Source organism: Lissotriton vulgaris, unplaced genomic scaffold (genome assembly GCF_964263255.1).
Source record: "Lissotriton vulgaris unplaced genomic scaffold, aLisVul1.2 SCAFFOLD_2442, whole genome shotgun sequence".
NCBI classification, from domain to species: domain Eukaryota; kingdom Metazoa; phylum Chordata; class Amphibia; order Caudata; family Salamandridae; genus Lissotriton; species Lissotriton vulgaris.
Genome location: NW_028255224.1, coordinates 53486 through 125574, shown reverse-complemented (window position 1 = coordinate 125574; position 72089 = coordinate 53486). Strand labels below are relative to the sequence as shown.

The 72089-nt window shown below is 46.0% G+C and overlaps 1 protein-coding gene across 1 annotated transcript; it reads left to right on the top strand.

Annotated features, from left to right (window-relative positions):
- The first annotated feature begins 45752 nt into the window (after positions 1-45752).
- LOC147659189 (ABC-type oligopeptide transporter ABCB9-like) lies at positions 45753-64536 on the top strand. Its single transcript, XM_086951913.1, has 4 exons — positions 45753-45913; positions 49487-49517; positions 49635-49740; positions 63160-64536. The coding sequence occupies exons 1-4, from the start codon at positions 45835-45837 to the stop codon at positions 63364-63366; spliced, it is 423 nt and encodes a 140-aa protein (XP_086808039.1). The 5' UTR covers positions 45753-45834; the 3' UTR covers positions 63367-64536.
- The last annotated feature ends 7553 nt before the right edge of the window (positions 64537-72089 follow it).

Sequence of the window (72089 nt, the reverse complement as noted above, 5' to 3'; positions counted from 1 at the left end):
GTAACATCATTGTGAGTTCCTGCTTCCATGTCATCGGCATGTTGTGAAAGGTCTTCCCCCTGCTGCCAGATTATACCAGAAAAACCTTGGTGCAAGCTCTGATACTTAGTCGTATTGACTATTGCAATGGCCTCCTGTTATCGGCCAATGATGGAGTACTAGCCAAACTCCAGATGATTCAAAACACCGCGTCTAGGCTAGTATTAAATGCCCCCCTAGAACACCGTCTAAACCTCTCCTGGAGAAATTGCATTGGCGCTCAGTCTGTAACAGGGTAAAATTCAAGACCTGTTGTTTAATACACAAGAGCTTAAATGGACTAGGTCCATTGCACTGGAGATATACATTCATTCCATATAACCCGGCTCGGTCTCTTAGGTCCAGTAACCAACTTCTCTTGAGAGTTCCAGCTATGAGAAAGACCAGACAGGGAGGTAAGGCCTTATCTGTAGTTGGGTCGACTCTATGGAATAAGCTACCCCTTGAGCTGAGGCAATGTTCGGAACACCTGAGCTTCAGAAAGAAGCTCAAAAAATTCCTGTTTCAGAACTAAAATACTATCCATAGACTGTTTGACTATGCTTCTGGTGTTTTTGGGCGCAGAGATACTCTGATAAAGAGTCGATTCAAGTGTGTTATAAACCCGCAAATAAATAAATAAATAAATAAATAGAGTGGAGTGGTGCAAAGCACACTGGAGTGGCCCATCCTTGAGTAGCAAAGAGTGCAGTTGCAAAGACCGCAGTTTTGTATAGTAGAGTGCATTAGCATAGAGTAGAGTGGAGCATAGGAGATTAGAGAGGAGTGGTGTATGTTGGAGTGAGAGGTGTAGAATAGAGTGGCACAGAGTGTAGTGTAATAGTGTGCAGTGGTGCATAATAGATTAGAGTAGCGTGAAATGTATTGCGTAGAGTGTAGTGGCATAGAGTGTAGTGACATACATAGTGTGTAGTCGTGTAGAGTGTAGTGGCATAGGGTGCTTTGGCATAAAGCGAATTGGCATAGAGTGCAGTAGAGTGGGAAGAAGAGGAGTGGTGCAGAGTAGAGTGCATTGTTATAGCGTGTAGTGGTGCAGAGTAGATTGACGTATAGTTCAGTGTTGTCAAGTAGAACGGGTTAGACTGCAGTGACGTAGAGTACAGTGGTGTAGAGTGTTGCTGTGTTGAGTATAGTGGTGTACAGTTCAGTGGTTCATAATAGATTGATTTTAGAGTGCTGTGGCGCATAGTGTATTGTTTGTGAGTATAGTGGTGTTGAGTGCATTGCTGAAGAGTGCAGTGTTGTCGATTGCAACATGAAGTGTTGATTTGAGTGGCACAGGGAATATTGTAGTGGGGTGGAGTGACGTTGAGTTGAATAGTGCAATGTGGATTTGAGTGGCGTAGAGTGCAGAGGGGTGAAGTGCAGTATGCATAGAGTGGCAGCACACTGCTATTACAAAGAACATATTTTCATTTGAAATGAGCATTACGTTTGCACAGGTATACAGTTGTACAGTGTATAACTGACAATTTTCTTTAAACATTATCATTGTAATGATTTCTCTGATCGCATTAAAATATTTGTTTCTACCACACTTTAGAGTTACCCAAAAAAGTGCTTCATTGCGCTTTCCAATATCGATATATTCTTATTTACAGATATGTACATTTTGTTGTGTGCTACAAAAACATAACTTCGTACAGATTAACTTCAGCACACCTGCAGTACCCAGCCTGTTTGTCACATAAATGGTCTCACTTTGACGTCTCGGAAAAAGAGAGTAAACAGTAAACTAACTCAGAAGATAGAGCCTGACACTTGAGCTTAGCTGGAGCCAAAAAGTAATTACTAAATGACGAGAGGTGGACAAGTGATAAGATCGCGAGTGTAGCGCTCTAAGCTTTCTTTATAATCTTATGGCTAAGAGAGTGTCTAAGTAGGCATGGCCGCTCCTCTCCGAGCTCTTGAAAGAACGAATCGTATTTACCAGTGTTGATGTTAGTTTCGGCAATTTGGGCTCTGCGGTAGTTAACTTAACATTTACAGACTTCTAGCACTTAATATTTAATGCAAAAATCTACACTGTGCCATTTGTCATTTTGTCTAGGCCACATATTATAGGTCAGATTTGGCAGAAATCGACCTTAAGCTTGAGCAGGTGAAAGCGAGCCCCCCAGCCTAGCTGAAGATTAAATTGCTTAACATGTGACTAATATTCATACAGAAGAGCACAGCCTGGTGACGGATGCGCTTATGAGGGCTGAGCCTGAGGGGCCCCCTGGAGCTTGGGGGCCCCCCGCACCGCAGGGGCTGCAGGGGCGTGTGTTACGCCCCTGCGGTGACTTTAATGCAAGGCTCTTTCGAGCACGAACGGATACTTTACTACAGGATTTCTATGGCCAAGATACTCGATTCACAGAACTAACTTAAGACAAAATCCTAAACTTACTACCATTTTGATATTCACAGAAGGCACTTACTCATTTCGGTAATTACTAGGAGTCCTAACTGTGGCACTCCTAAATGCCTTCTGTGAATACCGAAAGTCTTTAAGTTAGGATTTTTCTCAGTTTTAGGAGTAGTAAAGTTAGGACTCCTAACTGCTGTGAATACCGATATGAGTAAGTACCTTCTGTGAATATCAGAATGGTAGAAAGTTTAGGACTTTGTCTTAAATTAGTTCTGTGAATCGTGCCCAATATAATGTACCAACTGCTGTATAGCCAGCGGGGGCGTCTTCAAAGAAGGATCTCATCCTGGGAATTGATTGGCTACATTGGGTCTAATTTCTTTGAATGGGTGACTGGATAAAGATATGCAAGCCTCATTGTCACTTCAAACTGGCAGCCACGTCTGCCCAAGGGATTATATTTTTGTATTGGCACGGCAGTGAGGGGGTATAGATTTTCTTCTGATCACTGGGCACTTGTGGCTACTTTTAATTTTGAGGAAGCTCTGACACTTGAAAAGGTTTTACCCATAGCTATGTTATTCCTGGCCTTTTACCACCCACCTAGAACCTCAACATCTTTAATATCTATCCAACTTACAAGCCGTAGAAAAGCTAGATATTGTTCCAGAAAGGGAAGAAAATATATTAAGGTGGTACAATGTTCAAGCCCGTGCAAAGACTGTTCGCAACACACGGTTTAATTCAACATGTCAGAATGTAAATCAGGCGAGGAAGGCAGTTCAAAACTACTGGTATGGCTGACTAGCTACCAGCAAACAAGGGGTAAAACATCTAACAATTCAATACAGGCAGCTTATCAGAGAAAAGAAAAGACAGTTCTATTACTGCCGATGGGAGGAATGAAAGAGGTGATAGCGTCAAGGACCACATATAGCTTTGGAAATTGGTAAATCAGACAAAAACTGCTGCCCAGGAGTCGCATATTGTTCAATTGAAGGACAGGGAAGTACCCTAAACCTTAGCAAAGGTCCATTTAAAAGCCCATTTTGAAATAGGTGATGTCAGGTGTCCATTGAATTATAGATTAATCAGCAGGCCCGGACTGGCCATAGCGGACACCGGGCAATCCCCCGGTGCGCAGCACGGGTGGGGGCCGTTTTTGGCCCCTGGGGGCCATTTTTGTTACAGGGCCGTTTTTGCAGCATAGCTGCAAAATCGGCCCTGTACCAAAATCATCCGAAAACCGGCCCTGGCAAAGAGCTCGGCGGCACCTCCAACCCCCCCGAGTGGGGAGGGGGGCCGGCCAAGCACTTTTCCGGGGCCGGTTGTGGTTCCCAGAGAAGGTCTTTTAAAAAATGGTATTGACTCCCCTTGAGGAGTGGGTTGGGGTCATCAGCCTCCTTCCCATCAAACAAGGTGTGTTACGTGAACGTCATCCTACAGCTGACATGGCGTTAAATTATGTGCGATTGTCAGGAAATCTTTGGTAATCACCCAAAGGCTGTGCTGTTGTTTATTAATTTCCACACAACCTTTGACACTGTAGAAAGACGGCGATTGTGGGGTAAGCCCAGTGCCTGGAAATCTCCTGGTGATTAGCTTTCTGCAATACAGTAACTCCACTCGTCACATTTGGCTCGGGTGGAACTGGATAAGTCAGGGAGACTATCAAAGAAAATATAAATTAGGATGGGTTTGCAACAAGGTTGTGCCTCAAAGTTGTGTTGAAAGGAAATGTGTGTGAGTGAAAGGGAATGGGACAAAGCAGTGGTTAAAGGAATTAATGAATTTAAATACATACCTCTCTGGGCCAAATATTACCATGGGACCCGTTTCCTTCCAAACAATTATTCAGCATTTCAAGTCTCCTCTCGACATGACACTAACTATTTGTCGGCGAGAATCTCCATTAATAAAACCTTATGGCGAGGATACCTTTTCCCATATGTGTTTAGTCTGCATGATCGCATTTGTGGCTTAGAATTGCTTAAAATTTGGCTTGGGTGTAATCCTACCTTTTCTTGCCAAGAATGGTATAAACGCTGATAGGAGCATAAAGGGGTGTGACTGTGCCCCCTAAAAAAGAAGTAGTCTACATGCCATATTTTGATAGACTATGTTTTACATCAGGTTGAATCAAGTCTTTAGAATCCTTCTTTATTAAATATTGGACACGGTCTAGACAGGAAGAGATGGCAGTATTGACCAATGTACTCCTTTGATGTAGCAGTGGGCCTTGCATGATTTTTTACTCTGTATTAAACATCATTAGGAAGTAAATATCAATAATAAGTTGCACTTTAAGTTAGATCTTAGTCTGTTCTACTGTGCTGCAATCGTTTGAACATGATTCATAGATATCTGTCCAGATAAACTTATTTATTTACTATTCACATAAATCTCAAGGAGGGAAATCTAGGGGTATGCTTGTCACCATGACACATTTGTGCCCTGTCACATTTCGTGCACGTACATCAGTATCAATGTTTTCCCCCTTTTGTACATAGTACACTACAGACATAAAACACACTAAGTTGTATATGTAAGAAGAACATTGTAGATGATTCATCTAATGATAACTCAATCTGTTATGACACAACATACAAACATATATAGTGTACATACATGAAATTAAAGATACTGCCATTAAAAAAAATCAATAAAACCTCATCATAACCAATTCTCATAACTAATACCTAAATCCTACAACTATCTGCTAACTTGCAATAATAATAACAAATTACTTAAATTCTACTAAACCATCAGGACTAAACATCATCCCTCCATCTTAATATAACACAACATTTACTTGCACTACACACAGAAATATTATGTGAATAAATTAGTATCTAAACAGGTACAAGAACACTGATTAACTACATATAAACATTAACCCCCTATCAATAATGAATATATCTAAATCGTAGTAATAATTAGAGCTTCGGCTTTTATAGTATATATTTTTTTTTACATTTATATCTATATTTATCCATATTTAAATTGTGCTACTTTTATCAGTATTTTTATATATTTATTTTGGGTGAAAATATTTGGCTTAAACTAGTATATTTCCACATTTATCTATCAGATGGATGGACACCCTTGCTTGAATTCCTGACAAGTTTCAATGATATAAACACCGACAGATGATATATAACAGCATTTACATGAAAACATGCAGATTATTTTCCCAACTTTATGCATGTCTACTGCTTATTAAGCCTCATTACTAAAATGTATTTTTAACTTCCACGCTTGTAAATCCACACAGCTATTGGGCTACTTGTCATGACTGACAGCATTTAGAATCACTCAAATAATAATCTATTTTATGTTTTTATCCACATTTAAAAATAAATACAGACAGCAAACCAAATAGTTTTCTGTCCGTGTTTATCTGTAAAAATCAGTAAAAATGGAAAACAGGGAGCCTTATTAATGATAAACTAATCTTTACTTAACACTATAAAACTATTTCAACCCTTCCCTTACTCTAATCTAGCAAATATCCAGCTAAAAAACTGACCATAATGACATATTACCAAGGAAAATGCTACTTACCAGTATGCATCTGTTCTTGGCATGTAGAGCTGCAGAGTCGTACACTATGCATTAGATCGCCACCTGGTGTTGGGCTCGGATGATTGCAGGTTGTTGTCTTCTTGGAGAAGTCTTTGTAGTCACTATATAGGTGACTCCTCCTTTGGACAATACTGTGCATGGGCATCGGCTCCATCCTTAGCTTGTTTTTCGCCATGATGGGAAATGATGGAGTTAGTAGAAGTAAAGAGAAAGGATGTCCATGCGTGTGCATCTAAGTAAGATAAGAACTGGAATTGATACAAGTCCGGGGAGGCGGGAGGGCGTGTACGACTCTGCAGCTCTACATGCCAAGAACAGATGCATACTGGTAAGTAGCATTTTCCGTTCGAGGCATATGAGCTACAGATCGTACACTATGCATTGATTGTGCAGCAGTGTCTCCCCTAGCGGTGGTCGCTTGTATCCATTGCAGTAGTCTGAAATAGTGTTCTAAGGACAGCCTGGCCTACTGCAGCTTGCTGCTTGGCTTGCATGTCAACACAATAGTGTTTCGTGAAGGTATGTGGTGTAGACCATGTTGCTGCCTTACATATGTCCTCCAGTGGTATATTTCCTAGGAAAGCCATAGAGGCTCTTAGTTTGCGAGTGGAGTGCGCTCTAGGAGGAACTGTTAGTGTGCGTTTAGCTTTTTGATAGCATATTTGTATACACTTTAAAATCCACCTGGCAATCCCACCTTTAGAGAGGGTTGCCTTCGTGTGCAGGAGAGAAATATACAAACAATTCTTTTGTCTTTCTAAAGGATTTAGTTCTATCTGTGTAGTATAGTAGAGCTCTTTTAACATCTAACATGTGTAAGGCCCTTTCTGCTACAGAGTCTGGGTTTTGGAAAAACACAGGTAACTCTACAGATTGGTTTAGGTGAAAAAATGAGATAACCTTTGGTAGAAATTTTGAATTAGATCTGAGAACCACTTTATTGGGATGTATTTGAAAAAATGGTTCTTGTATAGTGAACACTTGTATTTCACTTGCTCTTCTGAGAGAGGTGATGGCAACAAGGAAAGCAGTTTTCCATGTGAGAAATTGCAGTTCACATTTATGCAGAGGCTCAAAAGGGGGTCCCATGAGTCTTGTAAGGACAAGATTTAGGTTCCATACTGGAGAAGGTGGCAGCCTGGGAGGGATTATTCTCTTTATGCTTTGATTGCAGGTACCCTAAAAAGAGACAGGTGTTGGCTGTTTTGTAAATAGGCTGCAATTGCTGCAAGGTGCAGGCGTATGGAGGAATATGCCAAATTAGACCTTTGTAAATGTAAAAGGTAACAAATGATATTTTGGATGGAAGCATCCAGTGGATCAATGGGATTTTGTTTGCAATAAATTGCAAATCTTTTCCATTTAGCGGCATAACACGCTCTGGTAGTAGGTCTCCTGGCCTCTTTAATGATGTGCATGCAGTCTGGTGGTAGGTTGAGATAACCAAACTGGAAGACTTCAGGAGCCAGATCGCAAAATTCAGTTGGTTTGGGTCTGGGTGTCTGATTTCTCCATGGTTCTGTGTTAACAGCGAGGGTGTGAGCTGTAACTTTAGATGTGGAACCAGGGAGAGATCTAGTAGTGTGGTGAACCACGGCTGGCGTGCCCATGTGGGAGCTACTAGTATGAGCTTGAGAGACTGTTTGAGCTTGCGCCCCACTAGTGGAATGAGGGGGAGAGGCGGAAAAGCGTACGCGAATCTGCCTGACCAGTTCATCCATATTGCATTGCCCTTGGACCGTGGGTGTGGGAACCTGGCGGCGAAGGTTGGTCATTTTGCATTTTCGTGGGTGGCAAACAGGTCTATGTGTGGGTGCCCCCACTGCTGGAAGAATGGCTGAAGAACTTGTGGATGTAGCTCCCATTCGTGAATCTGTTGTGACTGTCGACTTAACAGATCTGCTATCTGATTGTGAACCCCTGGAAGGTGTTCCGCTAACAGATATATGTTTTGAGGAATGGCCCATCTCTAAATGTTCTGTGCGAGCTGGGACAGTTGCAGAGAGTGTGTCCCCCCCTGTTTTTGTATATAGTATATCGATGTCATATTGTCCGTCAGGATTAATACAGCTTTGTTCTGTACTTGAAGTTGAAAAGTTTTGAGTGCTAAGACTATCACTATCAGCTCTAGATGGTTGATAAGGAACAGCTTTTGTTGGTTGTTCCATCGACCTAGAGTAGTGTGGTGAGGGAGATGGGCTCCCCATCCTGTAAGGGATGCGTCTATCTGTGGCACAGGTTCGAGGAACGGCCGTCCTCTTGTCAAGTCTTTGGTGTTCTACCATTACAGAGAGCGATGCTTGCGGCTGTCTACCAACACCAGGTCTGTGAGCTGACCTTGAGCCTGATTCCACTGTTGTGCCAGGTCTTGCATGTGGTACTATGAAGATGCAAGATGCCATCATGCCTATTAGTCTCATGAACACTCTGGCCTGGAGAGACTGCTGGTGTTGGAAAGTGGAGACTAAGGCTTGAATGCTCTGTATTCTGGCTGGACTGGGATACGCTGGAGCTGTAGACGTGTTTATGGTAGCTCCTAGATACTGATGCACGTGCGAAAGCTCTAGGTGCGACTTTGTGTAGGTGATCGTTAACCCTAAGTTGTGCAACAGTTGAATTGTCTGCGGAGTGTGTTGTACACATTGGTGGAATGACTTGGCTTTTATGAGCCAATCGTCCAGATAAGGGAAGACGTGTATCTGTTGTCTTCTGAGATGTGTTGCTACTACTGCTAAGCACTTTGTGAACACCCGTGGTGCTGTTGTGACACCATGCGGAAGGACTTTAAACTGATAGTGTTGTCCTTGTATTACAAACTAGCAGCCCGTCCCAACGTTGTCCAGGTATGAATTGCTGCCGGCCAGTAGTATATTGTTTTGTAGGATTTCGTTTTGATAGCATTTCTTATCTGTGACAGGCCTGTGAAACGCTCCGATTCACAGTGCACTGCTGATGCACTTAAGATTGCGCGTTCAGTAGTGTGTGAACTCGAGTTTCCCTATATTATTTTTCCTTGCAATATTATATGGTGCGAACTCCACAACATGGCATGAGCACAATATACATTACAGAAGAACACATTCATTTGTGGTAGGCACGGGGAGACAAAGCGATTTGCCTGGAATCACAGGATGTTGAGCTGATGCCGAGATTCGAACGTAGCTCCCCAGCTCTAAAGTTCGCAATTCTAGAACTTGTGGTGGGAGGTGTGTCTAAAAGTGTATGTTGGTGCTGGCCATCAATGAGAGAGACCTGTGCATTTTTCAAATCGGTGGTGAAAAAAATATGAGTATGTTGCTGGAGATGTGGGCCACCGTGCCACCAATGTACTTACCGGGGGAGGGTAAACACCCAGTTTTTTCTTTCCGCATACCATCACTCCGCATACATTCATTTAGAACGTACCATGACTCCTCAATGCCATTATAACGCATGGCATTACATTTTATATGTTTTTACCATGCATACATTTACAACGAAATTCGTTGTAAATGCATGAATAGTAAAAGCATGTTTTTTTTTTAATGTTTGGATAAGGTAAGTATGGGTATAGGAGTATATGTTTTGGGGTACTGAGGTATATGTTTTGAGGTGTTTGGGGATTTTAAGGGTTCAGATATAGTTTTGGGTTATGGGGTACAGGGGTAGTTTTAGGGTTTAGGGATAGGTATGGGTTTTGGGGTACAGGGGTATTTTTAGGGTTCAGGGCTAGGTTTGGGTTTTGGGGTATAGGGGTATTTTTAGGGTTCAGGGGTAGGTTTGGGTTTTGGGGTACAGGGGTATTTTTAGGGTTCAGGGCTTGGTTTGGGTTTTGGGGTACAGGGGTATTTTAGGGTTCAGGGGTAGGTTTGGGTTTTGGGGTACAGGGTTATTTTTATGGTTCAGGGCTAGGTTTGGGTTTTGGGGTACAGGGGTATTTTTAGGGTTCAGGGGTAGGTTTGGGTTTTGGGGTACAGGGGTATTTTAGGGTTCAGGGGTAGGTTTGGGTTTTGGGGTAAAGGGGTATTTTTAGGGTTCAGAGGTAGGTTTGGGGTTTGAGGTACAGGGGTATTTATAGGGTTCAGGGCTAGGTTTGGGTTTTGCGGTACAGGGTATAAATATAGGGTTAAGATGGGTTAGTGTTTAAGGGTGATGGGGTATTTTAAGGAGTAAGGGTGGGTTATGATTATGGGGTGCAGGGGTATTTAAAGGGAGCAGGGTGAACACCCGGAGCTTGAATGTACAGAACCTGGGAAGAAAAAACAATGAAATATTGGGCACAACGCTGGCTTTTTTCCCCGTAATCCCGCGCCCCGCACACGCCCCCAGCACATGCCCACAGCACACGATATGAAACATGGCATGAAGGGCGGAACGTATCACACGCCCCCAGCGTTTGTCACGCCCCCAGCACACGCCCACAGCACAACGCAGACCCGCCCACAAGGGACTACTTTGCTGGCACGGTTCTTTTACCTTTTAAATGTATATGGTGGGCGTATGCATAGCCTATGTCCTTCTGCTGCAACTGCCCTTTCCAACGCTGTATTGGGTGTTGTGATTGGTGCTGTGGTTCCTGAGATTACCCGCCTCAAAGTTTTGGGCTCTCTCTTTATTATATTAGTATGGATCACAGGTACTTCCTGTGAGCAGGATGTATTGGGATGTGAAAATAGGCGTCCTTCAGGTCTAGTGTTGAAAAGAAATCGCCTTTTTGCTTTAATGGGAGCACTTGTTGCAGAGTGATCATATGAAAATGATCTGATTGTATGTAATGGTTGAGGGGTTTGAGGTCGAGAATTGGTCTCTGTGTCCCGTCCTTTTTGGGAATTAGAAAATACAGCGAGTAAACCCCTGTTCCTTGTTCCTCTAATGGGATTACCTGAATAGCATCTTTTTGTAGAAGTGCTAGAACTTCTTGTTGAAGCAGAGTCAGGTGATCTGTGGCCATAGGACGCTGCCTGGGTGGTATGTTTGGGGGGGTTGCTGTAAGTTCTAGGCAGTAGCCATGCTGGATAATCTGTCTCACCCACCTGTCCGTTGTGATGGAGTTCCAGACAGGTAGGAACTGTGTTACTATGCCCTCCGCAGGAGTGGAATGCTGTTGGGGGAGCAGAGGGAAGTCACTGTTTAGTTGTGGAGGAGGAGCGATTGCTGTTGTTACCGCGTCCTCTTCCCTTGTTATTATTGCCTCTGTATCCTCCTCTAAAATACCCTTTGTTAGAGGATGTTTGAGTCTGCGTCTTGAAAGATGTTGTTGTATCTGCTCCAGGTTGTTTGGAGCCTCCTCTATAAAAGGAGCGATGAAAAGAACCTTTAGTCTGAGCGGACTGTAGACCTCGCATTGACTTTGCAGTATCTGTGTCTTTCTTCATTTTTTCCAGTGGTGTCTACTTCTGGGCCAAATGATTGGTTTTGGTTGAAAGGCTGGTTCAAGATTGTGCTTTGCACTTCTTGTTTGAACCCTGAAATGCGCAACCACGCATGTCTTCTGAGTATGACACTAGTATTTACGGCTCTAGCAGCTGTGTCTGCGACATCTAGGGCACATTTTATTGAGGCATTTGAGATTAATTTGCCTTCTTGTTTGAGCTCTGTGGCCTGATCTTTATTTTGATCCGGAAGGTGTTGTAGTAGTGTCTCTAATTGGTCATAATGAGCCCTGTCATAACGTGATAGAAGGGCTTGCGTATTGGCAATGCGCCATATATTTGTAGCTAGTGCCGCTATTCGTTTACCTGACGCATCAATAACTTTGGATTCTTTGTCAGGTGGGGGCGTTTCACCAGAAGTCTATGAATTCGCTTGTTTTCTTGCATTGGACACTACTAAAGAGTCTAATGGAGGGTGTCCCTTAATATAGGTTGGGTCAGCTGGTGCAGGCCTATATTTCCTTTCTATTCTTGGATTTAGTACCCTAGTGCGTACAGGATCTTTGAATATTTCTGGAGCATGTTTAATGACTCCTTTGACCATGGGAAGAATTTGAGTAGATCTGTGTGATGGCTCAAAAGTGTCTAACAGAAAATCTTCTTCAATGTCATCAGAATGCATTATGACATTGTGGTAAAGAGCAGCTCTGTGTAAGAGGTGGTTTAAATCAATGCTGTCTTCTGGTGGAGAAGGCTTTGACGGGTATAACTGTGGATCAGGGATATCAGGCACATTATGTGGTGGAAAAGTATAGATATCCTCACCTAAAGGATATGAATTTGGGTCTACATGTGGATCATCCCCACCACCTAAGTCATACTCCTGATCAGTCTGTGGTGAATGTGATGATGCAGGAGAGGGGACAGGAGAGATTTGAGGTGATATGTAAGGAGGGACAGGAGAGGAAGGAGATACAGGAGAGGGAGGGTGCATAGGGGAAGTTGCACAGTCCTTCTTCTTGGCAGGAACCACAGATGGAGGTGGTGTTTCTGCTGGTCTCTTTTTATGAGGTATAGCACCTACATGTCGAGTCTTTGGGTTTATGTAGATCTTCTTTTGTTTAGGATCTGGTCTAAACAGTTCATCTTCCTCTACAACCTTCTTCGGCGTCGACTTTTTCGGTTCCGACAGAGGTTGTTTTTGGCGTTTTGCCTTGGGAGGTGTTACAGCGTCCTGTGGCAAAGTTTTCGGTGCCGAAGGTGTTGTTTTCGGGTTGGTAGGCGTGTCCGAGGACTTGGGAACCTCAGAATCAGGCTTTGTGGGTGTTGGCACCGGAGCGGGAATCTTCGGAGTGGAAGTTGGCCTCGTCGGCTTTGTGTTGCGTCTTGCTTTCCCTCTTTAGGTTTGGAAGCGGGCGGCTTCGGGGCCAGAGCTTCTTTCGGTGCCTGTACCTCTTTAGGCTTCGGCGTCGAAGGATCTTTTACTTTCGGTGCCGAAGGGTCCTTCGCTTTTGGTGCCGAAGGGTCTTTTGGCCTCGGTGTCGAAGGGTCTTTGTGTTTCGGTGCCGATGGAGGTGGTGGAATCGGCACGTGTGGCTTGCTCGGTGCCAAAGCACCTGAAGGCGTAGTTGCTTTCCTCTTCGGAGCCCAGCTCGAAGGCTGGGCTTTAGGAAGAAGTACTTGGGCAGTGCATGTGGTACAGGGGCAGAGGTACTCACGGGTTGACGTGATGCAATAGAGTTGTCCGAGTCCTCTGCCTCTGATATGATCAGGAGATCAGGCGAATCCTCTTCCGGAACGAGGGGAACCTCGTCGTCGAAGATATCCTCCAGTGCTGGGGCTGATCTCATTATGTGTCGACGGGCCCTCCGAACCCGGATGGTCTTTTTTGATCGGAAGGATGCACAAGCTGTGCAGGTCGACTCGTCGTGATCCGGTGATAGGCAGAGGTTGCAAACCTCGTGGTGGTCGCTATGTGGAAATTTTGCTCGGCATACCGGGCATTTCTTGAACGGAGTTCTTTCCATGTGGTGTAGGCCGCACGGCGTCGATAGGCCCAGCGGTCCGCGTCGATGAACCGGAATCAAGTTGATGGCGTTGAAAGTTGTATTCGATGTCGATATTAGTTATAGGAAGGTTTTGCGCTTCGAAGTTGCAGAAAAAGTTTTTCTGGAAGGTGTCTGGTGTCGTGAAGTAGAATAACGGGGGGAGTGAGGGGGAAGGTGAAGTGGCATGGATGCCCCTAAAGTGTCTGCAACACAAGACCAGAAGGGCACTGCTTCTTATTCTTATCCAGTCTCACCTTGCAAAGCTTCCCTAGTTCATCCAAAGTCTATTTGTGCACATCCTTCCCACAAGGTTTCAAGCTTGAGGGCTGTGCATGTAAAATGATATGTTAGGGCCGCACATGTGTGCTAACACGCCACTGTCAGATCCCATGTAAAGATTTAAAGTTTAGGAAGGCACGGATTCCTGTTAGTTGTAGCAAACCTCACTTTCCATCCTGGACAGTTTTCCATATTTCAGGAACTGGAACTGGTATAAATAGTTAAGAGGCCGACCTTTGTCAAAAGTAGGACATTTCCCATATCACACAGCTCACCCAGGGTCTGGCAGATCCCGCCAGTCCATATGTACATGGTCATCAACTCCTGTAATTATTGAAGGTGTCTAAGGCACCATATACAAAAGAATTGAATGTATGGTGTATGCTGCAAGAAGTGTCATACTCCCCCTTCCCAGTACCCTGCACCCAGTTGTGCTATGAAATGAAGCACTGCTGTGCTTCAAGAGCCCCTCAGAAGGTACCCAAGAGGAACATAGCCCTAATTTGTCCACTCAGAGGGGCTAATACAACCAGGGCATGATGTCCGCACACCACAGCGCAGCATAGCGCACAAAGGCAGCCATATAGAGCAGCTGTAGGTTGTGTGGACCAGTCACCCTACTCATTGTCATATTTCATAGTTTTAAGCCTAACCATACTTCTGTTACCTGCCCAGTCCAGGGAGGTCAGAATAGGCTTTAGACTCTAAAAAGGCAGATGTAGTTATCAGGCACATTTACTTTACAGGAGCCATCTTGCAGAGGGGTACCCGGCCCCTAACCATGAGCGAGGAGGACTGTAGTCCAATTTGCACAATCTCAACTCTGGCCATGTTTTGCCAATAATGTTTCTTCGGGGTGTGAGTCCATCAAACCCACAAGAGGTGAAATTCTATGTCTGCCAGGGCAATCCTAACTCAGAGAGCTGCCTCACATCCCATCAAGGCTGTACGTGGGACCAGCGCCATTTAAACGTTATCAATATACAATTCAAAGGGAGCGCAAAATTCTCCAGGGTCTTGAACAGGTGATGAACAGACTCATGCAGGGTCTTCAACTAACCTACTGTAAAGGCGGCATACATTTACATCAGAAGTACAGTTCCACACACGCGTATCCCCCACTTCTGGTAAGACATCATGGAGGTGGAGCGGCAAGACCTCTATTCCAAATGCAAACAGTGACAGTGGGCAACCCTGTCCCTTTTCCCTTTCTATCACCCACAACAACCCCCAGTGCTGAATATGGCCAATTGTTTGCTTTAAAGCTCTGAGACAAGATTTAGACCACATACCTTCTGTTACAGAATCAATAAAGCTGGCTACTTCAACCGTATCGAAAGGCTGGAGTCCACCTACACAATCAAATATATAGTCATAATAATTATAATTGTCAACAGTATTCACTGTGTTTGAGCATTATATTACAGGAATTGACAATTTCCAATAACATTCATGTTGGTCCACATCATACAAATTTGCCATCATAAGTGGGAGCCGACCAATATGAAAAAAGAAAAATACAATTGTAATGGAAGTAATGCAGACGCCCTTGCACTATGCTGCAAGGGTAAGCGCCATGTTTTGTGACTTTATACAGGGCCCAAGCTGAAGGAAATATGTCAACAGATCAAAATGTAGCTAGTCAATCTGATTGTTGCCCCTCTCCTACTTACACAGCAATGTGTGCAAGAGAGCACGAGGTAGCATTTTGTAATTCATTTGTACAAATGTGATTTTGTGTTAACAAATGTGACCCTAGATAGACGGGCACATTTACTAAGATGTTGTGCTGAGATTGCATCACTTTTGTAGCGCTGCCCTGGCATAACATAATTTTTGCTGTTTATTAAGCCACGCAAAGCCACTTTACGTGGTTTACTAAAATTAAAGTGGCGCAAGCCACCACATACCACTACCTTGAATTACCTTCTTTTGCAGAGGTGTAGCCTGGGCGTTCTCATGCATCTGCCTATAAACAACTTGTAAACCTTCTACAGAACGAGCACCTTTATCTATACTAGCAGCCCGTCCCGACGTTGTCCGGGTATGAATTGCTGCCGGCCAGTAGTATATTGTTTTGTAGGATTTCGTTTTGATAGCATTTCTTATCTGTGACAGACCTGTGAAACGCTCCGATTCACAGTGCACTGCTGATGCACTTAAGAGTGTGCGTTCAGTAGTGTGTGAACTCCAGTTTCCCTACTTTATTTTTCCTTGCAATATTATATAGCGCGAACTCGACAACATGGCATGAGCACAATTTACATTACAGAAGAACACATTCATTTGTGGTAGGCACGGGGAGACAAAGCGATTTGCCTGGATTCGACATTCGAACGTACCTCCCCAGCTCTAAAGTTCGCAATTCTAGAATTTGTGGTGGGAGGTGTGTCTAAAAGTGTATGTCGGTGCTGGCCATCAATGAGAGAGACCTGCGCATTTTTCAAATCGGTAGTGAAAAAATATGAGTATGTTGCTGGAGATGTGGGACGCCGTGCCACCAATGTACTTACCGGGGGAGGGTAAACACCCATTATTCCGTAACTTTCTTTCCGCATACCAACACTCCGCATACTTTCATTACGAAAGTACCATGACTCCGCAATGCCATTATAACGCATGGCATTACATTTTATATTGTTTTTACCACACATACATTTACAACGAAATTCGTTGTAAATGCATGAATGGTAAAAGCATGTTTATTTTTAATGTTTGGATAAGGTAAGTATGGATATAGGGGTATATGTTTTGGGGTACTGAGGTATATGTTCTGGGGTGTTTGGGTATTTTAACGGTTCAGATATAGTTTTGGGTTATGTGGTACAGGGGTAGTTTTAGGGATAGGTATGGGTTTTGGGGTACAGGGGTATTTTAAGGGTTCAGGGCTAGGTTTTGGGGTACAGGAGTATTTTTAGGGTTCAGGGCTAGGTTTGGGTTTTGGGGTACAGGGGTATTTTAGGGTTCAGGGCTAGGTTTAGGTTTTGGGGTAAAGGGGCATTTTTAGTGTTCAGGGTTAGGTTTGGGTTTTGGGGTACAGGGGTATTTTAAGGGTTCAGGGCTAGGTTTAGGTTTTGGGGTACAGGGGTATTTTAGGGTTCACGGGTAGGTTTGGGTTTTGGGGTACAGGGGTATTAGCGTTCAGGGCTAGGTTTGGGTTTTGGGGTACAGGGGTATTTTGGCATTCAGGGGTAGGTTTGGGTTTTGGGGTACAGGATTATTTTTATGGTTCAGGGTAGGATTGGGTTTTGGGGTACAGGGGCATTTTATGGTTCAGGGTAAGGTTTGGGTTTTGGGGTACAGGGGTATTTTAAGGGTTCAGGTTTAGGTTTTAGGGTACAGGGGTATTTTAGATTTCAGGGGTAGGTTTGGGTTTTGTGGTACAGGGGTATTTTTAGGGTTCAGGGGTAGGTTTGGGTTTTGTGGTACAGGGGTATTTTTAGGGTTCAGGGCTAGGTTTGGGTTTTGGGGTACAGGGGTATTTTTAGGGTTCAGGGGTAGGTTTGGGTTTTGTGGTACAGGGGTATTTTTAGGGTTCAGGAGTAGGTTTGGGCTTTGAGGTACAGGGGTATTTATAGGGTTTATGGCTAGGTTTGGGTTTTGGGGTACAGGGGTATGTTTAGGGTTCAGGGTTAGGTTTTGGGGTACAGGGGTATTTTAGTGTTCAGGGGTAGGTTTGGGTTTTGGGGTACAGGGGTATTAGCGTTCAGGGCTAGGTTTGGGTTTTGGGGTACAGGGGTATTTTGGGGTTCAGGGGTAGGTTTGGGTTTTGGGGTACAGGATTATTTTTATGGTTCAGGGCTAGGTTTGGGTTTTGGGGTACAGGGGCATTTTATGGTTCAGGGTTAGGTTTGGGTTTTGGGGTACAGGGGTATTTTAAGGGTTCAGGTCTAGGTTTAGGTTTTGGGGTACAGGGGTATTTTAGATTTCAGGGGTAGGTTTGGGTTTTGGGGTACAGGGGTTTTCTTAGGGTTCAGAGCTAGGTTTGGGTTTTGGGGTACAGGGCTATTTTTAGGGTTCAGGGGTAAGTTTGGGTTTTGAGGTACAGGGGTATTTATAGGGTTCAGGGCTAGGTTTAGGTTTTGGGGTACAGGGGTACAGGGGTATTTTAGGGTTCACGGGTAGGTTTGGGTTTTGGGGTACAGGGGTATTAGCGTTCAGGGCTAGGTTTGGGTTTTGGGGTACAGGGGTATTTTGGCATTCAGGGGTAGGTTTGGGTTTTGGGGTACAGGATTATTTTTATGGTTCAGGGTAGGATTGGGTTTTGGGGTACAGGGGCATTTTATGGTTCAGGGTAAGGTTTGGGTTTTGGGGTACAGGGGTATTTTAAGGGTTCAGGTTTAGGTTTTGGGGTACAGGGGTATTTTAGATTTCAGGGGTAGGTTTGGGTTTTGTGGTACAGGGGTATTTTTAGGGTTCAGGAGTAGGTTTGGGCTTTGAGGTACAGGGGTATTTATAGGGTTTATGGCTAGGTTTGGGTTTTGGGGTACAGGGGTATGTTTAGGGTTCAGGGTTAGGTTTTGGGTTTGTGGTACAGAGGTATTTTAAGGGTTCAGGGCTAGGTTTAGGTTTTGGGGTACAGGGGTATTTTAGTGTTCAGGGGTAGGTTTGGGTTTTGGGGTACAGGGGTATTAGCGTTCAGGGTTAGGTTTGGGTTTTGGGGTACAGGGGTATTTTGGGGTTCAGGGGTAGGTTTGGGTTTTGGGGTACAGGATTATTTTTATGGTTCAGGGCTAGGTTTGGGTTTTGGGGTACAGGGGCATTTTATGGTTCAGGGTTAGGTTTGGGTTTTGGGGTACAGGGGTATTTTAAGGGTTCAGGTCTAGGTTTAGGTTTTGGGGTACAGGGGTATTTTAGATTTCAGGGGTAGGTTTGGGTTTTGGGGTACAGGGGTTTTCTTAGGGTTCAGAGCTAGGTTTGGGTTTTGGGGTACAGGGCTATTTTTAGGGTTCAGGGGTAAGTTTGGGTTTTGAGGTACAGGGGTATTTATAGGGTTCATGGCTAGGTTTGGGTTTTGGGGAACAGGGGTATTTTTAGGGTTTGGTGATAGGTTTGTGTTTTGGGGTACATGGTATATTTATAGGGTTAAGATGGGTTAGTGTTTAAGGGTGTTAATAATAATAATAATAAGGCCATTTTTAAAGCGCCTGGTTACACCTATGACGGTGTGTCCCCGCACTGAAATGCTACTACTCCCAGATGAGACAGAAAGTACTCGGGTAATATTTATTTGGGGAAGAGATAAGTTTTTAAATATTGTCTAAATCTTGTTTCGGAGGGCTCCATACGAAGGTTTAGGGGAAGGCTATTCCAGTGTTTGCAGGCCAAGAAACGGAAGGAGCTACCTCCCATTCTGGTTTTGTGAACACGGGGAAGTTGGAATAACATCACTCCGGCGGATCTGAGATTTCGGGTGGGGCGATGGATAGTGAGGAGTCTTTGCAGATAGTTGGGGCCTTTTCCCTGGGCAATACGATGAGCCATACATAATGCCTTAAATTTAATGCGCTCCACAATAGGGAGCCAATGAAGTTTACGCAATGCTGTCTTACCGGATGCCCTGCGTGGGAGATTGAGTACCAAGCGGGCCGCGGCATTTTGGACACCCTGTAGCTGTTGAATGCCTTTTTTGCTCAGGCCAAGAAGAAGGGCATTACCATAATCCAAATGTGGCGTGACCAGGGCATGGATAAGTTTCTTCCTGGCACCGAAGGGGAGCAGATCGAGAACTTTGCGGAGGGTTTTCAATATTCCGAAGCATTTTCCAGTGATTTTATTAATCTGTTGCTTGAAGGAAAGCTCCGCATCGATCATAATTCCCAAGTTTTTGACAACCTCTGCTGGGCGGGGGATTGGCCCCAATTCCGTTGGCCACCAGTCCTGCGACCAGGTAGAGGGTGACTTACCGACCACCAACAACTCCGTTTTATCGCCATTTAGGCGGAGGCAGTTGCTGTTCATCCATCCTGCCACAGCCCGCATACAATTGGAAAAGTTAGCGGCTTCCTCAGGCTGGTTGTTGGCGAGTTGGATTATTAATTGGGTATCGTCAGCGTATGTGACGATATCCACACCATAGGATTCCACAATATGTGCCAAAGGCTCCATATAAATATTGAACAGCGTGGGGCTCAAACTTGAGCCTTGTGGAACTCCATGCCTCAACTTACGAGGAGATGATTTGTAAGGAGGGCAATGCACCTGAAAATTCCTATTTTCCAGAAAGGATTTTATCCACTCCAGGGCTGGACCCTCTATTCCCATATCGGAGAGGCGTGACAGCAGCGTTGAGTGCAGCACGGTGTCAAATGCTGCACTAAGGTCTGAAAGTACCAACGCTGCTGTCTGCCCTCCATCAACCAGTTGTCTCAGGCGTTCAATGGAAAAGAGGACCGCGGGATTACGGAAAAAAAAGCGAGCGTTGTGCCCAATATTTTATTGTTTTTTCTGGAGTAAGTGTGGGTTATGATTATGGGGTGCGTGGTTCTTTAAAGGGAGCAGGGTGGACACCCGGAGCTGGAATGTACAGAACCTGGGAAGAAAAAACAATGAAATATCGGGCACAACGCTCGCTTTTTTTTCCGTAATCCCGCGCCCCGCACACGCCCCCAGCACACGCCCACAGCACACGATACGAGACATGGCATGAAGGGTGGAACGTACCACACGCCCCAGCATTTGTCACGCCCCCAGCACAACGCAGACACGCCCGTAAGGGACTACTTTGCTGGCACAGTTCTTTTACCTTTTAAATGTATATGGTGGGCGTCTGCATAGCCTATGTCCTTCTGCTGCAACTGCCCTTTTCAACGCTGTACTGGGTTGTTGTGATTGGTGCTGTGGTTCCTGAGATTACCCGCCTCAAAGGTTTGGGCTCTCTCTTTATTATATTAGTATAGATATAGATAGCATTTCATGTATAGCAGTTTCCTAGTCCTTATGATGTTTCACGTCAGCTTCTTAATCTCTCAATGTCGCCACTTCCCTCTCTCCTGACCCTTTCAACTAACCAAGCTCCCTTCAATATGTTTTATTCTGTTTTCCAGTAAAACTAAATCATGCAACCTCTTACACCATCATCTCTTAAAGCGTACCTGTTTTTTTGTTACAGGGTAACTTTTTCTTGACTCCCTAAACTGACAGCACTTCGTTTACTTTTCGAATTAAAGAAATGTTCAAATTCTTTTGCCGATTTACTGGCCAGGAACAAAGTTATGATCAAAATATTAAGTGAGGCAAGGAATAATTGGAAAAAAACTCTCAAACTGATGAAAGGTTTGTGATATTTTGCTAGGGGAAACAAATTACCTGTTTTTCTCCAGGGCTTGTCCTCAAAAGAATCCAAGTCCATCTCCAGTAGTGGAACCCCATTAATACTTCCTGGTGCTTCAAGATCAACACCTTTTACTTTCCTCCTGTACGGAAAAAAATAAGGTGAAAATTACACATGCAACTATTTTTTAATCTTCATTTGTGCAATTTGTGCGCATCAATACTTCATGAAATAAGCCAAAGAATGTTCTTATTTTAACACTTCTAAAGTGACTCAGACATCAAAATGCATTTGAGCAGTTTGACACTCTAGCTATGAAACACAGTTTAAGAGACAAAGAATGAGAACATTTCATAGTGTGACTTTGTAACATAGCACAAGGTTGAACACACCATGACATTACAAATGGATTTAATACAAGCCAAGCATTCGGCGATGGGGTAGAGAAGTGCCAACGTTTTTCTACATAGCACAATATCTCATTTTAATAAGAAAGATGACAAAGAGAAACACACGGTACCTTTACATAGGTGCAACTAGCACCAGGCAAGAGTGCCCAGCACGAGGAGTAAAGTGCCAAGGCTAGTTTTAACCTTAATGCACCTTCTTAACTCACCTTAGACAGCTCGAAGAGCAGTTCAGGCTCATCAGCTGATGCCCTGGAGCTGCCTCAACCTCAACCCCTCCAAACATGCTCTGCTCTCCCAACAAGAACATCCCATCCCCAGACCCCTCTCCTCGGCAGGTGTCCACAGGGTCCTCAGCCAAGATGGAAAAAGGGCCACAACGTTTCACAATTTCTTTTTACCCTGAAACCAATGCTGAAAGGGTTAAGGTTTGGCATTCATTAATGAAAGGAAATGACATCATCACTGCACTCCAGAAAACCCACCTGAAAGACAGAGACCACATCAGTCTTGGGATTAGAAGATTCCCTTTAGACTGTCATCTTCCAACACAAAACATAATAGGGCCGCCCTATCATTCTACAAGACACTGAGCATTGGGGGCTAGAATAAAAAGATAGACAAGCATTGGCAGAGCCAATAGAAGTGTTTACCATGCAACAGCTGATGTATCACCGAGGATATTGTGCTGGATAACTAAACACTTATAAGATCCCAAAGGCGAGACCTATTGCCTATGCCAATGCTTGTTTAGTTATGGGCTGCAAATGGCTCGGATACCCCGGCGGGTCTGGTTCTTGTGATAGAAAACAGAATATAAATGAATACAGAGCCCTCGGGCCCCTCCCGTGAGCTGCACGTGCCTCTCTGCTGCTCCGAGTGCGCTCGGTGGGTCCATGCACCGGCAGTGAGTGCCCTGGAGTCACTGCACGTGCCTCTGCTGCTCCGAGTGCGCTCGGTGGGTCCATGCACCAGCAGTGAGTGCCCTGGGGTCACTGCACGTGCAGCTCTCCCGCGAGTGTGAAGATGCGGAGTCGATGCAAACAACTCATCCCTTCGGTGACCGGCCCTGAACGCACGATAATGAACCAACATTGATTGGCCGGGACCAGTGTCACATCGCGAGTCGCGGGGCCTCCGTTTGGAGCATAATGAAAGTTTTCACCAAAATCCGTCAATGTTCGTCTCATCAAAAGCTCCGACGTTAACTTGTGTCTCCAGAACGGCTGCGGGTGCAGGAGGGGGTGCTATGCCCATGTGTGGGTGAACTGGAAATACAAAGGTAGCATCATGGCATCAGGAGTGAAGATTATGTACCTGCCCTGCTCGGTGATGCCTGGTCCAGTGTCTGCAGTCACTCACCTCCAGCATCCTCCGACGCAGTCTCCAAGCCGTGGTCCACCATCTCTGCGCGCATCTCCTGGACGGGGCCTCGCACTCACTCTGTCTGCTCATCCTCCGGCCTGGCCTCTCTGCGGGGATGAGTGGGGCCTGGAAGCAGCGGGGGTCCCGGGGGCTCCAGCAGGGGCCGGGCCTGGACTCAGGGGGCCTCTCTCTCCTCGGAGGGGCCGCTCGTCTCCTCGTGCGCACGGATGGAGCAGGGTGTGGCCCCCAGGGCGGGGCCCTTTATATCTGAGAGGTTCCAGAATGTTCTGGGGTGTTCCAGGGCCCACAGAGGGCGGGGCTCACAGACTCCTCCCCGCGCTCCCGCGGAAGCACGTGGCTCCAGCGTTGCAGGCCCCATGGAGCTGGACGTGGTGGGACGTTTGGAGGCGGCTGGAAGTACTTCACCATCGGCCCAGAACGGACAGTTCAATACATTACGACTCATGCGTCACCAGCGCTCAGCTCAGTTCATTAACAGCAGGAGATCCAATGACTGACCCTCCCTGGGGACGCAGCTTTCATGGGTTTTTCTGAACTCACTCTTTCTTTTTTTGCACCAGTTACTTACGTCCTGCACATTGTAGCCCCGCTGCATTTTAACCCCCTTTTAGAGTTTTATCTATTTAACTTTTATTTTTTCTAATTTGTCTCTTCTTGCTCAGTTTTTCTAAAGGATTTTAAGTAATCCAACAATAAACAAATTATATTCATTCATTAAACAAGCATTTACAATGCAATGGTTTCGCCTTTGGAAAAGTTAGAGCTATTGGCATTGCTCATGACATTTCTTTTTTTTTTTTTACTTTTACTTATATGTAAATGGCATTGTTATTTACATTGCAATAGGGCTCACATTTGTTGGAGTTGGAGCTACTGGCATTGTAAATGGCAATGTTTTTTATTCATGCTTTTTTGTTTGCAGTGGAGTGATTTTTTTTAAAGTGCACACTATACCATATAAGCTTTTATAGCAACTATACAGTAAAGCTATAGCTATTTTAACGGAAAAGGGTGTAAATGGATGAATACAAATACAAAAAAGAATCTTAAACTGTATGGTGCAATGTATAGCAGGTGACAGACTACCGATCACAACATACGTACTTGAAGTGATTGTGGGTACCATATGTAATAAAAAAATCGGTAGTATGGGGTGTCAATGACGCTTGTGCAAATGATGCTCAGCTGGTGAAGTGGTCAGCTCTGTTTGCAGATGCAAAGTGGTGAAAGGTGAAGTATTCAGCTCTGTCTGCAGGCACAAAGGGATGAATGGTGAAGTGGTCACTCTCTTCAGCGGTGAACATGCTCTTTACTGTTGCTCATGGGCATCAAGAGAATCTGCCAGGTCTGAGTCATTTCAGACACCTTATGTGAGGGCTGGGGTTTGTAAATGCACCTACATTAAACACCACTAAGAGATGAAGCAATTTCTGTGACATCACGTGATTTTCTCCAAAATGTTTATTTCACTTTCACTTTTTGGGTTTTCCGGGATGCTCTGGCATAAGATTCCCGGTTTCACCATGATTCATTTTGTACAATAAGAAAACACAATAACTAAAAATACTCTCAAACTACAGTTTAACATAGACACCTTTTTCTGTGTAAAAAGCACCTCACCATGGACCAAGCAGGGGCACGTGCCCCTAATCCACAGCAGGATTGAGACACTTCTCTGACAGGAGTTGTGCCAATCCACCTGCAGCCAACGCCATGGGTCATGGGAACATGAGATAGAGAGAAGGGGGGAGAGAGAGAGAAAGGGGGGTATATGGAGAGAGAAATGGGAAATAGGAGAGAGAAATGGGGGCAGAAAGAGAAATGGGGGACAGAGAGAGAAATGGCTGACAGAGAGATAAATGGGTGACAGAGAGAGAACGGGGGAAGAGAGTCTGGAAGGGTGAAAATGAAAGGGACAGAGGGCGATAGTTAGGGGGGTACAGGAAAGGGGCAGGAGGTGGACAGGCAATATACATTTTAAAAACAAGAGGTAGATTTGGAAGAGGAAAGCAAAAGAAAAATAGGGCGAGTACAATGTATCAATGGAGGATGTGAGAGGATGGGAGGGAGAAAGGAAAGGAGGGGGCATCCTAAATGGAGAGGGGTGTGTGAGGACAATGGTGAGCGGGCAGGAGGGACGGCGAATGGAGAAGGTTGAGCTGGTCAGGGTGCGAGGAGAAGAAAGAGAGGGAAAGGCAGAGCGAGGAACCAACGAGGAAATAGAGGGGAAACGCGAGAGGGGGCGGCTGGGGCAGAGGGGTGAGTGAGGGCAGAAGAGAGGGAAGGTAGGGGGACATTTAAAAAAGTGTGAATGGACTGATGAATGGGGGAGGAGCTGGGGAGGGAGTCTTATGGGTGAAGAAGACGCGAGGGACATATAGGAAAGAGGATGAGAGAAGAGAGCCAACGGCGGGCAGAGGATGGGGACGGAGTGAAGACAGGCAGGAAAGGATGAGATCACCAGGGAAAGAAGAGAGGACAGTAAAGGGAGGGGACGAGATTAATGAACAGAGGCCACTGGGGTAAGAAAAAACTGTTGGCGAAGTGTAAGCTTACAAGAGAGGCGGAAAGGAGTGCGGGGGAGATGACGAGTTTTACTCCGCCCCACCAGGCAAAACATTCGTAAACCCCTAACTCCACCTGGGTAGATCCTGTCAGAAGGGACACCAGCTTACTGGGTGCCGCAAAGGAAGTTACGGCGTGGAAGGGTGCAGAAAGAGGCGCGTGTATATATCTGAAGATTTATCAATATGCAAACAGCCCCTCCCACAAATCATTAACGCCTCTCCCTTTAAACGGATGCATGTTTACGTAGTAAAGCACCCTAGCCCCTGGAGCCTGATGGGTTCCTGTAACGGGACAGACAGCAGCGCTGTGCACACTCCTGCAGTTAATGCAAAGCACGAACCGCGCAGAAATGAGAACAAAAACCTTAAGTAAACCCATTTTAGTAGACGTACATTTGAAAGTCCCTCTCCTGGGTGGGAGGGGAAATAGAAGGTCTGGGAGCCGATTAAGACAGCTGTTGGCGCTGGGTCTCCGAGACAACAGCAAAACACACATTCTCTCTCCGCCAACAGTCGAGAAGGAGACGCCGTTGCTATGCTCGCTGTGCGAATCCACATGCCACGAGACAGTGCTTTCGGGGGGCTTATTTCTGCGGGGCGTGTCTTGTCTAGTCCGCGTGCCCCTGGCCTCTCAGAGACCACCCACGGGTATCTAGTGATTCCCTTAGTTGGGGAGAGCTCCCTCGGACCCTGCACCCGCCAATCATTAGAGATAATAAAAATTACTATTGGCCATAAATTACTCAGACGATTGTCATGGCTGACAGAATTATTGGTGGGGAAGAAGGTGGGTGGTGCACGGATAGACAGATAGACACAAACATCCGTGCAGTAGATAGATACACAGCAAAACAGCCAGTGTGAAAACATGCATCGTCTGATTACTGATGAAGGGGCGTGTTCCGTAATTTGAATGAGGAGTCTTCTATCATTTGGGGAATTTCCCATGGATCCCCTGGGGTAACCGGGGTTATAGGTCGGTACACGGGGATCGTCAGAGGTGGAATTTAGGTCTTCCTAGGGTAGACTTCATTATCCCATATTTTTTTCCTATTTAACGTGGAGAACTAACCAGGCAAGAGTCCATCCCCAAAACAGTGTACCACAGAGAAACACAAATAGAGGGATGGAGCAAGTCAAAAGGACCCAGCGAGAGAGGCGGGACTTGACGGGCTTCCGGTCTGTCCGTTCCCACCGCTGGCCACAGTTACCAAGCGAAACATAGCAGTTTTAAACTCTGCTCATTGAGACATAAATCCGCCTCGGCTCCTAGAATGGCACAGATGATCCGATACATATGTGTGATATAATAACCCCGACGACCGGACCCTGCCCGCAGCTGCGCCACTGATTATCGGACGGATGCCCGGAAGCCGGGAAAGAATGGGTCTGAGGGGGGCAAGCGCTGCCGTCTGCCTGCAGGTTCCTCTTCCAGTGAATAAGTGACTCATTCAGATGAAATATGGGGCGGCGGGGAGCGGAGGCAGTAGGCGCGCAGTGGGGGGAGCAGGGCAGAAGCACGTTACTGAGAGCAGGGTCAGAAGACGGGCGCTGTGGATGCACTCAGGGTGGGGAGGTGAGAGGAGGGTGTGAGCAAGGGTGGTGGCTGGACCCGAGGTCGTAGGGATTAAACAAGCATTTACAAGTGGTGCGGGAACGGGCACACGGAGAGCGGGAGGGGGGGGCAGGGGCGGGAACGGGCACACGGAGAGCGGGAGGGGGGGTCGGTAACGGGATAAAAACAAAAGCTTACTTGATCAGCGGCCTCAGTGCACAGCCCACCCCTGCAAAAGACACGGTGGAAATGAAGAAAACATGGCGAGACCCAAAAAAAAAATTGCACACGCCCACCACCGCAATGACGATCAGAGAGGGGTGGAGAGGGAAGAAATCACGGGAACGCCCACGAATCTGGTCCGGCCATGACGGACAGATCTCTGTTCCAATGGCTAGCCTCCATTTATGGAGCTAGCCAATGGAACAGAGGGCGGATTCCCAAGCCACTCTACTGTTCTCATTAGGTTTTCACCTGCGTGAAAAGCTGCGCAGTGCGCAGCTTTCACTTAGGCGAAACCTAAAAATGTGGCTCCAGCAGCGCAGCTTCCAACAAGTTCTCATTCTCACACTCCTCATATCACTAGGGCCAATGACCCTTATTTCTACTAAAATTGTAGCCAAAATCCAGCCGCTGCAGGTGAGAGTGGAGGGGCCGGGTGAGGGGGGATTTTGAGAGAGCTGACCACAAGGGAAATTTATTTATTTATTTAATTTTTCCTTAATTTTCTTAGTTTAGGAGTAGTAAAGTTAGGACTCCTAACTTCTGTGAATACTGAAATGTGGAAGTACCTTCTGTGAATATCAAAAGGGTACAAAGTTTAGGATTTTGTCTTAAATTAGATCTGTGAATCATGCCCAATATAATGTACCAACTGCTGTATAGCCAGCAGGGGCGTCTTCAAAGAAGGATCTCATCCTGGGAATTGATTGGCTACATCGGGTCTAATTTCTTTGAATGGGTGACTGGACAAAGATATGCAAGCCTCATGGTCACTTCAAACTGGCAGTCACGTCTGCCCAAGTGATAAGATTTTGTATTGGCGTGGCAGCGAGGGGTTATGGAGTCTTTTAATTTTCTTCTGATCACTGGGCACTTGTGGCTACTTTTAATTTTGAGGAAGCTCCGATACTTGAAAAGGTTTTACCCATAGCTGTGTTATTCCTGGCCTTTTACCACCCGTCTAGACCCTCAACATCTTTAATATCTAACCTATGTGCAAGCCGTAGAAAATTTAGATATTGTTCCAGAAAGGGAAGAAAATATATTAAGGTGGTACAATGTTCAAGCCCGTGCAAAGACAGTTCACAACACACGGTTTAATTCAACATGTCAGAATGTAAGCAAGATGAGGAAGGCAGTTCAAAACTACTGGTATGGCTGACTAGCTACCAGCAAACAAGGGGTAAAACATCTAACAATTCAATACAGGCAGCTTATCAGAGAAAAGAAAATACAGTTCTATTACCGCCGATGGGAGGAATGAAAGATTTAATAGTGTCAGGGACCAAATATAGCTTTGGAAATTGGTAAATCAGTCAAAAAACTGCTGCCCAGGAGTCGCATAATGTTCAATTGAAGGAGATGATTGGATAGCACATTCGGGGATCTGGCCAACCAGTTATGCCGGACAGTACCCAGCCGGAGTTAATACGCAGCCATATTACTAGTTCATCCCCCGTTGAGTATAAGAATGCCCAGTCAGACCATATAGACAGTCAAATGACAAATTGGCTCTAGTTTAAATATATTAAGTGTATCATAGCATCACTGAAGCGGAGCAGAGCGGTTGTTATTAAAACCCAACAGTGATTGGTGGCCTAGATTGTTTCATGTTAGGTGAAATGTATAGCCAGGACAGGGAAGTACCCTAAACCGGGAAGCCGGACGTTATTATCGGCAGATAACGAGCAGCGCCATTGACCCCGTCACCTTTCAGATGTATTTATCAACAACGGCATCTTGGGGCCTTGTACGGGCTGATGGGAGCAGCTTGTCAGACCATGTGAGATGAGGAGCGCATGGCGTGTGCTCCGAGGCGCTAATTGTATCCCTGTTTGACTCCGTCCGCCCCGCCCCCACCCCCGCCTCAGAAGGGCACGGATGACAATGGTCAGGCAGGCTGGAGCTCATTACCAGATCTCCTCAGATAATGGCCCGCCAAATCTCGTCCACAGGGAGGGGGGCTTTTTAATTCAGACTGCCACACTTGCTGATGAGATTACAATGCTCCTTCATCCTCGTCAGTGTGTTCAAGTGTGCCTGGGGGGGTGTAACAATGCGCTTTGTTTTATGATATGTTTGTAATGCTGCATTAGGTCTTACGACCCACGCAAAATTTCTCATCAGCAGTGTACGTCTGACAAGGAAAAGCTTAGGTACACTTTGTTGTGTAAACTATTGTCACAGTCTTCTTTGATGCATGCATACTACCCGAAAGTCCAGTCTGCTCTTTAGGTCGAGCCTAGAGCAGCTTCCCTACGCACACCAACAAACATCCCTGCGCCCCTGCTGTAACCTCACCCTAACAGTAAATTATGTGCGTGTATTGAAAAAGGTCTGACAAGTTATGTGATTAACGAGAAGGAAAATGCTCCTTACCAGTATGCATCTGTTCTTGGCATGTAGGGCTGCAGAACCACACACTATTGCATTAGATCACCATCTGGCGGTGGGCCACGATGATTACACTTTGTTGTTGTCTTGAAGAGTCTTTGTCTGTTGGATGACTCCTCCCTTAGATCGTAGTGAGCATGGGCATCGACTCCATCTTCAGATTGTTTTCGCCATTGGGCAAATGATAGAGTTGTATGAGTACATATAGAGATGACCATGTGTTGTGTATCTAAATAAGATAGTACTGGAACAGATACAGGTAGCCGAGGAGTCGGGTGGGCGTGTGAGGTTCTGCAGCCCTACATGCCAAGAACAGATGCATACTACTGGTAAGTACCATTTTCCGTTCGAGGCATATGGCCAGCAGACCACACACTATTGCATAGATTGCACAGCAGTTTCTCCCTTAGCGGCGACCACCCGCATCTGTTGCAGTAGTTTGAAGGAAAATGGTACTTACCAGTATGCATCTGTTCTTGGCATGTAGAGCTGCAGATTACACACTATGCATAGATTTCCACGTAGTGTTGGGCCCGGATATTTGCAGTTTGTTTTGTTGTAGAAAAGTCTTTGGAGGTCACAGGATAGGTGACTCCACCTTTGGATCATACTGCGCATGGGCATCGGCTCCATCCCCAGATTGTTTTTTCCTCCACCGGGCTCGGATGTGTTTCCAGCGCTCTGTGTTGAATCCGAATTCCTTCCACGCGCAATCCACCTTTTCCACTCGATGCTGTTCTTCAACGTCGAATACTTTGATTCTGGTAGTCACCGACAGCCTTCGGAATTTAGATCTGAGCCAATTGATGGCCTGTAACTCGGACCAAGCAAAAGTGGTGTGAAAGGGAACCAGGTCAAAACCAGACCATTCTGTATACAGCACCTGCCTGGGTGTAGCTTGCGCCCTGCAAGGACCCCTATCCTGGACTGCACAGCCAGTGTATGTACATGAACCTGCCCTGCATGGGCCACTCTGTGCCAATTAAAGGAACAAGACCCGCGTCAGGCTTTCTCCTACAAAAAAACAGGACTGGAGCCTTGCCAGCGTGTGCCACAGTCTCAGCTGGTTGGTTGATAAAGAATAATTCCACTGCATTGTTCAACCACGCAGCAGATGATGGCTCATGTTTACCTCATGGCTCTCAGAAGTAGCACTTTAAAAGTTCAGTCTATGTGGCAATCGTCTTGTCTCTATCCTTTCATTTCCCAGACGTTGAACACTATCAGCACCCATGCGGCTATACAGGGACACCGTATGGATTCTGCTGCTCACACTTTTCATTGCTTCTGTCCCTATTGTGGATGGATCTGGATATAAGAGACTTCGACATGTGGCATACAATGTGGAAAACCAGATTGGTGAGACACCAGGAACTTGCTTCTTGACAACCTTTGCTGTACAGCCTCCCTCAACCCTCAGCAGTTTCGCATGTGAATACCAGGGTCCGTCGGTTAACCCTTTTGCTCCGAAGAAAGGCCACGGACAATTGATTCATGATTTCATTGCACAAAACAAATTCTTGGGCCTGATGATATGAATATGGGCCCTGCATTGAAGTCCTCTTTGGCCTGATGAAGACCCGTAGGCAAGTTTTTATTTGTCCATGAATACAAGTTTGTTGCTTGAATATGAAATACCTTGAAAAAACAAGAGACAAGCGGCATTTGGAAAAACAGGAAAAGGAACAGTTTGTTTAATTAAAAAGTGCGGCCGGGAGAACAGTTACTGGTATCGAGCCTGAGAACTGTCTCAATTTACAATCGATTTAGCACGTTTTTTTTACAGTTAATTGAAAGCCATAAAGTAGTTCCGGCGATCCTTTTTTGATAAAGAATGCACATCGCTGCCCTTGGAGTCATAAATTAGTAATAAATTAGTGGACTCGAAGAGGTGTCCAGGTGGGCCGCGGCCTTGCGGGGACACAAAGCGGCCAGTGGGTAAAGTGTCCATATGTCGGACATGGGTAGCACATGTACTCTGTGTGCCGTGTCCTGATTGGCTATGTCTTTTTAACTTTTTTTTTTTTGTAAAATTTTTATTTTGCAAAACACAGAGAAAAAAAAACAGTGAACAAAAGGCACCACCTCGGGAGCACAGATGGTCCCACACAGTGGGAAAGCAGTAAAGTAAGACGAGGCAATAATGCAATGCGAGAGAAGTGAGCAAATAATAGGCTCCAACATCCGCAAGATGGAGGCAGTCGTACACGTAGCCTCAAGGCGGGGTACTCTGTAAGTTCAGCCAGCAGAAAGTCCAGTGTCACAGAGCCGTCGAACTGAGCCTCGTCCCAGCAGCACAGATGTCCCGATAGCAGTACACAAACTCAACTTCCCGTTTCCCCCCCCCCCCTCCCGTGACGGTGCCTCATTCATTCCCCACTCATCCATCACACAAACTTAGAGCTGAAATAGATGTAAGGCCCTCAAAGATGCTGGGCACACTGCCGAGGGTAAACCAGTAGAGAGAAAGGACACCAGGGGGCCCCATATGTGTTTAAAGTGTTTGTAGTTGCCTAGGAAGATGTCCGCCATTCTCTCAAGACTCAGGAGCCTCCACAGTCTAGCGTGCCAAAGTGAGATCGCCGGCGCCTCCTTCCGCTTCCAGGCTGACGCCAGCGTGAGCTTGGCAGCGCCAAGGCAGAGCCATAGAATCTTCTTGTCTGCGCGTGTCTGGTGCTCAAGGCCAGGATCTCTCAGGCCCAAAAGTACGTATGCCAAAGAGTTATCGATAGGATACTGCAAGATATCTTTAATATGGGATAGGATCTCGTCCCAGAAGGGTTTGATGATCGGACAATCCAACCAAATGTGGCGGAAGTCCCACAGTAGGCCACAACCCCTCCAACATCTGTCCGAGACAGCCGGGTAGATACGGTGAAGCCGGGCCGGGACCATATACCACTGTGTAAGAGTTTTTAAGTGTGCCTCCCTCAGGAGTATTGAGTGGTTAAATTGCGTCATGTCCCTCCACAACGCCGACCATTCTCCATCAGTGATATCCCTCCCCACCATCTCCTCCCATTGCTCCATGTAGCGCGGTCTAGGGGAAAGGGCAGATCGAAGCAGCAGTTGGTACAGAAAGGAGATGGCCCCCTTCATGGTAGACGTTTTTAGCAGGAAGGCCTCAAATTCGGAGAGAGGCCTCGTGGCTGCCTCCCGTACTCCCGGTGACGTGGCCCAGTGGAGCAGTTGTAAATGCCTGTATTTTTCAGTTGGCTGCACTTGGTAGTCCCGCATGCAATTCTCAAATGTCAGGGGGTCAGTGCCGTGGAACAGATGGAGCAGCGCCCGACATCCTCCCCCTCTCCAAGTATCAAAGGGGCCCTCGGCGAGTGCCGGTGGGAACGCCGGGTTGAAATGCAATGGAGTGAACGGAGACGGGAAGGTCGTCCATCGCTCATCCCCCGCCAAGGTGTCCCATACTTTCAGTGTAGTCCCCGTGGGCGTACTGATGTACGCATTCACCGGGCGGTCACGCTTTGGTTTCCAGGCTAGATCCCAGACGGACCGGCCAGCCACGCTCCGGTCCATATGCAACCAGTGTTTTTCGGAAAATTGCTGTGACCATTCCACCATGACTCTTAGTAGGGCAGCTTTATAATAGAGGTGTAGATCCGGGAGGCCGACCCCCCCGTCAGCACGTAACCGTCGCAGGAGTGCAAACGAAAGTCGTGCCCGACCTCCCTGCCAAACAAATTTCAAAATCAATGTTTTTAGCTGGCTAAAAAAGGAAGTGCTCAGTGGAATCGGTAGGGCCTGAAAAAGATATAAGTACTTGGGGAGAAGGACCATTTTAATGGCATGCACCCGACCTAGCCAGGACAGGAATTTGGGCTTCCACTTCTCCAGTTCGGCCCGTGTCTTGGCCAGCAGGGGTGGGAAGTTGGCTGCAAATAGGCCACCCACCGTAGGAGTGAGGTGGACTCTTAAGTAAAGTATCGAGCCCGAGGCCCAGGCTAGCGGTGTTGTCGCTCTCACCTGAGCAACTTCGGCCTGTGATAAGGTTAAATTCAGGACATAAGACTTGCCGTAATTAACCTTGAAGCCAGCCACTCCCTCGAAGTCCAGCAAGATATCCCGAACGCATGGGAGAGAGTTAGCGGGATCGGCCACCGACAGCAGGACATCGTCCGCAAAGAGAGAAATTTTGTGCTGCTCTCCTGTGAATGGTATGCCCTTCACCCCCTCATGCTCCCGGATCGCCATCGCCAAGGGCTCAATGCTGAGCGCGAACAGCAAGGGAGAGAGGGGGCACCCTTGTCTGGTGCCTCGCGAGTGCTGGAAGAAGGCCGATAGGTGGCCGTTCACCGCCACCCTCGAGCGTGGGCTACAGAAGTTTGCCCGCACCATGGTGATGAATCTGTCGGAGAAACCAAACGCCAGCAACGTGTGGAATAGAAAGCTCCAGTCCACGCGATCGAAGGCCTTCTCCGCATCCAGGCCCACCAATACCGCCGGAATGCGGAACCTGTCCGCCTTCTCAATGAGATGAATCACCCTACGTGTATTGTCGTGCGTCTGGCGGCCTTTGATGAAGCCGGACTGATCCGGATGAACAATCGCCGGTAGCAGGTCCTGGAGGCGGCTCGCTAGTATCGCCGAGTACAGCTTCGCGTCAATATTGAGAAAGGCTATGGGACGGAATGAAGTACAGTGCTCCGGATCCTTCCCCGGCTTCGGCAGGACCATAATCACCGCCTCCGCTAGGGTCCCGGTATTCACTCCGGACGTAGCCATGTCATTAAAGAGGGCGACCAGGAAGTCGCACACCTCAGTCGCGTAGGTCTGATAGAAGACTGCAGTGTACCCGTCCGGGCCGGGGGCTTTATGTAATTTCAAGTTTTTAATGGCGGAGAGGACTTCCTCTCTCGAGATCGGAGCTTCTAACAGGTCGTTCCACGCACTAGAGACCTGCGGGAGCGGCAAGCTTCGCAGGAACTCCCGCTGCGCTGCAGCATCCAGCTCCTCGCCCGTATACAAAGCGGCATAGAAGCGGCCAAATATGTCCGCCTTCACCCCGTCACGATGGTGGAGTACTCCTGCGGGGTCTCTGATCCCCCCTATGTATTCTCGTTCCCTCTTGTCCGGCAGTTGCCGAGCTAAGTGTCTGCCAATCTTATTACCACTGGAGTATGAGTGCCGCCCCAGCCGCAGGAGAGTGAGCTCGGCCCTGTTTGCATAGTGTGCCTTCAGTTTGCCCCTAACCGCCGTCAGTGGGCGCAGGGTGACCCTCGAGGGGTTGATCTTATGAGCCCTCTCGAGCTCAAGCACCTCGGCTTCCAGCGCATCCCGTTCCTTCCTACGCAGAGTGTTAAGTTGCGAATTGAGGCCCAAGCACGTCCCTCTGATCGTCGCCTTGAAGGCGTCCCACGTGGTCGTCAGAGAAGTGTCCGACGGGGGATTGCAATCGAAAAAATCACGGATGGCCAGGCGCAAGGCTCGGTTGGAAACTTCGTCTCTAACCACCGACGCCGGGAAGTACCACTTTCGGCTCGCGGTGTCGGGCGGCGACCAACGGAGAGTGAGCACCAAGAGGCTATGGTCCGACACCGAGATCGGAAGAATGGCGGCATCTAGAATGTTCCCTCTGAGGGATTGACTAAGGAAGATGTGATCCAAGCGAGAGTAGGAGTGGTGCACATGTGAAAAGAATGTGTAGTCTTTCACGGCGGGGTGAAAAAATCGCCATCCATCTACTAGACCCAACTCCCCCACCCCTTGCTGCGTGGAATCAGAAAAGACCCCTGTGTCCGCTCTGCGTCCCCCCGAGCTGTCCAAATCCCTGTCCCACACCAAATTGAAATCGCCCAACATGAACAAGAGCCCCTCCGCAAAGTCCCCCACCTTCACCAGCAATTCCTGTAGATACTTGTTCTGACCGGCATTGGGCAGATATACCACCACAAACGTACACAACCTACCCTGAATGTGCCCCTTAACCATCAGCCAGCGACCCTCCCTGTCGTTGCGGACCTCCACTGGTTGAAAATGCAACGTAGCCCTGAACATAAGTGCCACCCCCCGGTGCTTCGTGACAGCAGAGGACCTGTAGACAATGGGGTACGCCCTATGGCGGAGCCTCAACTCATCCTTCCGTGCCAAGTGTGTTTCTTGCAATCCAACTACATCAAGGTGATGGTCCATCACATACTTCAGAACCCTCTGCCGCTTCTGAGGCGAATTCATGCCCTTAACATTCCACATCCCTACGCTAAGCGGCATAGCAGATACAAAACCCAGAACCCGCTCTCAGCATGCCAAGTGTCATCCACCCCGCATCCAGCCCCGCCCCCAGGCAGTAGACAACTAGTTGCTTCCAGAACATTCGCGGCACGACATCACCAACAGTAAAGTGCGCACTCAGCAGCAGGCACACAACAAACATCCCCTTTGGCCCTCCGTCACGGGTCCCCCCCCACTGTCCCCAACAACCCCCATCCCAACCCCACCCCAAAAGATATGCAAACCAAACAAAGTGCAAAGTCAAAAACAAAAGTGCAGAAATAATACTCATCAAGACCAGTAGGCCGAAGTCCGTAGGAAGCCTCCCACTCAAGAAGCAGGCCGGGGGAACAAAGACACTATTCCCCATGGCCATAGTCGAAGGCGTCTCCTCCAAGAGTACTTTCAGCTCCCTCAACCAGATGGCCCGGGCCCCTCCGGCGCCGATCCGCCATTTCCCGGGGATCACGCCGCCCCAGAGCTATGCTGTGTGTCGGTCAACGTGACTGACGCCACCGAAGCGACTGCTGCATCCCGTTCTTGCAGGCTGGCAGAGAGATCCGGCCGTTGTCTGATGGGTGAACCCCCCACCCTTTGCCATGAAGACGAACGACGTCGCCTTCGGGACGGGGAAGCCGTCGCGGCCTGCGAAGGCGGTACATCCTCCAGGCCCAGAAGTTCTTTTGCTGCCTGAAGCGTGCGGATTTGAGCGAGGCGATTCTGCCACCTGAAAATGATCCTGAAAGGGTGCCCCCAGGAGTAGGCGATGCCCCTCTCTTTCAGGAAAGCCGTCACCGGTCGAAACTCCCGCCGCTTCTGCAAGGTAGACACCGCCAGGTCTTGGTATAGCTGAGGCCGATGCTCCCGGAACTGTAGCGACTCGATGGCCCTGGCCTTGCGTAGTATCCGTTCCTTAAGCTGGAAATCGTGTACGCACACTAGGATGTCGGGGGGGGGGGGCCCCGCGCCGTGGCAGGCCTACCCTGTGTACTCTGTCCATCCGAATCTCCTTCGTGTCTTCCTCGTCCAGCACCTGGAGGAACAGCTCCTGGACATACCCCCGCAGGTCCCCAGCCTCACCGTCCCACGGCACCGCCCGTATTCTGATGTTATTTCTACGGGAGCGGTTTTCTAAGTCCTCCGTGTGCAATTGTAGGTCCAGATTTTGCTCGGTGAGGCGAATGATGTCTTGCTGCAGCAGGTGAACGTCGGCGGCTACGCTCAAATCTCGGTCTTCCAGGGTCGCCACCCTCTCTCCTATGCCGTCCACATCTCTCCGCACCTCCCTCAAGTCGGAGGCTAGCTGCGCCCTGAGTTCGGAGATGTCCTCCTTGATGGAGGCAAACAGCTCGGTCATAAAGGCTTTCGTCGCCGGGGCCTCATCGTCCGATTGTTTCGACGACCCACTCGCTCCAGGGGAAGCCGGTTGCTGAGAAGATTTCGGGGCATTGTCTTTCCCTTGGCCCCGTTTGCGCGGCACAGTAGACATGGCGGCTCACAGCGCTCCGACCCGGCGCCACGTGGCTCAGGATTGTGGCGGGCCCCTCAGGCAGTCCAAACGCACAACAAGGCGCGCTCTGTAGCTTCCAGCTGTGCCCAGCCCCACGTACACAGCTACTCGATCCGTGGGCCCCTCCGGAGCCCAGGCAGGGCAAAGCCCAAGTGCCGGCGCCTGCTTTCCAACGCCCTCCGGGCCTTCGTGCGACGCAAGATGCGCCGGTATCCGCTGGCCAGTTCCGCGGCCTTACTCCACAGTAGACTCGGCGGCCCACAGTGCTCAGGCTCCGTGCCTCGTGGCCAAGTTCAATGGTGGGCTTCGCCGTTCAGTTCAAACGCTCACCATTACTTGCTCTGTAGACGCCGGCTGTGTCCAGCCCCACACGTGCGGTGGCGGGTGGTGCTGACCGCGGATGCCTCCGACTTCCGTGCGCCTCAGTCAGTGCTGGAAACCGGTGCAGCAATACCCCAAGGGCAAGGGGGGTCGATCTGGGTCTGTCGCCAGGTCCACCTGTCGCCGGAATGCAGCTACTCTCCGCCTTCCGTCTGCTCCGACTTCCTCAGGGCAGCTCCAGGGCCCCGCCCATCAACCACGCCGGGCCTCGATGTCAGGAGAGCCCGGGGTCTCACAGGCCGTGGGGCGCGTTCAATCTCAGGGGCGAACTCGGGGTCACACCGCTTCGGCGACCACACCAAGGCCAACCGCTCCGTCAGGCGGACTTCCCCGCCGCTTTTGGGGCGGGTGAGGTCCCACAGAGTCGTGCTATTAGAAGCTTTGTAGGATCAGCGCCGGAGCGGCACGAAAAGGCGTCCTACTCCGCCGCCATCTTCTGTCTTTTTAACTTTATGTGGCATTTGACTTTATGGTGTTTTGGGAACGCACATACCCCTCCGGCCATGTGTGCTTTATTGGGAACTATCTCTCTGGACCTTTGTGGTGTCGCTGCACTTATATGTGACTCATCAGTGCTTTCCACTGACTTACTGTCAGTGAAACTGTTCTCCCACCCTCGCAGCTCCACCATTAAGTGAGGCCTTTCCTGAGCCCCTGCACTCCCATAGTGCTGGTGTTTGAGGCCCTCCTCCGCCCGCAGGTTATACCTGCGCCTCCTCCCTGGTGGTCCAGTGGACCTCTGACTCTTTTCTCTCGTTCCACTTTTTGCCCCTTTCTGCTCTGTTTTTACCCTTTAGCCTTCTCACCTTTTACTCTCTATAGCACTTTTCTTCTGCTTTCTGCTCCGTTTCACCTCTTATTCTTCTCATCCTTGTACTCTTTATATATTTTTTCTTTTCATTTCCACCCTTTTACTCTTTATTTCCTCCTCTTTCTATTGCTTGCTCTTACCCTGTTTTTTCCGCCACTGCTGCCTCCGCAGCACCTCTCCCCCAGCACGACCAGCCAGAGCCAGTTCCCCTTCCAGCTCCCGCCTCCCAGCTGTCCAGCCCTCCCTGACCCCTACCAGACGGGCTGCTGGTGCACCAAAGGCAAGCCTGTCAGCGCCCGTCCGTGACTCGACCCCAGCCAGCGACAGGAACCCTGGGCCTCTGCACCACCAACGCTACAACCCAGCGACACTCCTCTCACTCAACCCAGGCCGCAACAACAGCTGCAAGCTTGCATCACCAGCTGACACCCATGGATCCTTCCGCTGTCACCGCTGCCGGCACACCTGCAGTACCGACAGGAACACGGACCCAGCACATCGCCTGCAGGAACACAACCGAACCGAAGACCCTGCAATGCATTCTCCTCAATGTCCGATCACTCCACAAACACGCCACAGAAATCTGGGACCTCCTCGACAGCACCACCCCGGACAAAGCATTCTTCATCAAAACCTGGACCAACACCACCTCGGGACCCGACATCGCCATTCCCCAAGGATATAAGATCTCCCGAAAGGACTTCCCCACCCAACCCGGGAGGAGGAATCGCCCTCATCCACAAATCTACCTTCCAGCTGTTCACCCTCTCCGACGAGCTCACAGACCTGATGGAACACCTACACTTCAAGATACTGGCCAGCGCTACCACCACCCTCCAAGGAACTCTCATCTACCGACCTCCCAGACCCCGCGGAACTTTCACCCATGCCATCATGGACATCTTCTCCCCACAAGAGATCGCATCCACCAACTACACCCTGCTGAGAGACCTGAACTTCCACCTCGACAACCAACTAGACCGCAACACCACATCCCTCCTGGATAACCTCCACAACATTGGACTCATCCAGATCGTGACCGAACCCATGCACTCAGCAGGACACACCCTAGACCCCCTGTTCACAACAGGAAACTCCATCACTTTCAGCCACACCACTAAACTCCCTTGGACAGACCATCAATGCAGCCACTTCACCTTAGGAACACCCACCATCCAAAGACACCAGCACCTGCTCCCACAAAGAAACTGGACCAAAACCACCGACGACCAGCTAACCTCATCACTCAGCAACTCCACCCCAACCATCACGGAAAACGACGACCCCAACACCGCAGCTCGAACTCTAACAGATGGGTCTCCGACAGCACCAACACCATAGCCCCCTCAAGAAGAACCACAATTGCACACGCCAAGACAGCCAGATGGTTTACCACCGAACTTCGTGAGTCCAGACGCCCATGCCGCCACCTCGAAAAAGCCTGGAGGAACTCCAAATCCACAGAAGCCTACAACAACTTCAGAGCCGCCACCAACGCCGACCACCAACACATCAGAACAAGCATTTACAATGCAATAGGTCTTGCAACATTAAAGTTTGAGTTACTGGCATTGTAAATGACAATGCTTTGCATTAATTTTTTTTTTTCATTTGCAATTGGTATATAAACATTGTTTGTGAATGGTTAGCTGTTGCTTATGCTAAGCAAAGTTGGCAGTAATATAGAGTGCTAGTCTTGCTTGTTATAGCATGCTGATTTAAAGCGCTCTGATACCTGCGGGTAAAGTTTGCGCTATATAAAAGTGAAAACTAATAAATAAATTTTAAAAAGCCTACCTGTGTACCACGTCTGTTCTTATTCTGCGATGCCACATATCTATGGGTCCCTGTACTGCACCCGGTTGTGGGAAACCTCCATGGCAGGAACAACGTGTTGTGGGGCAGACACGGGCAATGTAGCCACTGCCCTGTGGCTGCACCGCAGGAAGGCTGGCAGTTGGTAGTGCTGTGCCATAGCAGTGTAGTTCTCTGTGTATGCTGGGCATGGGGGTTGCTATTGGCTGACAAGAAGTGGTGAGGAGGTGCCGGTTCGGTGTGCCTGCTTCCTGATCTTGGGCAGGCAACAGGTAAAAAATGCAATAGGTGTCGCATTTATGAGAGTTTGAGCTATTGGCATTGTAAATGGCAATGCCTTTTATTCATGTGTTGTTTTTAAAACAGATAAATAAAAAGCATTATCATTTACACTGGGCCTCTGTTATCTCTCTACGTGCACTACACCATCTTTAATAAAAGCAAGCTCAAAACGTCAAGTGCAGTTCCCGGAAAGGGCCATAGAGTAGAGAAGTGAGTGTTATTTGCTTTCTGGATGGTGGCCAGTGTGACATCCTGGCACTGGTGAGCAGTGGAAGAGGTGACTACTTGCAGTGTTACAACCTGTGTCAAGTGGGCAGTGTGAAAAGTTGGCATTGCTGGACCGTGTTAGCGTGATAAACTGGCCCTGCTCTGCAAATGGATGGTGCCAGTTTAGAGATGTAAATGCTAACAGAGGTGGTCGGTGTAAAAGGTTTACACTGCCCTTGATGTCAATATGAAACACTGTCAGCCATGCCTTCATCTAACACTGCATGCCCATCATACGCTGCCAATGAAGTCAGCAGCTGGCACCACAAACACACAGACTGGCAGGTAAAGCACAAGGCACAGGACGCACACAGATTAATGCGGAGGGATTCAAAACCGAATTCCTCAATAAATCACCCTCCACTCAGGGAATGCCATCATTCTGCCTTTAGACTCCTATCGGAGCCAGCAGTGAACACGGACCCACTGTACCTTCAAATGACGCTGGGGAGGAGAGGGTGGCAGTGTGTGGGGAGCGCCATCAGAGGGAGTGTGATTGAGTAGCGAGAAATAACAGCACGCGCCATTGGTCAGCTTGGGTGGGCTTCAACAGCTGGCTCAGGTGGACAGTGTGAGAGTGGGAGGTGTTTACAGACAGTGCAGGGAAATGAGAGACACTAGCTCTTTGGGCACTGCAAAGTTCTTGCAAAGGTGAACATTGTGAGAAGTGGCCCAGAATGGCAGTGTGAAAACGCTGGCAATTTGAGTGAAAAGCTCACATGTCTAGGTTGAGATGTGTAGTTGTGTGGGGAGCATGCACTGGTAGATAGTGAGATGAGTAGTCACTGAGGGCAGTGAAATAATTAACAACAACAGAAGTTGGCACTGATGGGCAGTACATAATGTGAAGGTAACTGCTAGGCAACGACCAGTAGTGTTAAGACCGCGATCTGATGGGAGCGTAAGGGGTGGCCACACTTTACTGTTCAATAGTCTGGTGCAGGAGGGTAGTGGGAAGGGCTCGTGTAGGGACTGCAATAGTGTAAGGACGTCAAAATCCAGTGCGGTCTCACCAGGGCAATACACACCTATATACCTTACATTTACCAAAGTGCTAAGAGCACGCTCAGCTGACACTGTGCGCTATACAGACACCCTCACCTGGCGTGGCCTGCTGAGCACCACATGCATGAGCGGGAACAGCAGCAGGCATACAGTCCTTCCTCTGTCCATCTTTGTCTTCTCATACTACGGCCCTCCCCTTCCCTGGCTGACATGGAGGGGCCCGCACACTGCCTTATATACTCAGGAGGGCAGAATGATTTGTCCTCTGCCAGTAGGCTCAGTTGTTGCTCTGCCTGGCCTGTCGCCCAGGAGACAGGCTTCATCAAGGCTTAGGCTAGAGATAAACATAGCATAAACAGGGGGTGCAGAGGGCAGCCTCCAGCGTCTCTCCCAGCCCCAGACCACATCAGACCAGCAAGAGATACGGATAGTTGTAGATTTCCCTAAAGCTAGGAGGAGTGCATTAGGCATAGTCGCGCTTTTCATTGCTGGTGCACGGTACGGCTATTGGAACCAGGGAGGGCCAGGCACGGGGAGCTCACCAGCCTCCCCACGTCTGCAGCCCCCGCATAACTGGACCAGCAGAGAGAGCCCGGGCGGAGCTGCACTGGGGGCACACACACCTCTCCCCAAAATAAGTGTGCTGAAACAATCATAAGACAGAAACAGATATAAATAATTATAGACACTAACAGAGTAAATGGATGGTAGATTTCTACCATTGTGCTAAAAACAATGAATATATGCAAGCATATAAATAGAAGACAGTAACAATGCATACTCGTACGATGCAACCCTAACTAGATGTATCTAAGTGTACCTAGCATATATGTAGGTGTAGAGCTAACAATCCCCCTAGGCTGAAGCCAACCCCATTACCTGTAGTGAGAGATTGTGGGACCCGGTCCTGGTCTCGAGATGGACACCCCGCGAGGCTTGTCAGACCACTGCGAGCTGGAGTGTCTGGAACCTCAGCATCTCCCGTCAGTGTGTCAGCATGGAAGTCTTTCTCCTCTGCCTGCATTGGCAAATATATGGTGTATATATACCCAGAAGGTACCCTCAGGGTATTCTACCTTGTTGTGTCATGTCGGCCGAGGATGACGGAAGGGATGACCCTTATACATAGTTATTATGCAGAAGATGGTAATCCTGCTGTGATTCCGAGAATCTTGATGCATAATTAATGAGGCTAGTTTTGGGGGGAACCACACGGCATCTTATGCAGCGCTTAACTAGGCAAAAGGTCAATACCAAAACCGGTTATGTTGTTTAATGGTACAGTAAATGTAGGTGAAGGGTCAGGAGACAACCCAGGCCTATATTGGGGTACCCTATGAAACATAACAGTGTGTTAATGGTGACTCCAGGATAAGTTTGGTAGTATTAGAAGACAAGATACGCCTTAGCTTCTTGTTTTAAGGATTATTTGGTTTTGAGCTAATCATGGGGAAAATACACACTGGGTTTAATGCTTATGATTACGTTACTATGAGCTCAGCGCTATCTACACATGCAACAACAACACAACATGAACATTTCATAAACACAGATATCAATGCATATGAAGAGTTGTTACATAGAATAAAGTGCAATGCTTAATAATCACAGTATATGAATGATAAGGACTCTTGGCATCAAATACAGTTTGTGAAAAATATCATCAACAAAAAGCACAATACTCAAAACAAAACACACTTTGCAGTAATGAGCAGCACCACAAAATCACATTTGCCTGGTATCAATCTCAACAATAAAAGAACTGACAGAGAAAAAATTCTGATTTTGTTAAAAATCCCTAAGCCCGCTCCTTGCACATGCTATCCTGTAACCCGGAGAAGCTCTGTGTTACACAAGAGACTATGGGGCAGATTTACAAGCCCCTTGCGCTGCCATCGCATCACATTTTGTGATGCAACGGGGGCGCTAACAATGCCGCCAAGTTATAACGTGCCGCATCTAGGGAGATGCGTCACGTTGTAAAGCCCCGCGTCACATTATACCTGCAGCAGGTATAATGTATGCAGGCTGAGCATTCCCAAGAACAAAGCCATGTAGAACTGACACAGTGAAATTTACAACCTTTCACTGCGTCACTCTACGCCTTAATTGCGTCAAAATACCCATGCCTGCTCAGACCAGGCGTAAGGAACGACGCAGGGCTTTTTGAATGGGACTCACCCATCTATTGTGGCGCATTCCTGGAGTTGCGTCACTTCCCTGAGCAACTCCAGCAATGCGCCACTTTTGTGCCAACAGATGTGTCAGTATTTCTGATGCATCTGTTAATCCTTGCGCCATAATAAATATAGCGCATCCATGGTGGTGCAAGGACATTTGGGGCAGGCGCAAGGAAGCTGACGCATCTATGCAGATGCATCAGTTCCTTGTAAATTTGCCTCTAAGTGAGCCTGGTAGTTTCTTTATATTGGCTCTGGAACAAAGATAATAGCAATAGTTTGCTGAAAGAAGGAATAACTCGAGAACCTCAGTTCCCTTTTGATCAAACGCAAGTTACCCCTAATCTCCAAGGTCCAAACTTTTTCCATAAATGTCCTAATCGCACCCTGTATCACACCCAGGGGCCAAGCATTCTGTCTGTATGACGCCCAGTGGTCCAAACGAAAAACACCTCTCACTTCTTTCAGATACCAACAGTGTTAAGAAACCGGTGGCACTGAGAAACTCTTGTAGACAAAAAAAATAAGATTGTGGTGCCAACTCTGCCCAATCAGCAAAGCCTAACACAAAAATAGCATTCTGAGATCCATAAAGGGCTAGAGAATTAAATAAATATCCACCTTTGCTAGCGTGCTCAATATTAAAAAAAAAGGTGACTTCCGCTGTTTCGCCTCCAAGGCCAACCTTACAACTACTTAGTTAGGACATATAAAAGAGGTAATATGCCAGATTTCTTTCAGTGGTAGGGCACTCGTGTTATCTTTTTACGCTTCTCCCTGATGTGGTCTCTTACCCTCTGTGACAGCTGCTTCAGGACAGACCTCCTCCCTGCGGATTCAGCAGATCTTCCAATCAATTGCGCTGTCTGTTCACCTTCTTTCATACGCAAATATAAATCCGTCCTGGCGGGGTCTTCTTCCTTTGGCTGCAGTCGAGTTCGAATTAAAATAAATAAGCTCCTGGCTGCCTCATCAAAACTTTGCTTGAAAATGAAATATTTTGAAAAAACAAGAGACAAGAGGCATTGGCAAAACAGTTTGGTTAATTAAACAGTGCGGCCGCGGGAACAGTTACAGGCGTAGGGTCCGAGGACGGTCTCAATTTCCAATCGATTTCACGTGGCTCTTATACAGTTCATTTAAAGCCATAAAGTAGCTCCTGCGAGCCTTTTTTGGTAAAGAATGTGCACCGCTGTCCTTGGAGTGATTAATTAGTGGACTCAATGAGGAAACCAGGTGGGCCTCGACCTTGCGTTGACACAATGCGGCCAGTGGGCAACGTGTCCAGATGGGGCATGGGGAGCGCGTGATCACTGTGTGTAGTGTGTGCTGTGTCCTGATTGGCAATGTGTTGGTTACATTATATGGCATTTTACGTTATTGTGCTTTGGGAACGGGCATAGCCTCCGGCCCTATGTGCTTTATTGAGGCCCTTCTCCCCGGACCATTGTGGTGTCCCTGCATTTATCTGTGGGATTGATCAGGGGTTTCCTGTTCGTGCAGTTTGTCTGCCTACTACGTGCCACCCCACCTGGGATCTGTCAATCAGGTACCTCGGACATAGGGTTCTTGGCCTGCCCAACTATGTATTTCAGAGTCGGTGTTGACGTGGAATTCATGATGGGAGAATTTGTTAATAAAGAGGTAATCTTGTTCTTATACATGAATGTATTTTTATTCATATTGACATCAACTTTATTAATATTAACAAGATAATGCACAGGGCTTGTATTGTGCCTTGAGTTCTCCAAGCGTCAAACGTTGACACCGTCTCATAAAGTTGCTATCACATTCATATTCTCCTCTTTTTTGTCTTCCCAGATCTCGCTGGTGGGGCAGGAGCCCATCCTCTTCACTGGGTCAATCAAAGACAACATCACCTACGGCCTTCAGAATGCCTCAATGTCAGAGGTCACGCAAGCTGCAGACATAGCCGACGCCAAACAGTTCATCCAGAAGATGCAGAGGACATATGAGATGGGTAGGATGTGGCATGAGGGTCTGAAGACAACAGGCGGGAGAAGGGGTGAAGCAAAGAATGGGTGCTGGTTTAAATTGAGGGGTACTGATGGAAATGGGTGGGAGACTGACTATAACTGAAGCAAATGTGGGATAATGGGTGGAGTAAAAGATGGAGTGGTATTGATGGGAATGGGTGAGAGACTGTGTACAGCTGAAGCAAATATGGGAGAAGGGGTGAAGCAAAGAATGGGTGTTGGTTGAGATGGAGTGGTGTTGATGGGAACAGGTAGGATACTGCATATAGTTAAAGCCAATGTGGGAGAATGCGTGAAGCAAAGAATGAGAAAAGGGGGAACATGAGGGTGGCACTGAAGGGAACAGTTGAGGAAAAGAGCACAGCAAAGAGGATAGAATAAGCATGAGGTGGGTGGAGGTGGCATGAGGGGGGCACTGAGGGGAACACATGGTTTAAAGCTGAGAGCAAAGGCACAGCGCCAGATGGGTGGGGGTGGAATGGAGTTGCACTGAAGGGACTGGGGGACGGCCTTGAATTAAGGTTACATAGGAAACTTGGGGTGGTGGAATAAGGTGGCACCCGAGGAGCTGATGGAAGAATGTAAAGAGCTGCTTCTCCCAATAAAGGAGAGTGAGTAAGATTAAGGGGGAGGCTAATTATGTGGACCTGTCCCTTTCATGGGTAAACATTTACATCTGAACCCTCCAAAGATTATATTTTTGTAGGTGCAGTAGGATTTATGTAGCGCTTCTTGCTCAGGACGAGGCACTAGAGGACTTTCAGGTGGACGGGTAGCAGGATTCTCTGTCGGTTGTGCTCGGTTGCAAGAGTGTGAATCTATAGAGTGGTCCATGTGGATTCATGTTGTGGCTCATCATCATAGGTTCACTCAGGTGTTGCTGCATTCATCTAAATGTGCTTAGGTGTTCAGAAGCGCTTCAGGCCATAAGGGGGAATTCTGTTTTTCCAAATGCGGTCTGTGCCCATTAAACAGACTGGTGCACAAGTCTGTTATATTTAATGCCAGGAACCAGCATTTATTGACAGAAATTGCTCAAAACATTCTGAAATGGCCTTCTCCTGCATTATGCTGCAGCCTTTACCTGGGATGAGGAACCATAACCTGACCTCATAGGCTGGATCTAGTGAAACCATCCTCCTCTCTTTCTGCCATAACCAAGACCAGTTTCAACAGAAGTGTAATTGTCGTCCTATTACTCCTGGACCTATCTCCTACCTTCCTCACTGCACATCAGCCCTCCCTACTAGAGGAGCATGAGAATCGTGGAATCCATCTCTCCTTCCTCACCAACACAGCAAGAATCCTCCCATATCCCTGTTTCCAATTAACTCCTTACTACACTGACTCGGGATTACCTCAAAGCTCCATCGGGGGTTATTGAATAAAAGCAAGTAAAACCGAGGCCCTATTGTTTAATACAAAATAGCTACAGATCTTCCCGAAAGTCTTCCGTCTGGTTATACCAGATGCTCTAAAAGGGTCCTCGGAGCCTGTGCAATGGAAGACATGTCAGAACTTTATGACCATAACTTTCTCCAATACTTAGACAAATGTCTATCAGGCAGATGAAAGCATATCCCACTGGCTGTCTGGGACAGATTAGCTCTTGTTAGAATATCCTGCCAGGTGGAATGTCCAAGCTTCATGAAAGAGCACCCACCTCTGAAACAGGTACGTCAAAGCTAGGCCTTTTTGTGGACCAGTTGCCTCTGTCACACCAGTAAACTGGCAGACTCCTGCCCACCAATCCTTAACCCCTTCGCCGCGGGGCTAATTCCCCTGCCGGGGGAGGAGGGCCGTGCGCAGCGTCGCGGTGCTCATGACGAGCTTGGCACGCCCAGCACTGCAGGGGAATTATCCCCGCATGGGCGTTCCGTAACAGTCATGACGAGCTCAGCTTGTCAGCAGCACAGCGCCACCGTGCTGCATGACGAGCTGAGCTCGTCATGGGCGTGAATGAGGTTAACTTAGGTCCTCCACATGGAAACAACAGTAGGGAGAGGAAATGTGACTACTTCTGTTAGCCACAACTATGTGCAGCTGTGAACAGTCGTGACAATGGTGGTCACCCTAAAAGACACAAATTCCTTTAGAAAGAGACCAAAGTTAAACCCATAGATTTCTTTAAGTATCTTCAGTCTGGTGCTTTTATAACCAGAGGGCATATTAGCAAGCTGAAGTATCGCTACTTTTTCGGCGAATTATGCCGAGAAAGCGGCGATACTTCCAGCGCCCTATTAACAAAAGCATGCTAACGCCTGCCTCAAGCCCACTTTGCATGTCAGCGAGAAACATCGCTAATGACATGCAAAGTGGGCGTTCCCACGTCCAACCACATGTAAAATGTGGTTGGAGGTGGGAACACCCTATTACCAAGGCAGGCGTTGGGAGAAGAAGACCTGCGATAAACTCGTTTATCGCAGGTCTCCCAACGCCTGCTCTGACCAGGTGTTAAGGCATTGATAACATGGGGGTGTGGATCATAACGCTGAATCCACCCCCCATATTATCAAGGCACACATTAGCGTGTGAAAACAACGTTTGTTTTCATGCGCTAATGTTCCATATCGCCGACTATCGCCAGATTTAATTTCGCCTACGTGTTGCGCATTGATAATTACGCGCTAACACGGCGAAAAAATCCGGCGATAGCCGGTGGTATGGAAATGTGCGATGTGCGTTATATAACGCACATCTAGATAATATGCCCCCAGGTTCCTTATTCCACCCTTCTACGATGGGACCTTCAGCACTTAAAGTCAAGCCAGCGTAGGTTTCTTATGAGCTTGGACAGACAAGGAATGAAGGTTGGCGAGGGGGCTCTGTGCCTTGGTCAGCTAGCGATGCACACTGTATGCATCATGTTCATCGCATGCACTGCAGGCACACCTTTGATACAAAAGAGGAGAAGGCAGTCCTGGTAGAGAACCCGACCGCACAACAGAAGCGGGGGGCATAGTTTTTAGGTATGTGCGTGAGGTTCAGCGGTGGCTGACAGCTCAGTGGACTGTTGCACCCACGGCATGAGTCTGTGTTTGACCCCATGGGCACAGTTTCATATCCCAAACGGATACAATTGAGCTTGGTAAATATAAATACTACATAGAGCTAAGAAACCCTTTGATGTAAATGTGCACTTTACAAACACTCAGATTATGTAACTCCAATGGAGCACGCCACAGCTTCAGAAGACCCTGACCACTGTTTGATAGTGGATTCCATCTTAGTACCAACCCACTCTATGCATATTGCATATGCGGCCAAGACACAGCCAGTGTATACATTATAGGTCCTAATGCATTCAATGTCCAATGTTAACAACAAACCCACCAGTACCTAGAGTGCCCCGCTGTATCTTTTTGCTAGATCAGTGCTGTATGCATTACTTCGTTGTATTTTAAAAAATAAAACAGAAGCACACATCCTTCCACAGGATTCTGCTGTTACGCACGCTCATGTTCTGAAGTTCAGGTCCCTCCACATGGTGATTGTGATTACATGCCCATACATTTCTTCATTTGGTTTCTCACCTTATTGTTATCCGTGCTGTGCAGATGTTGGGGAGCAGGGAAGTCTCCTGGCCAGGTTTAGTGTGATTGCATGTTCATGCTCTGGGTTTCTTAATTCTTCATTTGGTGTCTCACCTTCTGAATGCTATCCCTGGTGTGCAGATGTTGGGGAGCGGGGAAGTCTCCTGGCCAGGGGACAGAAGCAGCGCATCGCCGTCGCCCGAGCACTGGTCCGGCGCCCACAGGTGCTGATCCTGGACGAGGCCTCCAGCTGCCTGGATGTGGACACCGAGCACAAGGTAAACCCTGCACTGTTGTAAGGCCGTAGATCTCCCTGTATCCCCTTGGAATGGCTCACATCATCGTCCACGTCATCCCCTTAACACAGCTCAGTCCACCACACATGGTTATAGGTTTCACCAGCCCAGGCTTAAAACTCTTACCACCGCTTCTGTTTCTGAGTAAACAACTCCACAGCTTTTGTATTAGGGAACCACCCAGGGTTTTAAGTTTGATGACCTCACAACCTGGACAATTCCTGCTGTCACATGTGGGGTATTGTGCTAGATTCACATCGGTGCCTCCAAACCACTCACTACAGAGACATTACCTGCCACTACTCTGCAACCATTATTAGCCCTCACCATGAGGATGGCACAAATTACATCACAACGCCAGAGAGCCACAAAAGTAGAGGATTTGCAACTGCAGAATGGCAAGTCACAGTGTACAATGTGTGAGTCTTAGCAGATTGCAATGATACATTGAGTGTGTAAAAAGCATCATCTCTTCCATGTGAGTCATAATTGAACGAATAAAGACTTTGCGACCCCATTACAAGTGACCGACCTGTTGGGGCAGGTGTTACTGGTTTTCATTCTTGAAGCGGTCTGTGATGGGACAGCCTCTGCTCTGCATATTAGGGCTGTGGGCACCCAGGGAAGAGGGCAGTGATCCAGGCGACCACTGCATGCTACCGCCAGTGCCCTTTTAAGAACATCCATAGTGCGAATGAGGACTGTGGTCTCAGGTAGACTCCAATGCAGCACTCCTGGTGCAAGGACCCACAATCTGATTCCCACCCACTTTTAATGAGGTGAGAAGTTGGCAAATTTGAGCAAACTGCCCCTTCATGGAGCAAGGTCTTTGTACATTTATCAGTCCACAGAGGCAGAAGAGTGTTGTAGCACTCCCCTTTACTATGTCAGGACCTAAGGGCATGGATTACTCACAAATATAAAACAAACTTGTAGTCAAAACATAAGATGACCCTAGAAAATCCTTGCCTGTCCTTTGACTGGGGGAGGGGTGGGGTTCATTGTCTGCATAGGTGCTTACAGACACTTTTGACCTTTAGCCTCTGACCTACTCACTCCACAAATGCTAACCTTTATCTCAAAATCTTTGCTCATACCTGGCCTCCAATCTATTTCCCTGGGTGACTTCATGTTCAGGGCCATATCTAAAAGGTCTATATACACTGAATCACCCATCTTGCTTCTAAAGGTTCTGGGCAGAATATAAGTTTCTTCTCTAAGCAAATTACTATCTTTAAATGAGCACCCTGCTGCCAAAGATTTAGTACCATACAAGACATCTCGCCACAGGTCACGTCTTTCTAATAAAATCAGTCTCATGGTATCCTATTGCAAAGCTTTCATCCATTCCTGTTCTGTAACAGATTTACTCTGTTCAAGATTCACTTGCTACACCAAACATTCTAACTCCTTATCCCGGTTAAACACTTCTCTCTCCAAACCATCTTCCACATAGATATGCACTCGGATTTCTTGTCATGAACCAGCAGTATTTCCACAGTTGTATGCCAAAGCTCACAGTGGGTTTGCTTGTATGCACACGTGTTCCACTAAAAATGTATATGGGCTGTTTGCAATGTCATTTTTGTTCCTTTGGGTATGGCTTACTTATGTCCACAGTCCACATGTGAGTTCACATCTTTTATCTTGATTCTTTCTGGAGCCTTCAAACAAGAGAACTTAAGATGGCACAGCTTCTTCTTTGATCCTTTTTTGTGATAACAGCATGGTTGATCCTTTGCTAGGGTTTTTTATTTTAACTAAGTCACCTACCTTTATGATTGTTCTTTTTACTGCTATCCTTACATAAAAAATATTTTATGTTTTCAGACATCTTTCATCTCTTTTTCAAATTTCTCCTGATCAATTTGAACATTCTTCAATTCAGATAATTTGTTTAGAATCCACGAGGGACTTAACACGGTATTAGGTTTCCTTTTGCAAAGTAGCTCAAAAAGAGTTCTTCCAGTCGCAGAATGAGGAGAAAATCTGTAGGTTTTAACCTTGTTCAACATTTCAATTTGCCAACACTTGTTATGTGAAACAGCACGTTGAATGGTTTCTTTAAGTACTCTGTTGAACCTTTCAACAACACCATTTGTTTCAGGATGATATAAGAAATATATTTTGTGCTTAATCCCTCTATCCAACAAATACTTCTCCAATTCTTTTGACGTAAATTGAACACCATTGTCTGACAACATGATGTTAGGAAACCTTCTCTTTCACATATTTCCTCAATACATTTTACCACACCTCTTTTCTTTACGGAGTTAATAATCTTGACCTCTGGCCATCTTGATTAAATATCAATAAGAACTAAGATGTATTTATATAGCAACTTCTTCTCAACCTAGTTTTGGAAGTTCTCTTAAGGTCATGGGTTGAACTCTTGGCTTGAGTATTTTGTCACATTTATTGCATTCAATACATTCTCTCATAGACCTTTCTATGGTGATGTCCATCCCTGGCCACCAGTAAGTTTGACTCAAAATTTCTTTGGTTTGAGAAATACCAGGATGACTTTCATGGGCAAATTTGATCAATTGATTTCTCAAGTTGGATGAAAGTATTTACCTGGTTCCACGAAACAAAATGTCATTGTGGGAAGATAACTCCTCTTTTACTTGAAAGAAACTAGATAAAGGTATCACTTGTTGCATCACATCTTTTACAATAGTTTTTGATGCAATACAAGACAGACTGTAGAGTTTTATCTTTTAACAATTCACTAATCCAAACATCTTCTTTTATTATGCTGTCTATAACACAGTAATTAGATTCTGCCCCTCGTAAACTTCTCGACAAAAACAAAATGGTTGCTTCCACTTCATTAAGATTTTGCATCATGACTGCTCCTAGACCTGTTGCACTTGCATTTGTCATGATGACTTCATCTTGATTGGGATCAAAGCTCTTTAAAGAGGAGACTTTGGAAAGTTGACTCCTAACCAATGTCCCCTCTAATTTTTTTCCTCTGTGTGCGGCAGTGTGCGCTCCAGCCACAGCAATGTGCGCCAAGAATCTGACCGCATGTGTGGGTGCAGCGGCAGGGGTTCTGACACTGGAGTTCCTACTTGATTCTGCAGATAAATGACCTAGGTACTGGAACGGAGGAAGCCTGTTTGATGGGGCAGGTAGGGCCGGACTGGGAATCCAAAGTAGCACTGGCAATTTTGCCGCTCTGGTTCCCACCCACCAGAGGTGGGGTGGAGGTGGGGGGGGGGGGGGCAAGTGTCAAGCACTACTGCTTAAACCCAGTCCGCAGCACTGGTGCTTTTGTTACAGAGGGCCCATATTGCAGCATCGCTGCAAAACTGCCCCCAGTAAAACAACTAACCCCCACTGCTCCAAAACAGACCCCCAGCCTTCCAGGCAAACGTCTGATGCCTGCAAAGGCCAGTCCAGCCAGGTGGGTGGCCTTCGTATTGGTGACTGCGTACAATGGCTGTACCATGTTTGAAATGAGAAAGTGCAGTGCAGTGAAGAGCATCTGCAACCATGACAAAGCTACACTAATATATATATTAGGAAAACGGGTAAACCTGCCTCATTCCACATTGACAGTGAACATCTTTTCTAACTAACTACACAGCGGCGGCTCAGGGACATCTTAACACCTTCGCCGCAGGGCTAATTCCCCCACGGCGCGGGGGGAGGTGGGGCCACGCGCTGCGCCGCGGTGCTCATGATGAGCTCAGCTCCTCAAGCAGCACTGTGGAGCTGTGCTCATGACGAGCTGAGCTCATCATGACTCTGCCCCCTCAATGAAACGCCCCGCACAGGAGGGGAATTATACCCCGTGTGGGCGTTCCGTGGAAGTTATGACGAGTTCAGCTTGTCATGAGCACAGCTTTTTATTAACAAAAATCATGCAGTAATTCCAGAAGTAGGACGTGTGCTTTTAGAATCACTAACATATATTAGCGATTGTGAAAGCACACGTTATGTTTTTAGGCTAGCTGCATACCTTTTGTTAATAGAGGGCGGCAGAGTACGTGCCTTTTGGAAAGTGTTCATGTTAATTGCAGAACCCGACATACTTATACAGGGGGCTGCAATTAACATGAAAACTTTCAAAAAGTCACACAATCTTCCGTGCTCTATCAACAAAAGGTGTGCAGCAAGCCTAAAAGCACAATGTGTGCTTTACACGTTGTTATTTTGTGCTGGCTGCATTTATTTCCTTAATAGAGTGCGGCTGCAAGATGTTTGTGGACCATTGTGAAAATATTTGTGTTAATTGCAGGACCATCGTGCGCTACAATTAACATAAATATTTTCACAATGGCCCACAATCAGCCCCCAGCCGCGCTCCATTAAGAGAAGACATGACCTGTAAAGCACATGTCATGCTTTTGGACTTTCTGCATTTCTTCTCTTAAAGGAGCACGGCTGCGGGCTGATTGTGGGCCATTGTGAAAATATTTATGTTAATTGCAGCGCACGACGGTGCTGCAATTAACAGGAACATTTTCACAATGGTCCACAAACAGTCCCCAGCTTTGCTCCATTAAGAAGGAAAAACAGCAGCAAGTACGGGAGCCACCACAAGCCGGAAATTACCATTTTTCGTGCCGCTCCTGTTCTGAAAGCAGCGGCGGGAATGCTCTCCGGAGATGTGCTGGGGATGCGCGGTCCACAAGCAGCACTGCACGCTCAGGGGATCAGACGTGGGCGCTCGCTCAAGCGCGCACGTTACTGGGAACACTGCTTTTAACTAGTTGAAACTCATCATCACATTCAGTATTCCACATGAAGCCAGTACCTTTTTTTAAAAGAAGTCGCATATTATGTGTTTTGCTTGCAAAGTTGGGAATGAACTTTGTATAATATTCTGACATGCCTGGAAATTTTACAACTTCATCTTTGTTCTGGGAGTGGCCGTGTCATTGATCCTGCCTACTAGTTCTTTCTTCGGTTTTATGCTAGAATCAGAAATGGTATGACCTAGATAGTCAACGCTAGATATGTTGAATTTGCATTTCTACACTTTGAGAGTTAAACCACTTTCTTTTATTTTATTTAGTACAATTCTGACCCGATTATCATGTTCTGCTTCTGTACTCCCAAAATGAGAATATCATCTTGATATATCTTTATCCCGTCCCAATCCTTAAATACATGTTCCATCATCCTCTGAAAGACTGCTGCAGCTGATATTAATCCAAAAGGCATTCTCAAGAATTTGTAAGTGCCAAAGGGTGTTATAAAAGCTGTAAGGTATTGAGAGGTATCATGCAACTTTATTTGATTGGGTGCCGAGGCTAAGTCTATTGAAGAGAAGAATGTGGCCCCTCCCAACAGTGATAACATTTCTGCAATATTAGATAATGGATAATGGTTTACGACTACACACTTATTGAGTTCTCTTAAATCGATGCAGAGTCTGGACTCACCATTCGCTTTGAGTGCCATTACAACAGCAGCCAACCATTCTGTGGCTTCCACTTCAACAGTGATACCATTTTTCAAAAGTTTATCAAGTTCAACTTTAATTTTTTCTTTGACCTTGATGGGAACAACTCAAACTTTACTAACGATTGGTATTGAATTTTCTTTCAATAAAATGTGAATACCCTTTCAAACAACCTAATTGTTCTTTGAATACCTCTGGGAGGACGCAGATGCTTGTAGTAATTTACTTTGATCACTTAAAGCGGTTGTAACATGACTCAACTGATCACAGGTTGCTACATTTTGTTTCAGTTTTATGGATGGAGTTTCATTAGGACCCAGAATCACTTTGAGATCTTTCTGAAGAGCCCAACTTACCAGAGAATCACCTCTTTCTGAAACGTAAATCTTCCCTGTGGTTGAATTGGATTTGAAAGAGATATTACCATTAAAAAATCCTGACAGCTTAATAGGTTCACCTCCAAAGCCTCTAGCTTTGCTGTCTAGTTTGAGTAACTCCACTTTGCTGAATAAGAACTCATCATAAACCATTTATGGAATTAGAGTTACTTTTGAACCAGTATCAAACAACATTTTTACAGGGACATTTTCAATTAGCACAACATCAAAAGGAACATATTTGTTTCCATCACTAATTGACATAATAATTTCCTCAACTTCACACTCATCAGAGATTTCCTGAACTTTCTTCTTAAAGGTACCAGTGCAAAAACATTTCGAAATTGACCCCTTTTTGAATTTTTTTTACAAATGGCTCTCCAGCCTATACAATCTTTAAAATTTGCTGTATGGCCAATCTCACCACATCTATAAAAAGTACCATGACATTTTCTTTGAGCAGAATCATTTTTAAAATGATCACTACCAATGTGTTCTTCTTTATACTTATTAAACTTTTTGTTTTGAAGTGAGTAATTACTTTCTCTCCTTTGTTGTGTTGAGGAGGTAAAACGTTGCTAAACTTATTCTTACTCTTGTTTACAACATGAATATCACTTTCTTTTTGAGTTTCATCGACTTTCTTGTTTAGTTCTTCTACATATGCTTTGGTGTGTTCACAAGATTTAGCTATAGAAATCACTTCTGTAAGAGAAGGATTGTCTTTAGCCCAACACTGCTCTTTTACTTTGTAACAACCTAACATAAATTGATCCCTCAACCTCTCTTCATAACTAGACCCCAAATTGCAAGTTGAAGCTAGTTTTCTCAATTCAGTAATGTATTCTTCCGCATTTTCACCAGACCTTTGCATGCGCCGGCAGAAGTGATGTCTTTCTAAAACAGTTGAAACTTTTGGTAGGAAATGAAGATCTAATTTCTTTAGACACATTTCATAATCATTGAGATTGTCAGCATCTTGAGAGGTTAAATCAGGAAGATGTTGGAATATTTCCTGACCCTCAGAGCCCAGACAATGTAAAAGAAGAGACATTTTTCTTTCCACACTGAGAGAGACACCACATACTCTTGAATAGAGTGAAAACACAATTTTCCATTTTTTCCACGGAATGGATGGCTTCCCAGGAGTAGACAAGAAAAATGGAGGATAAGGTACATTTTGCATGCTTGAATCAAAATTTGTAAGAACTGTATAGAAACACCTGTAATAAAAGAGTATATGTTAGACAAAATGAAAGAGATAATATATAAAATTAAAAACACTCATGAAGATAGGCAAAGTGTATAGTGAGCCTATCACTGAACAGGAGAAAATGGAACGTTTCCCACAGAGTACTGTCTATTATACTTTGAAGTAGAATGATGGTGAAGCTTCCTTTGTTGGATTATAGTTGAACAGAATCTTCTTTATTGATTCATGTGTGAACAAAGGTGAAAGAAAAGAACCTTAAAAGTTGCTCCTAGAAATTTATAGAACACTCCTCTGTAACTATAAAAATTCTAATTTTAGAACCATTCACGATGTATTCTAAAAAGAAGTAAAGTTAGCGTTCTAGTCTTTTTTTTTTAATGATGCAAACAGGAAGCCAGTCTAGCACTCTAGTTTACCAACAGGAAGCGAAATAAAAGTTGAACAGGAAGAGAATTTAGCGTTTCAGTCTACCAACAGGAAGTCGAATTAACTTTCACCAGGAAGCAAGGGTAGCGCTCTAGTGTTCCTTGAATGAGAATGACGTAAATTGGAGGAAGAGAAAGAATGCTGGCGCGTGAAGAAGCAGCGCGCAGAGAACACCAGTTAATTTGAACGTTTACAATATTGAAGGCAGTAAGTTGAAAGCGTTTCCAAGCACATAAACTGTAGTTGATCATGAAAACTTCAATTAAAATGATGTTTTGTCCTTTTTAACAAAAACAAGTCAAAATATAGTTTTTTCTTTCCTTTGTTAAGTAGCGCAGGTCACACAACACATCCAAATCTCTCAAATCAGAAAGTTTTATCTATGGTTTTACTGCTCCTCTGTAAAGATAGGCTTGGTGAACATAGAATAAAATAAGCTTTCCTCTCCAACTTCAGAACACAAAGAGAGAAGTGTGTACGGTCACACAACACATCCAAATCTCTCAAATCAGAAAGTTTTATCTATGGTTTTAGGGCTCTTCGGTAAACATAGGCTTGGTGAACATAGAATAAAATAAGCTTTCCTCTCCAACTTCAGAACACAAAGAGAGAAGTGTGTACGGTCACACAACACATCCAAATTTCTCAAATCAGAAAGTTTTGTCTATGGTTTTACCGCTCCTCGGTAACAACGGTAAAGACCAACATAGGCTTGGTGTAAATAGAATAAAATAAGCTTTCCTCTCCAACTTCAGAACACAAAGAGAGAAGTGTGAACAGAAGCGCATCCAACAGACACAAAGGGATTCTCTCTACTTGTAAATGACAGAAAAGATAATTCTGAGGAGAATTTCTCTAATAAATGGCTCAAACCAAAATAGGTAAATGCAATACCAACAGAAGGCAATCCATTTGAAGATTGATAAGAGTTTTGAGGCAACTTTGTAACGTTGATGAAGTTGAAGAAATGTTCTCAAAATGATGAAAAGTGGAGCTGGTAACGTTGAGGTGAGATCAATGAGTCATTTAGCTCGTCACCATTGTAAAGATGACGGTAATCCAGTTAAATATAAATCCAAAGTTTTATTGAAGTTGATCCTTTACACCTCAGCCTGTCAACTCAGCTATAGTCCATCCAACTGCTTTCTCAAAGCTAAACGTTCTCAAGATTTTATTTACAGAACAGTACTATGTCATTTAGAATATGGCAAGTATAACATTCTACATGAAGACCAACAGAGTCTTAGATTACAATGTTAAGCATATTACAACACTCCACCTTCACTAGCATTCACTGTTAGATATGGAGACTTTCCTTGGACAAAGGCGTGTAAAATAGGAGCCAATATTAGGGTCTATTTGAAAAATATGAGAAAAAATGAGTTGGGTCCTTCCCTTAGACAAATCTCTCCCCCTCCACATTAATCTAGTAAATGCGTTCTTTAGCAAGTGAATAAACCCCTCTCTTTTGGGGCTTGAAAATAATCATCAGTTGCCTTTAGCAAGGAGGCTTTGGGTCCTTCTGTAGCAATGATAACCAGGTATTCTACTTCCTTGTTTCCAAAAGCACATTTGTGTTTTAGTCACTTAAATCCAACAGTTGCTACATCCTAATATTTAGTATGGTCTGTGATCCTCGTTGAACCTCAGGATATTATCCTGAAAGGTCAGAACTACATTCATTACCTTAAACAGGTGTACCCAATCCTCATGAAGGCTTCCAACACCAAGCCAAAATGTATTGTTCTAAACTATGAAATGCCATTATGTGTTACTAAAGCAGACAAAACATCTCCACCAAAACCGCAAGATAATACACTTATGTAGATACATCTTGGAAAATAACCTGGCTGAGTACAGCGTGGCAATAGTCTCAATTATCTTTGGAAGATGAGGGACATCTACGAAGACCATCTGCCTGTAATCACACAGGTCGATGCACATTCGGAGTTCACTGTTAGTTTTGCATTCAACCACAAATGGTGACAACCATACTGATGCCTCAATAAAGTTAGTCAGTCTGCATACATATGGTCCATCACTGTAGATAGATTTTTCACAGTTAAGCAGATGCATCCTATCATGTGTTCAACAAGGTGAACCGCATTAAACATAATTAAAATGCTTGGGTTCCCCAATCATGTCTTGAAACAGCCCAGCTGTTCCCTACATATCTTCTAAAGCCACTTCCTGAAGCTTTAAAAAGTGCAGAAGATTTTTATTGCAACCTGTCTCTTAGCTTACAGGCATCATCATTTACACCTCTTTTTCTAGTGTTAGAATCACATACCTACAGCAATCCTTGATGACATTATCTGAAAATATCCAACCCGTTACATGTTACATGCAATGTCCAAATATTACTCTTAAATTCAGTCAACGTATACTGTCAGATCAATTTTATTGCCACCGTGCAAGTGTGAGCTCCTGGACAGATACCTGGGAGACACACTTAGAGTTGGCATACGGTTTACAGAGAATTTTCATTGAAGAGGTAAAATCTGTTGTTTATATCAGCTACAGTTATCAAACCGCCATTCAGAAGCTTCACAGCTGTGATTTAAGGATTGCACATTATATAGGTATTCCTAGGTGAACATAATGAGGATATCAAAGCAGAAGAAACTAGCTACAGAGGCGTTCTCTAGGAGGGTTACAGGAAAGCCTAAAATGAGCTATTCCAGCGACCATGTGAGTCTCAAATTCAAAAGCTAAAATACAGATTATTCTGACCAAAAGTACAGAAACAAGGAAGAAGCAGGACTAAATGGGATAGGGAGATGGGCAACTTCGAGATCTAATAGGGAACTCATATCCATGAGTGTAGGGGGTATTCCGACATTGATAAGTCTGTGACTCTCTGGAATCTCATAGGCAGTGCTCAGCATGACAGTTCTAAGACACAGAAGGATGGCTGTCACAGCCATGAAGGACACATTCAACAGAAGCAGCTTAAGAAAACATGTTAACACTATTATCTTGGAACAGAGGTGAGACCCAACCTCAGTAAGATAATGCAGAAGTATCATTTATTTATTGAATGTCGATGCCATACCGAGACAAGAACCCTGGCATTTGTCAGATGTGCAGGTACATGGCTAAAAAGTTGTTAATAAAAGGGCAATTTGATCTAATCATATTACTGACAAATTCTAAATAAATGTATGCAGAATCAAGATAGATAATGACTCTAAGAAGGGGCAACAATAACTTTTCTTCTTTGCAAGTAAAACCAAGTTAGAAATATTTACAGATGAAAAGTACTGAGGCACTTTGATTACACCCACTCTGAACTGCTCTGAGCATTGGAATGGTCTGGCTTCAAAAGTCACCAGAGCGTGCGTGGGTTTACAGATTTTGCATTTCATATAGGGGTGGGGACCAACTGCCTCGGTGCTGAAGGTCCAGTAAAGCTGTACTGAAATCAGGCATGCCCGTGGTATCAAAGTTTATCAAGTGAATTCTATCATTTAAATGATATACGATGATCTGAAAACGACTGGCTAGCACCAGGGACATGTCCTCAACTCGTTGGTCAGTCTGTTATTTTTCATCAGAAAACTCCTTTCTTGAAGCAGATAAATCCCGAACACGTCCTGGAAAGATGCCTCGTGTTCTGCATCATGTATTTAAGCAATTAATCAGAAAACAATTAATGAAAAGAGCCATCAGGATGACGCACCTGCCTTCATATGTTACAAATAGGTTTATGTTTCAATACCCCTTGTACTTGTCCCACAGATACCCAGTCCTCAGACTGTAGCTCCAATCAGAAGGGATCTCATGAGATTTACCTTGGACGCGTTTTAATACATCAGAGGCCACGGGGAGCCGCCCCTAACACAACATGTTGATGATGTCACTTAGGTCTCATCTGATCACATCAAGTCCTGGGTTGGAAAGAATTAGGAGCAATCATTAATTAGGGATTAGAATTAGATCTGGGAAAGATGCCATTCACCTTTCTTGCTGCCACCAAACTGTACTTCCGATCTGGTACATTTGGAAACGGATTATAAACATTTTAGCATCAGTTATATTAATATTATCCGAGCCAGCTGTAATTTACACATTTTAATATTCTTTGATGGGGATACACATGATGACGATAACACATGTACAGCGACTGGAAGGATTATTTTATTATTTTGTATCCTATATAGTTTTTGTGTTTTTAGGCAATAATGTTAACAATATCAATACCCAATCTTTCTGGGGGAGAGTGGTGGAACACATTGGTGCCAAGACAGGGATCCGCATTTCTTTGACACCTTTACACTGCCTGCTGGCACTGGTGCCTAAACCAATGAAACGTAAATTGTCCTATAAACTGTTGCAATTAATGCTAGTGCTAGCCAGGCATAGGGTGGCAGTTACTTGGATGGGCCAGAGGGGCCCAGAGGTCTCTAAATGGCTGAGTGACGTGCGGGAGTGGTCCCTGGCGGAGGAATCGCATATGCAGTGCACCAGGCGGGATGAGAGGCTGCAGGAGGACTTGTTGGCCTGGCGCGTGATGTGCGCCATGATTGGGGTCTTGGAACAGCCTCCCAGAGTGAGTCAAAAGGGACGAGTGGAGAGTTATTCTCACCCATGGGCTCGGACGATGAGGAGCACAATGGGGTTGTCCCCGAAGACATAATGGAGATGGGGTGATGTGTGGGACCCAGCCCTGTGCTCACAGATCGCTAGATGTTGTCTGATTATTTGTATTATATCTAGTGTAACTATGTATCTCAGTGTGGCCTTCAGCCAACTAACCGTGCCTTAATGAGTCAATCGATGTGTCTATGTGCTGTTCTTGCCAAATGGGGGGGGGGATGTTATTGTTTGCTTATTTCTCACAAAATGACAAAAAAAGAAAGTTTGAAAAAAAACCAATATCAATACCACTATGACCCCACCCCCCTCCCCCCGCCACCGCATGCTGGAAGATGCTTGTCACTCTCCTGCAAATACAGGTGTAAGCTTCTGCCCCTTCGTTAAGCACAGGCATACACCTCTCACTCCCTTTAAGCTGCAGGTGTAAGCACCTCTCTTCCAGGTACAGGTGTAAGTCTCTCCCTTTCTTCCAGGTGGCAGGTGTAAGCCTCTCACTCTCTTGCAGGTGCATGTGTAAGTCTCTCCCTCTCTTTCACATGCAGGTGTAAGCCTCTCACTCTCTTGCAGGTGTAGGTGCACGTCTCACTCTCTTTCAGGTGCAGGTGTAAGCCTCTACCTGTCTTCCTGGTGCAGATGTTAGCCTTTCAATCACTTCCAGGTGTGGGTGTAAGCCTCTTACTTTCTTCCAGGTGCAGGTGTAAGCCTCTCACTCTTCCAGGTGCAGGTATAAGCCTCTCCTTCTCTTCCAGATGCAGGCGTAAGCCTCTACCTCTCTTCCAGGTGCAGATGTTAGCCTCTCAATCTCTTTCAGATGTAGTTGTAAGCCTCTCACTTTCTTCCAGATACATGTGTAAGCCTTTCACTCTCTTCCAGATACATGTGTAAGCCTCTCCCTCTCTTCCAGGTGTCGGTGTAAGCCTCTCACTCTCTTCCAGGTGCAGGTGTAAGCCTCTCCCTCTCTTCCACGTGCAGGTGTAAGCCTCTACCTCTCTTCCCAATGCAGATGTTAGCCTCTCTATCTCTTCCAGTTGTTGGTGTACGCCTCTCACTTTCTTCCAGATACATGTGTAAGCCTTTCACTCTGTTCCAGGTGCAGGTGTAAACCTCTCTCTCTTCCAGGTACAGGTTTAAGTCTCTCCCTTTCTTGCAAATACAGGTGTAAGCCTCTCATTCCCTTCTAGATGCATGTGTAAGATTCTCCCTCTCTTCCAGATGCAGGTGTAAGCCTCTCATTCCCTTCTAGATGCATGTGTAAGATTATCACTCTCTTCCAGATGCAGATGTAAGTCTCTCACTCTCTTCAAGCTGGAGGTGTAAGTCTCTCTGTCTCTTCCAGATTTAGGTGTAAGACTCTCCCTCTCTTCCAGGTGCAGGACGCTCTGTCACGGATCCCGGGGCTGACCATGCTGATCATCGCTCACAGACTCAAGACAGTGGAGAATGCAGATCACATCATCGTGATGGAGGAGGGGCAGGTAGTGCAAGAAGGAACACACCAGCAGCTGATGGAGAAGGAGGGACTCTACCAGAGACTAGTCCAGCGGCGCTTCCTGGAAAATGGGAGCGGCCACTGAGCAAAGAAAGAATCCTTTGAGATTGAGCAACGGCGAGCCCAGAGACTCAACAAGAGTGGAGCCTGGTTACACAGGGGAGTGAATACTTAGAAAGCAGGTTCAAGGTATCAAAGTGGAGCCCAGTACATACAGCAAGCAGAGTACAGAGCGACAAAGCGACGCGTCACCATACTGGAGAGTATGGTAACAAAGTTACCCAATGATGAGTGAAACCAACCTTTATTTATCACTCCAACACCATCGCTGTCTTGCGTTCAGCATGGAGTAGTGAGCCAATGACAATGTATGGCAGAAACTACTCAAAGATGGCCATCCAAGTGCCAATGCTTTTTAAAGTATGTGCGGCCATCTTTCCATAGTGGTTGCATACGTTATCATTGGTTCATTGTTCCAAGGTGGCAGACGCGGTATCAGCAACGTGTCATGGACATGTGCTACCAATTTAAATGCCAGGCGCATTGGCTTTGCCGATGCCTCTATGCTTCAAGGAACTCCACATACAATTCAGGATTTGCTTAGAACCAAGACATATGACCACAAAGAAAGTTTAAAATGATTTATTCACGTTATGTTATCCTGCAAAAGCATAAACTGGTGTTCACTGTAAACAATGCAGTGCTCTGTCCAAACACTCATTCAGACTGGAGTAAAGAGCACAATTAAAGACAAATCATCCCCTAATCGAGTAACGAGTGGTGGGATGGTTTGAAAGGGCGATAGTCCAAACAAATTCCCCATGGGATGATAAGTTCTCATGTATGGCCCATATTTCTTGTTGAAGTACTTGTGTTACATCAACAATGTTTCGCTCTGGTGTATTACTCCTTGGCTCTTCCTCGGGCCTGGGGGGGGTCATTAATTAGAATTGAGTGCAGGCCATGCAGGTGACTTGTTAGCTTCTCTGCTCCCCTCAACTAATGCTCATGTGACAAGAGTCTTTAAAAGCCACCGGGACACATGGCGGTGTCATAAGACGGGCGCTTTGCTGAAGACATCACAGCCTATTTAAGTGATGATGGCTTTAATGCTGCCTTCTCTTCAAGAGGTGTATTTCATCTCTGATAATTCTGAAAATATTTAATTTATGGTACATATTAATATAACTATTTTTTTCTTTCTGAGGTGAGGAATAATACTCCCTTGTTTAAATAAAAGTAGAAATTTTATTTTATTTCCCGTAGCATCGCGTGCCACTTTCGCAGGTCACTGCAGAGAACTGGAGGACTCTACAGTGAATCTTTTTTTCTGTGTGAAGATTTGTAATGCAGAATTATTTTGATATTTACCCACAGTGCGTACAATTGAGGACTGCGTACCGCAGGGTAAAAGGACGTGTTGCTTTTTCTTTTTGGTGAAGACATTTTGTTTTTGAGTTAAAACTACAAGTCTCCTTTTTGTGAAACAGCCTTTAATTGTGATGTTCTATAAATGGAAGATTTAGGGGCATATTACCAACAAAGTGGCGAAGAGAGGTGTTAGCCGCCTTGGCTTAACGCCTCTCTTCGCCACTTCGGAAACGCTAGGCTGCACCATATTACCAAGGATATGGTGCAGCCTAGCGTTTCCCCCTACGATGGCGATACGTTTTACAACTTTAACGCCAGCGCAGGCAGGGAAGGTTTGTTTATGTACAAGAAGGTGTTCCTTCTGCAGATAAACAAAGCTTAAATGCCATTTTGTAACTTACATGTGTGCTGCTTCATGCAGCACACATGTAAGTTACAAATTGGCATTTTTAAAAAGAGGTTTGTTTACGTACAGGAAGGGACACCTTCCTGTACATAAACAACCCTTGGCATTTTGCTTTTTTTCATGTGTGCTGCATTTCTCCTCGTTTCACCACCTTAAGAACAGGTCTTTCCTGTTCTTAAATTTGGCGCTGCCACCTATTATTGCCTCTCTTGATAATAGGTGGCAGCGTCGAAGTGAATGGGAACACCCACCGCAACACCCACTGCACGCCCCCTTACATGATGAGTTTATCGCGATAGGGGCCCTATTACCAAGGCAGCGTTAAGTCAATTAACGTGGCTTTAAGCCACATTAATTGACTTCACACTGCCTTGATAATAGGGAGATGCAAATATCGTCGCATTATTGGCAGAAAAGTGCCGATAACGCGGTTATAAGGGGCTTCATAATATGCCCCTTAGAGACTCCTGCAGGTCTGGGTTGAATGTGACTGAAATCCTGTAATTCTGCCATCTCTGTACTCCTGCAGATGCTTCCTGTCTGTGACCTCAGAGGCTCCTTCAGTTGTTCTGGGTTGTAGGAAATAGGTGGTGAACCCTCTTTTATTTCATAAGAATTCTCGACCCGGCTCCAAGGTCCCCCATTCCTGCAGGCTCTTTTTCTTGTCTGTCCTACATTAGAAGTTCATTCCAGTCTCCACCCCTCCTGCTCTTGTTCCACCTGTTAAGCCCCCCCCCCCACTCTCTGTGTCCTTCTATTCCATTCCTGCAGTTTGTTGTTCTGCCTGTCCCGCGTTTTCCTGGACATTGGACATTTCCCGCTTCCTGCAGGCTGTCACCTTAGATAAGGCTGCATTTACAGGACCATGGGAGGTGTGGCGTTAAAACTAAAACATTCACGTTAATGTCTGTAAATATTTGACCACAGCACCACTCAGAGCCACCACAGCACCACTCAGGGCCACCACAGCACCACTCAGGGCCACCACAGCACCACTCAGGGCCAGCACAGCATCACTCAGGGCCAGCACAGCATCACTCAGGGCCAGCACAGCATCACTCAGGGCCAGCACAGCATCACTCAGGGCCAGCACAGCATCACTCAGCGCCACCACAGCATCACTCAGCGCCACCACAGCATCACTCAGCGCTACCATAGCATCAGTCAGCACCACCACAGCATCAGTCAGCACCCCTACAGCATCAGTCAGCACCACCACAGCATCAGTCAGCACCACCACAGCATCACTCAGGGCCAGCACAGCATCACTCAGGGCCAGCACAGGATCACTCAAGTGGCACTTTTTCATTAAAACTTTTTTGCATGCTGCACAGCAGCCACACTTCTCTACATAACAGCTTAAACACATTGGCAAAGTCAACAGCTCTGCCTATACACTTATAAGGCCCCAAAGACGAGACCTATTGGCTATGCAAATGCTTGTTCTACATTGTCAGATGATGCAAAACTTGGCAGGGGGTGCAAAGAAAAAAAGGGGGGCTCCCGAAGCGTATTTTTGCACCAATGCATTTTCCATAGACCTTGCATTCGCATGTCGCCGGCAATTGTCCAGTTGGATTCACATTAATTTAAACAGGATTATAGATTATGGTTTGCAGATGATCCTTTATGGCAGTATAGGTAGATGGGGCAAGTATTCTTTAAATTATAACGTTTTTTAACTTGGAGATTTCTGTTGTTGTAGTAGTTTTGCAAATTTTTGCGAAAGTACCATGGTACATGCCGATGACAAGGTATTATGGAGTTGGCTAATCACTTCCTTTACAAAAGATAAAGTGGTACAAAAGGGGGTGGTGATGGACGGAGCATCTGAACCAATCAAACACTCACACCCAGTCAACAGATCTGGGTTTAATCCATCACCGTTCTTTAGCCCACTCTGCCACCCCAGTTCAGACATGGCCATATGCAAATCAGTCTGACCCTATGCCTCATGGGAACAGTCCAGCCCGAACTGCCAAGCCATGCCTTCCCTGGACCGGAAACAAGCTTCCGAGGACCGGTTTCTGGCATTTCAGCCGTCTTCAGCCCGGCTTGCTTGAATCCAGTGGCAAAGTGAGCAAGAGACTCACGTCTGAGCATTCCCTGCCAACTTATGGCGAACAAAGTGGTACAAAAGGGGGTGGTGATGGACGAAAGATAAAGGTGGCCATGTTTTTTAGTGCCCATTGGCTGAGTTCTGGGTGAAGGCCTTATATGTAGGTAAGTATTAGGTCTTAGATTTTTCCTAACACTTTATTAAAGTGGTAACAGGTAGAGAAAAGTATTTATAAGTTTCTGTTTATTTGAAAAAAGTATAAAGGACTATTGCAGTGGTACCTAGGAAGTACCGCAGTACTTAAAATTTAGAAAAAAAACATTTGTACAAAAATTCAAAATACACTGTATAGTGAAGTATAGTGTATTTTACATTTTTTGTATATATATATATCTATTTTTTTTTAAAGTCAACAGAGTACCACTGTAATACCAACACATTATAGAGCTATTTAAAAAAAACAAAAAAAAATATCATTTTTTAACAAACACTTAACTTGCTAGGTACTAATGCGGTACACCATAAACTTAATACACTTAAAAAAATATATAAATACATTTCTTCATATAATAAAGTGCTAATAGGTAGAGAACAATGATAAAACCTACTACTTACCTATATCTAAGGCCTTAACCTAGAACACAGGCAAAGTGTAGTAAAAATAATATGGCTGCCTTTTACATTTTGTTAAGACGGCAATTAGCCAATCATATACTGCCATGTCATCGCCATGTACCACTGTATACCGCGAAGTTACAGCGGTATACCATGTCCCAATGTATAACTAAGGCCCAAATGTATTACTGTATTGCGTTACCCTTGCATCACGCATGGCCTCGCATGGGCATCGCAATACTTCAGTTAATGTACAAAGTAACACATCATGCTAGGCCCCGGTAGCTTGGTAAATCTGGCGAGGCAGCTGAAAGCACTGGCTTGCGTTACTCTGCACACCATTTTGTACAATCCTGCCAAATTCATGTACATCCGTTCGCCACTCCAATTTACGATATTCCACTACAGTCTATGCCTCTCCAGTATATATATATACTGTAGTAAGATGGTCCGATAAAGGCGGAAATATAGTGCTCTGGCCCCTTGAAATGTACAACACAGAAGCAATGAACCAACTACAAGACAGAGAGTGCTACACAAGAATCAGCCCCACGCACATTGTAGGCATCCAAGAAAAGTACCACTGTGATCTGTACAAATGGAAAAATAAAGGGCTTTTGAGCAAAAAGGAATTCGAATTTTTGAAAAACGATTACCCAGTGACAGCACAACTGTACCTAATCCCGAAGATACACAAAGATGACAAAAAACCACCGGGAAGGCCAATAATCTCAGCGATAGGGAGCCTGTTTGAGAATACAAGTATATTTATTGACCAGTTTCTACAACCGGAAGTCAAAAAACTACCTGCCTATATAAAAGACACAGGAGATTTCCTATCCAAAATATATGACGTCAAATGGAAGAAGGAATATGTGTTCATGACATTGGATGTCCAAGCTTTATATACAAGCATCAGACACAAGGATGGCCTCAACGCCATCAAACATTTTTTGGGGAAAAGACCTATAAGTCTGTTTGAACACACTCAAATGCTTCTGGCTATGACAGAATGGTGTCTTACGAACAACACATTCATGTTTGATAGGTTGCTCTACAAACAGGTGCAAGGTTCGGCCATGGGTACCTGCTTCTCCCCCAGCTATGCGAATCTACACATGGGCTGGTGGGAGGAGCAGATACTATGGGTACAGCACAGAGAAACTATGGAAAATAATGTGGTTGTGTACAACAGATTCATTGACGACATATTCATTTTGTGGGAGGGCAATGTGGAAAGTGCTGTGAAATTCACAGAAGAACTGAATGAGAATGTTCTAAATTTGAAGTTTACCTGTAACACGAGCACAGAAATTATACAATTTCTAGATATAGAGCTGTTTGTGGAACAGGAAAAAATTCAAACACGTACATACCGGAAACCAACTGCAGGTAATGGGATTCTGCATGCCCACAGTTTCCACCCCACCTCTCTCAAGCAATCGATACCTTATGCAGAATGCCTCAGGATGACACGTAATTGCAGCACAACTGAGGGTCTTGCCAATGCCAAAACTGATCTATTCACGCGACTCCAAAAAAGAGGGTACTCCCCAGAAACATGCAGGAAAGCAGAAGTAAAGTGTAATACCAAGAATAGAAAAGATCTAATATTCCCAGTGGCGAATGAAGCAGTCACACAAAGCCAGGCCAGACAACCCCCTAGACTAATAACAGGCTACAACCGGTACCACTCGAACCTCCGTAAAATCTTAAAAAGGCACTGGCCATTGATACATAATGACCCTACCATAGGGAGTGAAGTAGGCGAGAGTCCACTGATATCCTTCAGAAAAGCCAAATCTATGCGCAATGCCCTGGTGGTTAATGCACCGGTTCTGAAGAAAAAGAAAAATTGGCTACAGTCCCAAAAGGGGTTTAAAAAGTGCATGAAATGCAAGGCCTGTATGCATGGCATCAATACCACTGAGGTCGAATTACCATTCAGGAGGAAGAAATACTCCTTAAGGGAACACTTCACATGCAAAACCGAGTTTGCTGTGTACGTACTGACGTGCCAGTGTGGCAAAAGGTATGTGGGATCTACTATTCATCCCGTGCATGTGAGAATTTTGCAACACCTGAGGGCGATTACAAACCTGGACCAGGCATACCCAGTTGCACGACACATTCATGAGTCCCATGAGGGCAAGGCGGATGGTCTAACATACTATGTTATAGACAGCATCCCCAAGAACCCAAGAGGTGGAAATCGAAAACTTGCGTTACGCCGCCTTGAGTCTAGATACATAATTCTATTGAACTCAAAGATCCCTTCAGGTTTGAATGCGGATGAGGCCCTTAGTGTCCACATTTAAACTAACACATCACAGCGTCCCGTCTGCCTCCTTTTCCTAAGTACCCGTGAACAACTGCATATTTTATTTTCACTGTAAATACACTGTGCACAGAAACATCACTATAGGTAATAGACATACACCAGTGCAGTGAACATCTCACACCACGCCACACACCAGGCAATCCCCGGCCGTCAGTGAACAGCGCTTGCAATATTAATTAACACTGACAGGTCCCCGCTCACAATCCCGAAATCAGCAGGTGCGTTGATCCACAAACATTAGTTTTACTGCATTGGGGTTAAGGGCCAAACAGGGCACGCACGCTACACTCGAGTACTTACTGAGTCAGGATAATAACAGGTGTAGTCAACCCCTCAGAGCGCACCAGAGGATCTGACATTTTTGAGATTACAGCGCAAGCCCAATCAGCAGGCTTATATGAGCAGACATGTCCACCGTGTATGTAGGAACACAGGGGATTCGCTGACACATGGGCCTGACATACATAAAACATAATTGGTGTAAAGTGGGGTTTTGCAATGTTCGTTATCACAGTAATGTTATGCACAATGATCCACATTTTATAATTTAAGCACGAAGTATGTTGTGTAAAAATGCTGCTATCTTCTGTTATATGTGAATCAACAGTAACAGTAGAAAGACTATCCATGTTGGCTCAAAATGTGCAAGTCATATGTCAAGCAGCGTCATCACCTAGGGTGTAACCATGTAACTATAGCAACTGCTATTAGCATCAACTGAGACTACCCAATCAGTGATAATGTGCTTTTCTGTATATATAAGTATGAATGTCAGTATGCTATTGTTAGTGAACAAGGCGGCAGGAGTCCGTCGAAACGCGTCTGAGCAGAAACTGAATTAAGGAATAAATACGTTTGAACTGAAACTCACGGAGTCAGCGCCTTCTTTAATCAGAAGTTTGGTATGGTAAAAAAAATATATATATATATATATATAAAATAATCTACTGTATGCCACTGCACTCCACGCAATTCAACTCTATGCCATTCCATTCTACCCCACTCTACGCCACTCCATTCTATACCTCTCCACTATACACTACTCCACTGTACGACACTCTACTATATATTGCTCTAATCTATGCCACTCCATTCTACACCACTCCACTTTACACTATTCCACACTACACCACACTATTCCACACTACGTCACCCCACTGTATGCTATTCCACTCTATGCTACTCCACATCTCACCACTCCACTCTACTGTATGCTATACCACACTCCACTGTACACCACTCTACTCTATATTGTACCAATGTTTGCCACTCCATTCTGCACCACTCCACTGTAGGCCATTCCACTCTAAGTTAATCCACTCTACACTATTCCACTGTACGCCACTCCACTGTACGCCGCTCCACTTTACGCCACTCCACTCTACACTATTCCACTCTATACCACACTATTCTACTCTACACCACACTAGTCCACAATACGCCATGCCACTGCATACTGTTCCACTCTATGCCACACTACTCCACTCTATGCTAGTCCACACTCCACTCTATGCCACTCCAATCTACGCTATTCCACTCTATGCCACTCCACTTTGTGCTATTCCACTGGATGCTACTCCACGCTGCCACTAGACTGTATGCTATTTCACTCTACTTCACTCTGCTGAACGCCATCCAGTCTAGACCAGTCCACTCTACACTACTCCACTCTACGCCTCTCCACTCTACACTACTCCACTCTACGCCTCTCCACTCTACACTACTCCACTCTATGCTCCTCCACGTTACTCCACTCTGTGCTATACCACTGTATGCAAATTCACTCTTTTCCACTCTGCAACACTGTGCGTCTCTCCACTCTACAGACAATACTCCATTCCATAGCACTCCGCTGTGTACTCCAATCTATCCGAGTGTGCACCACGCTAGTTTACTCCATACTGCTGTACAACACACAACTCCACTCTACGACACTCTAAGACACTCATTGCACCTCCCTCTATACCACTCCACACAACTTTACTGCATTCTACTTTGACACATTACTACACTCTA

Excerpts from the sequence above, each read along its gene's own strand:
- LOC147659189 (XM_086951913.1), top strand. The coding sequence starts at position 45,835 with ATGTCAGAGGTCACGCAAGCTGCAGACATAGCCGACGCCAAACAGTTC. Across the intron at positions 45,914-49,486 it reads GCAGAGGACATATGAGATGG|ATGTTGGGGAGCAGGGAAGT; the intron begins GTAGGATGTGGC and ends CGTGCTGTGCAG. Across the intron at positions 49,741-63,159 it reads ATGTGGACACCGAGCACAAG|GTGCAGGACGCTCTGTCACG; the intron begins GTAAACCCTGCA and ends CCTCTCTTCCAG.